At 40.6% G+C, this 72,089-nt stretch overlaps 1 protein-coding gene across 1 annotated transcript; it reads right to left on the bottom strand.

The window, feature by feature from the left end:
- Nucleotides 1-19,203: 19,203 nt before the first annotated feature.
- MTAP (methylthioadenosine phosphorylase) lies at nucleotides 19,204-60,602 on the bottom strand. The gene is made up of 8 exons (XM_069474263.1): nucleotides 60,473-60,602; nucleotides 49,495-49,581; nucleotides 47,739-47,797; nucleotides 46,069-46,236; nucleotides 31,080-31,182; nucleotides 27,270-27,509; nucleotides 22,872-22,994; nucleotides 19,204-20,099 (listed from the first exon to the last, which is right to left on the bottom strand). Exons 1-8 carry the CDS (start codon nucleotides 60,503-60,505, stop codon nucleotides 20,061-20,063), a joined length of 852 nt encoding a protein of 283 aa, XP_069330364.1. The 5' UTR covers nucleotides 60,506-60,602; the 3' UTR covers nucleotides 19,204-20,060.
- Nucleotides 60,603-72,089: the final 11,487 nt, after the last annotated feature.

Below are 72,089 nucleotides of genomic sequence, written 5' to 3'. Positions count from 1 at the left end.
CATGGTATACATATACCACAGCTTACTAATCCAATCATGTATTGATGGGCATTTGGGTTGTTTCCACACCCTTGCTATTGTGAATTGTGCTGCTATAAACATTCGGGTACATGTGTCTTTGTTATAGAATGACCTTTTTTCCTTTCGGTATTTGCCCAGTAATGGGATTGCTGGGTCAAATGGCAGGTCTACTTGAATCTGTTTAAGATACCTCCATAATGCTTTCCACAGGGGTTGCACTAGTTTGCAGTCCCACCAGCAGTGTATTAGTGTTCCTGTCTCTCCAACATTGTTAAAATGTCTATACTACCCAAAGTGATCCACAGATTCAATGCAATCCCTATTAAATTACCAACATCATTCTTTACAGACGTAGAGAAAATAATTATACACTTTGTATGGAATCAAAGAAGACCCCGTATAGCAAAATCAATTTTAAGCAACAAAAACAAAATGGGAGGTATTAATTTGCCAGAACCTCAAACTATACTACAAGGCTGTGGTTCTTAAAACAGCCTGGTATTGGCACAAGTTCAGGGACACAGACCAGTGGAACACAACAGAAAATCCAAATATAAAACCATCCTCATATAGTCACCTAATTTTTGACAAAGCAGAAAAGAATATACTCTGGGGACAAGAATCCCTATTCAATAAATGGTGCTGGGAGAATTGGTTAGCCACTTGTAGAAGACTGAAACAGGACCCACAGCTTTCACCTCTCACAAAAATCAAATCACGGTGGATAACAGACTTAAACCTTAGGCGTGATACAATCAGAATTCTAGAAGAAAATGTAGGAAAGACTCTTACAGACATTGGCCTAGGCAAAGAATTTATGAAGAAGACCCCCAAGGCAATCACAGCAGCAACAAAAATAAATGAATGGGACATGATTAAATTAAAAAGCTTCTGCACAGCCAAAGAAACAGTCACAAGAATAAACAGACCACCTACAGAATGGGAAAAAATTTTTGCATACTACACATCAGATAAAGGACTGATAACAAGAATCTATTTAGAACTCAGGAAAATCAGCAAGAAAAAATCAAGCAACCCTATCAAAAAGTGGACAGCTTTTTCTTATACGTTTTCCTTAGGGATTTAATGTGGACTTAACATATCGGTTCATTTTTAGTAATGAGCTCTATAACATTTGTCATATTTTCCTTTTTATTGTTTCTAGCATCTAGAACGCTCAGAAATCAAATTTGGAACTTGATCATAACATAGAGAATAAGCTTACCTTTGTTTTCCCCCCACTATTTTTTATTTATTTTATTGGCATTGTGATGTCATTGGTTGCAAACAGCCTATAGGAAAACTCCACAGGTCTTTTTAGGCCCATATGGGTTCCCTGTAAACTCATTCCTTCCTTGTGGCAAGCTCCTGGGACTAGGTCTTTTCCCTTTGCCTTTGTAGCTGCTATTCCCCCTTTTTTCCCCTCCACATGCCTGGCAAAGGAGGGTGATATAGCCTCCCTAGCCCTTCTTTCCCTTTCTTTAACTCCTAATAAAAGCTCATTTAAGGGTTTTGTAGTTAATAACCATAGGCAAAATTGTAGCAAAATACAAGCAACCAAGATTCTAAAATGTGGCAATTTTGTGTGTCTTATTCTTTATGAGATAGTCAAAGTGCTATTGGGATTCTGTGTTTTTAAATTTTCAAGCTTCACTTAAAAACTCCCTCCTATTCTATTAAACTTAAAATTGTTTTTGTTATGAAATAGTACAAAAGTTTTTTAAAAGCTAAACTCTTCCAATTTTTTTATTGGAATTGCTTTTTTTTGGGGGGGGGGAAGACAGATCTTGCTCTGTCTACCCAGCTAGAGTGCAGTGGCATCATCCCAGGTCACTGCAACCTCAAACTCCTGGGCTCAAGTGATCCTCCTGCATCAGTTTCCTAAGTAGCTGGGACTACAGGCACGCGCCACCACACTCAGATAGTTTTTCTATTACTTGTAGGGATGGTGTCTTGCTCTTGCTCAGGCTGGTCTTGAACTCCTAAGCTCAAGCAATCCTCCCTCCTCAGCCTCCCAGAGTGCTATGATTACAGGTGTGAGCCACTGTGCCCGGCCCAGAAGTCCCTTGTTTACTGTGAATTTTTCTGTCCATGAAGACCTCTCTGTTAGATAGGTTTTCTTTCGTGTCTTTCAATTAACTTTTATATTTTCCCCATAAGTATATTACACATTTTTTTCTTATATTTTTTCTTAGGGCCCTTATTTTTGTTGCTATTAGAAACATGATTTTTAAAGTATATTTCTAAATGTCTTTTGATTGCGTATAGGGATACAATGTATTTTTTAAAATACTAATCTTGTACTCCAGTAAACTTGCTAAACTCATAATAGTTCTAATAATTAGTCTTTAGATCTTCTTGGATTTTCTATTTATACAGTCATTTCATCTGTCAGTAGTTTTGATTCTTCTTTTCAATCCTTATACCATTGATTGATTGATTGCACTTGCTAAGCTCTTTAGACCAATGCTGCATAAAAGTTCTGCTAGCAACCATCACTGTTTCATTTTCTACTTTAAAGTATCTTCTAGTATTTGTTATAATGTTTGCTATTAATGCAAAATAACTTTTATCAAAATAAGGAATTTTGCTTCTGTCACTCTTACCAATAGTTTTTGTTAAATTTTATCAAATATTTTCCCACATCTATTTAGATGATTATATGACATTTCCTTTGAATCGCTTAAAGTAATTAATAGACTTTCCAGTGTTTAACTATTCTTGCCTTCCTGAAGTATAGCCTACTTGTATAATTCCCCTTTTCATAATATTCATGATTAATTTTTCTATCAAGGTTATATTAGACCAGTGGTTCTTAAGAGTATGGTCCTTAGACCAGCAGCATCAGGGTCACTTGCTAACTTGTTAGAAATGCATATTATTGGACCCCACCTCAGACCTACTGAATCAGAAACTTGAGGGGTGGTGCTTAGCACCTCCAGGTGATGCTGATGCCTGCTCAACCTTTGGAACCACCATATGGAGCCTAAATGATTCAGAGAAGAGCTTTCTCTTCTGTCGCCTTTGGAACAATTTGCATAAAATTGGGATTATCTCATCCATGAATATATGATATAATTTGCCTATAAAATTTCTGGGTGGTCATGGTTGGATTTTTTTTTAAATATATATAGACAGAGAAGCACATAAAATTTATGTAAAAAATCATAAATATTTATAAAGCAAATACCAGTTTAACCATCACCAGATTACAAGAGAGAATAGTTCTGGCACCCTGAAAGCCCCTCATGTGTTCTTTCTCTATCGTAACCCCTTCCCTCCCTTCTCTTTTTTCTTTTCTTTTTCTTTTTTTTTCTTTTTCTCCCTCCCTTCTAAAGTTAATTATAATCCTCAATTTTATGATAGTTGTTCCCTTCTCTACAATTATGTATGCATCCTTGAATAATATAGTTTAGTTTTGCCTGTTTGGGGACATAATGTAAAGGGAATCATGCAATGTTATGAACTGGATGTTTATGTCCCCCAAAATTCATGAGTTGAAACCCTAAACCCTAATAAGATGGTATTCGAGGTGGGAACTTCGGGAGGTAATTAGGTTTAGATTGGGCTATGAAGGTGGAGCCCCCATGATGGGATTAGTGTCCTTATAAGAAGAGAAAGAAATTAGAGCTCACTCTCTTGGCTATGTGCAGATAAAGTAAGAAGTCTACAAGCCAAGAAGCAGGACTTCACCCAACACTGTATCTGCTGGTGCTTCATCTTGGACTTCATGTTTCCTTTATAAATATTTATTTATGATTCTTACTTCACACATAAATTTTCTGTACTTTTCTTTTTTTTTTTTTTTTTTTTTTTTTTTTGAGACAGAGTCTCACTCTGTTGCCCGGGCTAGAGTGAGTGCCGTGGCATCAGCCTAGCTCACAGCAACCTCAAACTCCTGGGCTTAAGCGATCCTACTGCCTCAGCCTCCCGAGTAGCTGGGACTACAGGCATGAGCCACCATGCCCGGCTAATTTTTTTTTTGTATATATATATTTTAGTTGTCCATATAATTTCTTTCTATTTTTTAGTAGAGACGGGGTCTCACTCTTGCTCAGGCTGGTCTCGAACTCCTGACCTCGAGCGATCCACCCGCCTCGGCCTCCCAGAGTGCTAGGATTACAGGCGTGAGCCACCGTGCCCGGCCTTTTCTGTACTTTTCTTCCAGAATTGTGAGAGAGATGTTTGTTTAAGCCATTCAGTGGTTTTTATTATAGCGACCTGAACTAAAATATCCACTATGTATTATATTGTGCCTTGCTTTTTTTTTTTTACTTTATGTTGTAAGGTTTAGCCATATTATTGTATATAGCTTTAGTTTGTTAATTTTAATTGCTATTATTACATCATGTAAGTATACCACAATTATTTAACCATTCTGAACATTGTTTTGCACCCATTTGGAGGCAATTATGAACAAGGCTTCTATGAACATTATACATGTATTCTGGCATACCTAACACAAATGCATGCATTTCAAATTGCAGTCATAGGGTAATTCTGTCAATTACCAATTGATTGCCTCTCAGCTCTGAATATGCCTATCAATATAAGGTCTACAATTAACAAAGGAATTTCTTCAAGTGCTATTTATTGATTGATTGATTGACAGTCTTGCTCTGTTACCCAGGCTAGAGTGTCGTGGCATCAACCTAGCTCACAGAAACCTCAAACTCCTGGGCTCAGGTGATCCTCCTGAGTAGCTAGGACTACAGGCATGCACCAGGACACCCAGCTAATTTTTCTATGTTTAGTAGAGACAGGGTCTCACTCTTAGGCTGGTTTCGAACTCCTGAGCTCAAGTGATCCTCTCGCCTTGGCCTCCCAGAGTGCTAGGATTATAGGCGTGAGCCACCTCGTCCACCCAGCTAAGTGCTTCTCTTTTAAAGTGAGCACTATGTTAACTTTTTTCAGTAGAGGGTGTTAAAGAGACATTGCAGGATGAAGAAGCTTCCTGCAATTTCTTCAGAAGTATGGGTGTAAGAACATTTACTAGGAGCCACTAGAGAGCCTGCCCCCAGCTGAGATCACTCTGCAATACTGCAGCCTCGGCTTGGTGATAACCTTTCCACAGCCCTCTGGATGTAAAAACAAAGCTCTCATATGACCTACATACACACAGTCACCTGTGGCATGGAGGCTCAAACACCGAGCTGCCACTTCCTCTGCAAGCCCCTGTGTGTGGTTACGTTCTGGTCTTCTGCCCTTGCCCCTAGACTTCTCCTGCATGGCCACACCACTTGTTGCGGATTGCCTCTTTCCATTGCCTATTGGTTGCCCAGCAACTCCAGACCAGCTCTGGTTTGGCTAAGTTAGCAGATTTTTCTGCTATCTAGTGGCCAAAACACACCTTCTTCAATGTCTGAAACCCTTTCAAGTTTGTCTTTCCTTGGGTACTCTTTCCTTATGTCTTATAGTTACTGTTTTATCCTAGGTACTAAATCTTATATTAAATTTCCCTGTTTAACCTACTCCGGGGTTTCTACCTCCTGATTGGATCCAGACTGCTACAGTAAGCTTATTTTCAGCTTTGCTGGATAATCCCACAATATTTTCCCAAAGTGATTGTATCAATTTATGCTCTTACTAGCATTAAATAAGAACTTTACATCTTTACCAAAACTGGAGTTGTCAGACTTTTAATTTTTTGCTCATCTGATGGGATATAGAGGTATCTCATTGTGGTTTTGTAAATTTTCATTTCTTTGATCACTAATAAGATTGGGCATTTATTCGTATGTTAATTGGCCATTCAGAATTCCTCTTTGTTGAAGTAACTATTAATATTTTAAGTCTTTTGCTCCCTTTTCTATTTGGTTGTCTGCCTTTTTATCATTGATTTGTAAGTGTTTTTTTGCATATTCTGGATACTAGTCTTTTCTTAATTATGTGTGTTGCACATACCTTCTGCTCTGTAGCTTATTTTTTAACTCATCCTCCTTGTTTTCTACTTCATTAATTTAATTAAATTTTGTTTTGCTTTTTTAATTCCTTCTTGAGTTGGGGGCCCAGTTTCTTAATTTTTTGTCATCTTTTCAAACATAAGCATTCAAGACTATCGATGTCCTTCTAAACATATTTGGCTGCATCACACAATTTGATAAGTAATCACATTTTCCAATTACACCTTATTTTTTCACATATGGATTATTTAGAAGTGTATTTTAAAACTTCCAGATAAGATTTACTTATGGTTTTTTTACTATTAAAATCTACTTTATATAGTGGTTAGAGAATAAAGCTTCTGATACAGTTACTTTAAAATGTGTTGAGACATGAGATGTGTCCTAAAACATCATCAGTTCTTGCAAATGTACCATGTGTTTTTAAAAGAATGTATCCAATTTTCTGCTTGTTGTATATAGGATGTGTTTATTTAATCAAGTTTGATAATTAATGTTCAAATCTTTTATGTCTAAACTTAAGCTGTTTGACACATCACTTACTAAAAGAGAAAAATAAAAATCTCACTCCAATTGTGGTTCTGTAAATTTCTCCATGTAATTCTGTGTTGAATCTGTACATCAATTAGGGGAATATTGTCATCTTAACAATATTAAGTCTTCTGATCCATAAACGTGGGATGTTTTTCCATTTATTTAGATCTTTAATTTCTTACAACAATGTTTTGTAGTTTTGAGAGTATAAGTTTTTTTAATTGCAGCAAAAACCACATAATGGAAAATTTGTCATCTTAACCATTTTTAAGTATACAGTCTTTCACTATTAAGTATGATGTTAACTATAGATTTTCAAGAATTATTCTCTATCAGATTGAGAAAGTTCCCTTCTATTTCTAGGTTGTTGAATGCTTTCATCAGGAAAGGGTGTTAAGATTTTGTCAAATGCTTTTTCTGTACCTGTTGACATGATCACATAGCTTGGGGTTTGTTTTCTTATTTTTTATTCTATTGATATTATTTATTACATTAATTCATTTATGGATCTTAAACCACTTTGCATTCCTGGAATAAACCTATTTGGTCATATGTATAATTTTTTATATGCTACTGGGTTCAGTTTGCTAGTATTTTGTTTAGGGATTTTTGTATCCATATTTATAAAAGATTTTAGTCTGTCATTTTTTTTCCCTTGTAATATCCTTGTTTGATTCTGTTATCAGGCAAATATTGGCATCATGGCATGAGGTGGGAAGTGTTCCCTCCCCTTCTGTTCTTTGGAAGAATTTGATTAACAAAAGTGTTAATTCTTTTCTATATGCTCTATATTTTTGGTACAACTCAGTGGTAAAGTCATCCAAACTTGAGCTTTTTTTGTGGGTAGTGTTTTGATTACTAATTTAATTGCTTCACTTGTTGTAGATCTGAGGTTGTCTTTCTTCTTGAGTCAGTTCTGTAGTTTTTGTGTTTTTGCAAATCTATCCATTTCATCTAGGCTATCTAATTTGTTGGCATACAATGGTTTGTAGTATTCTTTTACAATATTTTTTATTTCTGTAATATCAGTAGCAGTGTCCCCTTTCATTTCTAATTTTAATATTTTGAGTCTTTTTTTGCTAATCTAGCTAAAGTTTTGTCAATTTTGTTGATCTTTAAAAAAAAACAGCTTTTGGTTTCATTGATTTTTCTCTTTTGTTTTTATATTCTCTATTTCATTAATTTCTGAACTAATCTACTACTTACTTCTTTCTGCTTGCTTTGGGTTTATTTTGCTCTTTTTTTCCCCAGTACATTAAAGTGAAAGTTTAGGTTATTGGCTTGAGCTCTTTCTTCTTTCTTAACAGCTATAAATTTGCAGATGTATATATTTGCACATATAAATTTCTCTGTGAACACTGCTTTTGCTGCATCCTGTAAGTTTTGGTATGTGTCTTTATTTTTGTACATCACAGGTATTTTCTAATTTCCCTTTCAATTTTTTCCGTGACCTATCAGTTATTTAAGAATGTGTTGCTTAATTTATACATATTTGTGAATTTTCTAATTTTCCCTGTTATTGATTTCTAGATTTTTCCCTGTAATTGCAAAACATGTTTTATTTCTATCCTTGTAATCTTTTATTTCTATCCTTCATACTTTAAATTTATTGAAGTTTGTTTTATGGTCTCTGGTCTATCCTAGAAAATGTTCCATGTATACTTGAGAGGAATTTATATTCTGTTTTTATTCCATGAAATGTTCTATAAATGTCTGTTAGGTCTAGTTGGTCTATGGTGTTGTTCATGTCTTCTGTTTCCTTTTGGGTATTTTGGCTAGTTGTTCTATCCATTATTGAAAGTGGGTTATTAAAATCCCTATTATTGTTGACTTATGTATTTTTCCCTTCATTTTTCTCAGTTTTGCTTCATGTATTTTCATGGTTTCTTATTAGGTGCATATATGTTTATAATTGTTATATCTTCTTCATGGACTGATTTTTTTATTATTGTAATGCGTCCCTCTCTGTATATAGTAACATTTTGTAAATTTTTCCCCCCCAGTGTTAGTATAGCCACTCTAACTTTCTTGTGGTTGCTGTTTGCGTAATATATTTTTTATATCCCTTTACTTTGAATTTGTATTTTGAATCTAAAGTATGTCTCCTGTAGACAGCATATAGTTGCATCTTGTAGTTTTCTTTTTCTTTTTTTAATCCGGTCTGACTAGTCTATGCCTTTTGATTGAATTGTTTAATCTGGTCACATTTAATGTTACTACTGATGTAGTTGGATTTATGTCTGTCATTTTACTTTATGTTTTCTATGTGTCTCATGCCTTTTTGATTCCTTTATTCCTCCTTTATTCCTTGTTTTGCAGTATATAAGTATTTAAGTAGCATTTTGAGTTCTTTAATAATTTTTCACTATATGTATTTTTAGTAACTTCCTTAGTGGTTGCTTTATTACTATATACATCATAACTTATCAGAATCAGCTTCAGGTTCATATTATTTAATAACTTAATTCTTGTGAGATTTAGAAACATTATTCTTATATAGCTCTATTTTCTTTCTCTTGTTTTGTGGCATTATACACAGTAATGTAAAAATGTTACAAACCCAAAAATACATTGTTATAATTATTGCTTTATATAATTTTATATATTTTAAACTAGCTGAGAGAACAAGTATATATTTATAGCTTTTGTTATATTAACCTTCTTGTTTTTCATTTCTATTTCTCTTTATTCTTGTGGATACCAGTTACAGTCTGAAATAGTTTTCTTAGCTCAATACTTTATTCCCACCCACCTCCTTTGTGCTGTTATCAGCAAATAGATCACATTTCTATATGTTATAGAACCAAAAATACATCATATACATCTTGTTTTATATAGTTGCTTCTTAAATTGGTTAAAAGATGGAGAAAAAAATGCATTTACACTGTCTTTTATAATTACATAATGACCATTATCAGTGTTCTTTGGTTTTTTTTAATTGAATTATCATCTAGGTCACTTGCTTTCAACCTGAAGAACTTTTAGAATTTCTTGTAAGGAGGGTCTGTTAGTAACAAATTCTCTGTTTATCTGGGAATATCTTTAATTTTCTTTCATTTTTGAAAGACATATATGCTGAATACAGGATTCTTGGTTAGCAGTTTCTTCCTTTGAGCACTTGGAACAAATTATCCCACTGCTTTCTGGCCTCCCTTGTTTCTGCTGGGAAGTCAGCTTTTAACAGTGGTTTTGGCAGAGCTCTCTTTGGCTATTTTTTCCCCTGGCCATACCCAGCTGTTAAGCTCCTCTAATTTCTAGATGGCTGTTTTATCACTTTCAACAATAAAACTACTGTCTTTGGGAGTACTTTTAGGCTTGAACATCTCCACACTGTGTTGTAAATAAAGTCAGTTCCATTGGGAAAAGATTAAGAGCTCTCTGGTTTATGGCCTTCATCTCCTTCCAGGCAAAATCTCTGAGCTATGGGTATGGAGCTGGGAGTGGGGACAATAGCATGCTTCACTCTGAGTGACATTCCCAGTTTAGGAGCTGAGTGCTCAGTGGGGAGAAGGGAGAGAGGAAAGGGAACAGTATGTTTAGTTCCTCTTGGCTTGCCTATTGCGGCATGGAATCACTGCCTTACAAGCCTGGACAAAGGCAACTGGGGCTCTAGTATTCTCAGTGGCACTACACCCAAAGTAGAGCCTCCTTCCCACAAAAGTGGGAGCTGGGCAGAAGAAAAGAGCCCCTTGGTCTCACTTGAACTTGCCTGTAACTTCGCTTCAGCGATACATAGTTGGAGGCAGGATGAGAAATACTGACATCCTGTCCCTCCTGGGAGGATAATCCTCCAACTGGGAGCTGGGGGAGATAGAGCCTGTGTTCTTGGCTGCACTAGTCTGGTCTAAAGCTTCCATCTTGCTGAGCTGGGGGGAGGAAGAAGGAAACAGATTTCAGTTCAAATACCACAGATTCTCACTGTTGTTAAAGAATTTTAGTAAATGGTTTTGAATGTTTCTTAACTTGCTGTATGTCATTGAGCTATTTCCAGAGATTTTAAATGGTTGCTTTTAAATAATTTTCACTAGTTTTGCCGGGAAGCAAATCCACAGAGTTCCTCTCACTGTCATGCTGGACGTCAGAGTCACATCCATTTTCTTTTTTCCCTTCTTTTTGGGACATGTATTCCCTTTAATAAAATTTAAGTTGGAACTTCTGCTATATTTTGAGTTCCTTATCATATTTTCTATCTTTTTATTTCTCTGTTCATCCCAGGTTATTTCTTTAGTCCATTTTTCAGCTCACCAATTTTCTCTTCAACTCTAATGTTCAGATTAGCTGTCTTTTGAGTTTCTCATTTTGATTGTATTTTAAACTTCCTTCAGTACTATTTAGTTCTTTTTAAAAATCTGTCTAGTATTTAGGATAGAGTCTTGCTATGTTTTCTCTTCCTATGGCTTTGTTCTTAATCATTTATCACATATGTATTTTACAGTGTGTGTGTGTGATATGTATGTGATATATTCTTAAATTCTAAGGAATTTTGGTCCCTCATTTACTAAGCTTGTTTGCCATGGATGTCTGTTAAATTTTATAAAACACTCTTTCTGAGTATATTTAGATGTTTTAAATCTTAATTAAAATATGGAGACTTTCACTTTATTTTTCATGTGTTTAAATGGAGGTAACTTTGAATTAGAATATCAGTTATTTTGGTAGCTCATATTAAAAATGGATAGAGGCATTGAAAGTTAATGCTGTTAACATCAAAGAAAGGAGACATTATGTGCTTCCTTATGGAGGAACATGTCACCTCTGAAGTAGCCTTGAAAAAATAATAATTTGTCTAGATTCAATTTATAAACTTAGAGGAAATACAGAAGAAAATTTTAAGCCACACTTTGAGATGCGGTTAGAAAAACCTAGACTGTTTGAAACTCTCCAGGACAAACAACTGTGTTTCTTCAAAAAATGAATTTTGAATTTTGAAAAGAGAGAGTCAAAGACAAGATTGCAATCCTCTAGAATGAAACACAAAATACATATTAAGCAATTGCAATGTGTGGACTTTAATTGGATCCTGATTCCAAAACAACATGTAAAAATGACATTTATTAGGCATTTGAACTTTTGAATATTCACTAAATATTTGCTGACATTAAGGAATTTCTCTTCTTCTTAAACATGTGCTAATGGTACTGTGGCTATTTTAAAAATATTAATCCTTTAGAAGTAGCATTGAAATAGTCATTGATGAAATTATATATGACAAATGCTTCAAACTAATGTGGGAGGAAGATAATAGGTGGGATTATAGACAAAACAGGTTACCTATGAGATAATTCTTGAAGCTGGGTGGTAGATATAGGGGTTTGTTATACTGTTCTTTGTATTTTTGTATATATTTGAAGTTGACTTTCCTATTGCTTTGGCCTTGTAATCTTGATTCTTACAGGGAAGGAATTTGTAAACTAAAGTGAGGTCAAAAAGAGAGCAGCTAATGAACACATCATCACATTCCAATGTGAAGACTTTTTAAGATTGAATCATGTATAAAACTGAGGACATAGTTTGAAAACACTGGCCATTTCCTGTTAATCTTCCCTAAATGAAATCATCAAATGTTTTTATTCTGAAAAAAAAAAAAAAGTGCTCTGCAACAAAATAATTATGAAACAAGGCACATGTCCCTTCTTCAGTTACATGCTGAATTCTGAAACACTTATGTATTTTGATGTTTGTACTTTTTCAAAACTTATTTTCTTAGGATCCTGTATGATTGGTGTTCAATTTCCAGGGTTGTTCATTTTAAATTACTGATTGAGGTAAAATAACTTTTTATTGGTAGCTATCTTAGTCCATTTGGGCGGCTGTAACAAAATATCTTAGACTGGGTAACTCATAAACAACAGTCTGGAGCTGGGAAGTCCAAGAGATCAAGGCACTGACAGATTCAGTGTCTGGTGAGGGTGCACTCTCTGCTTCATAGAGGGTACTGCCCTTCTAGCTGTGTCCTCACATGGCAGAGAGGGCAAAACAGCTTCCTCGTGCCTCATTTATCAAGGACGTGAATCTCATTCATGAAGGAGGCACTCTCATGACCTAATCATCTTCCAAAGTCTTCACCTCTTGATACTGTTGCATTGAAGGTTAGGTTTCAATATATGAAATTTAGGAGGATACATTCAGACCACAGCAGCTGCTTATTAAATGTAAGGCATGTGCCAGGCCCTTGGGAGTGGCATCTAAATCAGTCCACAATTTATAGATGCCTACAGTCTCAAGAAAACAAATTACATGACAAGATGAAAAACTGAAAGATACAATCAACTGCCAAAACAGAAAAATACATATATACACATACACATATATATATTTTCCAATTCAAAATACTCAGAATTCCTGATTTTCTCCATCCTAGGTACTTTTTCAATCCTATTACATCCTGATTAATCCCCACCTCTGCTGAAGTAACAAGGAGGCATGAATTGAGAAAATAGGAAAAAATGGAAAGAGGGCTCTGGTAACATTAAGGCATCAACGTAGTATTTGTAAACATATTCTTTCCCTCCTTGGAAGATGTGGGCTTTTGGTGTCTGCCATGCCAGGACATCAAATTCCTTGTCATGAATTGAATTGTTAGAGCCAGACACTGGGCTCACACCCACCCATGAGGCAGGTCCCACATTGTCTCTGGGGTTATCATTAGGATGATGGCCTGTCTACAGTAATTGTTCCCACTCATCTCTCTTATATCCTTCAAGCTAGTAAAAGAGAAAGGTTACTAATACTTCCTCTACATTACACAGGTTTTGGTAGCAGTTTCATAATTCAATGTTTCTTTTTTAGTCAAGAAGTAGTTTTCCTTTTTAAAAAAAATATTGGCTTTAAAATCCAATCAAAAGATTGAGAACATACGGTTTTTAACATCATAGTTAAAGCAGGAAAAAGTGTTTCACTGGATTATTTGGGGAAAAGCCATCACCAGACACAACTCAAATCAGGCAATACATTAAATAGTTCATTTGACTTTTACTGAACACCCAATATGTAAGTCATTTTCTTTTCCAGAATCCCTGCTCTTCCAGTTTTCGTTAGTTATCTACTTTAGGAGGTAGAATTTGTGCATAGTAAAATCATGTATAACAAATGGCTTGTGAGTAATGTGGACTCCAGGTGGATTGAGAGTAGAAAGAAGGGAATATTTACTGTGAGCTGGTCTGACAAGGTTCCTAGGTAGAAGTGATTGAGCTGGAAATGGGAGGATGGCTAAAATTTCAATAGGCAAGAAATTTCATAGATTTACACATTTATTTAACAAATACGTACACAGTACTTATGTGAGAGTTACTATGCTGAGCCTGGGAACACAAAAGTGAAAAAAACAAATATAATCCCTGCACCAACAATGAATCAGACAATTATAATACCGTGTTATAAGTAACATAAATAGAACAGGGTGTTTGGGGAGTTCAGAGAAAGGGCTAACTCAGACAGTGAGTCAGACAAAGGGGGGTAGGGTGAAGCAGGACAATCTTCCAGGTGGAGGGACAAAAGCTACAAAAGGCCAGGGGCACGAGGGAGTATGCTTGGGGCTGAAGTCTAAGAGTCATGCTGTCCAGTAATTAGCCACATGTGGCTGTTGAACACTTAAAACGTAGCTGTAGGTGTTCAATGTAGCAACTGAGAGAATGAATTTATAATCTTAGTTTTAATTAACTTATATTTAAAAATAGATATCCACTTCAGTATACCTGGAACTTCATTATGCAAATCTACTTTTTTTTTTTTTTTTGAGACAGAGTCTCACTCTGTTGCCCGGGCTACACTGCCATGGTGTCAGCCTAGCTCACAGCAACCTCAAACTCCTGAGCTCAAGCAATCCTCCTGCCTCAGCCTCCCGAGTAGCTGGGACTACAGGCATGCGCCACCATGCCCAGCTAATATATATATATATATATATATATATACATATATATATATATATATACACATATATATATCTTTTTTTTTTTTTTCAGCTGTCCATATAATTTCTTTCTATTTTTAGTAGAGATGGGGTCTCGCTCCTGCTCAGGCTGGTCTCGAACTCCTGAACTCAAACAATCCACCCGCCTCGGCCTCCCAGAGTGCTAGGATTACAGGCGTGAGCCACTGCGCCCAGCCAGCAAATCTACTCTTTCAAAGTAAGTTTTACAACATTTTGATACAAATATTTCTCATTAACATTTAGCATCTGAATTGAGATGTACAGTTGGTGTAAAATACATACCTGATTCCCAATACTTAGTATTTGAAAAGGAAAGTAAAATTCATAATTTTTTATATTGATTACATGTTTCCATATTTTGAAAACATTAGGTTAAGTATATTATTACAATTTTACTTGTTTCATTTTACTTTGTAAATGTGGCTCCTAGAAAATTAAAATTACATGTTGGCTCACACTGTATTTCTATTGGACAGCACCAGTCTAGAGTGCCATGAGGTGTGGGAGGTGAGAAAGAGGTGGAAGTCAGAACATGCCAGAACATGCAGAGTTGGGAAGCTGTACATTCTAAATAGTATTGGCTGGAAACCTACTAGGTGGCAGGCACTATTCTGGTCATTTGAGATATCAGTGAATGACAAGATTCCTGTCCTCACAGTTTACATTTTAGTGGGAGTGCGTGTGTATGTGTGTGGGGTCAACATACAATAAGCAAATACATACAAGTACTGAAGTATGTTGGGTAGAATTTAAGAGCTGTGGGAAAAATAGTTGACTCTTAAGTCCTCAGGAGCACTGGAGGCGTGAAGTGAGGAGCATCACCATCTGTTCAAATGTGATGGTTGGGGTGGACCCACTAAGGCGATTTTTGAGCAAAGATTTGAAAGAGGTGCTGTAGTGAGCCACATGGTTGTCTGGGGTAAGAGTTTTCAAGGTAGAAAGAACACAAACCAAATGTGCCAATGTTAAGGGCAGGAGAGGCCCCTGCAAGTTCCAGGAAAAGCAATGTCTGTGAGGCTGCAGCAGGGCGAGTGAGGTCAGAGAGAGAGGGCAAGTGCAGATCACATGGGGATTCACAGGCTATCGTGAGGATCTGGACTTTTAACATGAGTGGAATAGCATTTTGAGAAGCAGAATGGCATATTTTAAAAAGGTCATTCTGGCTCCTCAATTGCTTGCTGGAGGAGCAAAAGTCTGGAAGCAGGAAGACCTGTTAGGAGGTTACTACAGTATCCAGGTGCGATGAGCGTGGCTCAGAGCAGGGTGGAAGCAGCAGCAGTGAGGAATAGTCAGTTCTCAATATATTTGGATGGTAGAGGGAACAAAAATTTTCTGGGTTGAATTTTTTAAGAGATGGGGTCTCACTATGTTGCTCAGGCTGGTCTCAAACTCCTGGGCTCAAACTAATGCTCCTTCCTCTACGTTCTGAATAATTTCTCTGAATATGGGTTTTGAAGAGAAGAGTCAAGGATGACTCCAAGTGTTTGTTTGGTCCTAGGAACTGGAAGGATGGAACTGCCAACAACCAAGATGGGAGAGCAGGTCTAGTGGGAAGCTGAGGCGTGATAACCAAGGAGGGAGTGAAGATGGAGAAGTCCAAGGACTGAGTCCTGGGGTAGGCAAGATCAGGGAGAAGACCAGGAACCAGCAAAGGAGAATGAGAAGCAGCAAACATTGAGAAAAAAGGAAAATCAAGGGTGCAGGCTCCTTGGAAGCCAAGTAAAGAAAGCTCCTCAAGGAGGGAGGGAAGAATCAAGTGTATGAAATGCTCCAGCCTGAGCAAGAGTGAGACCCTGTCTCCACTAAAAAAAAAAAAAATAGAAAAAATACTAGTACTAGCTCGGTGTGGTGGCATGCGCCTGTAGTCCCAGCTACTCCAGAGGCTGAGGCAGGATTGCTTGAGCCCAGGAGTTTGAGGTTGCAGCGAGCTACGCTGACGCCATGGCACTCTTGCCCAGGGGACAGTGAGACTCTGTCCCAGAAAAAAAAAAGTATATCAAATGCAACTGATACAAAAAGGGTGAAGTCTGAAAATTGATTTAGTAAGGAGGTAACTTTGAGAATAATTTTGGTGGTGTGGGAGATGGTTGTTGGCAAAATCTGAATCAGAGTGGGCTAAGGAAAGACTGGAGAAGAGGAACTGGAGGCAGTGAGAATAACTCTTCAAGGGCTTTTATTCCAGCGAAAGGCAAAGAAATGAGACAGCACAAAGAATTTGGGGCAAGAATTGTAATGGGAGAAATAGAGCATGTTTGTGTGCTGAGAGAAATGATACAGTAACAAGGGGAAAAATTGATTATGAAAGGGGCAATTGCTAGAGTGATGTCTCTTATTAGGTGAGAGGTATGGGACCTGGTGCATAAGAGAATGATCGGGGAGAAACATCTATGCTAGCATTTCCCGACGTGTGGCTCCTGAACCAGCAGCATCACCTGGAACTTGTTGGAAATGCAAATTATCAGGCCCTTCTCCAGACTTTGTGAGTCAGAAACTCAGGTGAGGCCCTGTAATCTGTTTTAACAAGCCCTCCAGGCTTAAACTTGATAAGCACCGTCACAGATGGTAACAGGAGGGAAAACAGTCTGGTGGGGTGGTGGGGGGAGAGAGCTTGAGTGTGTGTGTTGTGGGGAGGGGGGTCCTTGCAAATTCTCTGCTGATGCTTGTTTTGTCAGTGAAGAAAGAACTAAGTTTACCTGCTGAAAGTAAAGATGGGAGAGGTGTTTGGGAGAGCTGATAAAGGGTTTTAAGTAGGAAAGAGATATGATCAGGTTTTCATTTACACAATTATTTGTTGAATTTGTGCTAAGTACAAGGAACAGAGGATCCTACACTGATAAGTTTAAAAAGTTCCTGTTTTATGGAGGCTTACCTAGTAGTGAGGGAGATGTATAACTGAATGACAGACTTTTATCTGAAGTTCTCATTCAAAATTTTTCTTTTAAATGGTTAAATATACTCAATTCCTTTAACTATTACTTATGTGGCATGGTTTTCCCAGACCCCTCATCCTTCTATTGGTGTTTTTAAATGGTCAGTATTCCCCTGAAAACATTGTGCCCAGACCTGGATAGTGTTCCAAACATAACCTATCAGAATTTAATGTAATTCACCACTCAGATATTTAACCTCATGTTACATGAACTGCTGTGAAGCCAGGTCTCCTCTAGTCTCCACTCCTTAAATTGTACAAATTAAAGGACTAGATGCCTAACGAAAAAGCTTGGCAAGTACAGAAAGGTATACAGTAAGTCCCTGATTCACACATTAGAAGTTATCACTAAGTTTCTTTCCAGAAACTTTCCATGAACACAAAACACAAATATGCCATACAGACACAAACTGCACATTTATTTTACTTTACATATTTTTCTCATGTCCACTTTTACCACGAACATTGTTCCATACTGGTGCATAAAGATATATCTTTTTAACAATTGCACATTATTTATTTGAACTGATGCACCTTGGTTTATTTAGATAACCCCATGCCTCTGAGAATTTTAGCCATTACCAAGCTTTTGCTTATTACACACAATTCCAGGATGTACTTTAGGTTAATCTGCAAAATATATTTAGTTATCACATGTATCCCTGCTGTTCCAGCCTTTTTCAATTTTTGTGGTTAACACTCTGCACAGAAAAGATTCAGGCTGTCATTCTCAGACCCATGGAAATCGATGTCAAACACAACAGCAGATAATAATGCCAACAAAGACTCCTCTCTAAGTAGATGCAATTCGTTAATTAATAAGGGGCTAAGTCACTAAACTAGAGCTTTCCCATTATGCCCACCATCCATTGAAATTTAAAAATGCTCAAAACTGACCATGATGTTCACTTAATTTAGTAGCTTTAAAAAAAAAAAAGTGTATTATCATAGAAATGAGAACCATTCCAGGAAGTGATCAACATCTTCAAGCATAAAGTATAAGGAAAATTATATTGGCTTGATATAAGGAGTGAATGACTAATAACAAAGAAAACAGGAGTATATTCCATGCATTTAAGAAGTCTGAAAATGAGGTTGCTAGAAAAGGCTCTGGGTCAAGAAAAGTCCTTCTGCAAGTAGAGAGAATTGTACTTTCTGAAGACAGCAAGAAAAATACCCACATTTTTGTTTTTATATTCTCAGACACCTACTAAGAATGAGAGAAAGTGAGGTACTGTCTATATCATACTATAGTGAAAACACAGCTTACAGAGCGAGAGAACCCTCGGTTCAAGTTTACTAGATTCTCCATGGACCTCTAACAGATAACCAGCGTTGAAATCAGAGAATGCAGCAGGGACTCCAAGAGTCATATCGCAGGTGACCCAAATGGCTCAAGATCAACACTGGAAGGTAACAGTTTATTTTATTGTTTACAATTAGCAGCTTAATATCGTGAAGTCAGTCTCATAGACACAAACATATTGACTTTACAAATTCTTTAAGCAAAAGCTCTTATACATTGATCTTAAAGTATCTTGTAACAGACTACAGTGAGAAGAAAATAATTCTGAGGGGAAAAAAGATCTCCCTGTGATAGAAAACTTAAGAAAACAAAAAGCATTCCTATAAAGTTAACAATAAAAACCAGAGTGTAAAAAAGCACTCTTCCATTATTAAGAAAAATCACCAACTCATGTAAAATAATTCATCAACTTAACTAATAAAAAGCATAAATGAAATCAAATATTAATTTTTAAAATATCTTACAGCATAATGTCTTTTAAAGAGTTTAACTTTTAGACTACTTCAGTATTAAACACCTAACTTTTCTCAGAAAGCTGTTGCAAAACCCAAGTATTGTTTTGACTGTACAGAAATCAATATTTTAACAGAATAAAGATGTAACACCCTTAAACAACACTCACCACCTTAATATTACCACCTTAAATTTCACTTCAATACCAGAAAGTTTTCAATAGTAAGATTATATATATTTCTTTCTAGTCTTTTGTACATTTTCACAGCATTTTAAAACAAAACCATTGCTGTAAAATGCTTACATATCCCTTTTCATTTCATATTATATAGAGCAACCATTTCTCTAGGACACTGAAATATTATGTGAAAAGAATTTTCAGTTGGCTGATTCACAATCTAATTATAACCCATATCACCTCCCATTGTTGAGTATCCAGATTATTTTAAATATTTGCTATCATAATACCATTATCCATTCCTTTGTATACAAAATCCTTTGTATCTGATAATTTTTTAAAGAGAAATTCCTGGGCATACCCAGCACAAAGTACCGAAGTATTTTTAAGCTATTTGATGCATTTCACCACACTGCCTTCCAGAAATATTGTACCAATTTACAGTCATATTGATAAATAACCAAAGTCCGATTTCTTCCTCATATTCCTTGGCAACACAGGAAACTGGATATTACCTATAACCCTTTATTGTTGCAAATTTAATAAAGGGAGAAAAATGGTATCTTCTTGGTTTTTTTCCTAAATTTTAAATTTTCTCCCCACATTTGCTAGTCATTTGCTTTTCTTCTGTGTTCTGAAGCAGTTCAAGTCTTTTAGAAGTGTTTCGTACATACAATGTCTTGTCTTACCACCTGTTCTTCCACAGGCAAGGGCGTAACAGCTCCATGTTTTTTTCAAGTTAAGCAAGAATTCTCAAAGCAACTGGAATTAGTAAGTCGTCTTTTCTTCTGCGCAGCCATGCTGTTTTAATGTCTTGGTAACAAAACAGAAAACTGGGCCATATTCTGAAAGGAAGAAAGCAGGCACAGATGACAAAGGACTGTAGGCAATGATGCTCACGTGTGGGCGAGTATACTCGTTACTAGAGTATCTGTTAAAAACCAAATTTTGATTGTATAAAGTGAGAACTTTCACTTTAAACTAACACTTTAAATAAACTCTCCAGATAATATTCACGTTCATTAACCAAATGTGGGACTTTACGTACAATTCTAAAGTCTTGGTTCCTCATTTGGCTTTCCTGTAAAGTGAGGTTAAAGATGCTGATCTCGGGTTTGTTCTGATAATCACAGATTTACATCTACTTTTGTATCCACTAGGACACAATTTATATACCAATACCCACCCAGGATTATTGTTTATGCAACCTCCATCCCTTATCCTTATCTTACTGTAAAAAAAAAAAAAAATCATGTCTCTTATCTCCAAACAGAATAGGATCATCATCTTCAAGTCTCTTAAGTGTCTTTGTAAACCAGACATTAACATATAATGCACGCTAAGTGTTTCTGAAATGAATTAGTGAGTGAATAAATGATATACATTTCAATGCTTAGAGGACTGAAAATACTACCCTAGAATAAGGGATTATTGGTATGGTGTTCCTTAATGGTACAGAATGGAGGCCACGATTCTTAATTTTGTCTAGAGCAGCACATTTTCATTTTTTTCTCTTTGGGTCATATATCTCCCTTTGAAAATCAGATGAGAGGTACACATCCCTAAGCCCCTATAGAAGCTTCAGGAAAGGAAAGGAGGACGCTGATTGCTACCATCCAAGCACTTTTACTAAAAATGAAGCTAAAACAATACATTATTGCTTGAGAAATTATCTTGGTTGGAAGACCTAAAAATAAACCTCCTAAAGTCCTTTAAAAAATAATAAACCTTTATGACAGGAGTTCCCAACCTATGGTGAGTTGTATAATTATTTCATCATATATTACAATGTAAGAATAATAGAAATAAAATACACAATAAATGTAATGTGCTTGGCCGGGCGAGGTGGCTCACGCCTGTAATCCTAGCACTCTAGGAGGCCGAGGTGGGTGGATCACTCGACGTCAGGAGTTCGAGACCAGCCTGAGCAAGAGCAAGACCCCCAACTCTACTAAAAATAGAAAGAAATGATCTGGACAACTAAAAATATATACAGAAAAAAATTAGCCAGGCATGGTGGCTGACACCACAGCACTCTAGCCCGGGCAACAGAGTGAGACTCCGTCTCAAAAAAGTAATAAATAAATAAATAAATAAATAAATGTAATGCGTTTGAATCATGCTGAAACCATCTGCCCCCTCCTCGTCCGTGCAAAAAAGTGTCTTCCTTGAGAACAGTCCCTGGTGCCAACAAGGTTGGGGACCACAGCTTTAGGACATCTTGCATGTTAACATCGGCTCAGCAAGAGCACAAGTGTGAGTCATATTTCCAGCAAACCCATGTGTCTGTTACACAAGCTATAGCTGTGCTGCCCCCCTGTAGTATATCCATTTTATGCAGCTGAATGTAACTGCTTTTACGATAAAACCCAAAAGGCCACCTGTTTCTAGTTTAAACTGACATTCCCCAATTCTCAGAAGTTTTTGTTTCCCTTTTCTGCATAATTGCAAGGGCTTCCTGTACTTTAATTATGATAAAATACTTCATGGGGGAAATGGGCTGTCACTTATCTCCCAAGTATACAGTTTTGGAACAAACAGGTATGTTTCCTAGTAGGGAAGATGGACTATAAATTCCAACCTTCCTGACTTTGCCAGTCCTAAAGGCTGAGAGACAATTTAGTGACAGTGGTGTGCTGTAGCCTGCTTGTGTGTGTTTATCACTTCCCATCTTATCAGTGCTTCATGTTGTTGGTAGCTTGAAATTGGCCATGCTGGAGCATTTATACCACATAAATCAGCAAGCATTGCAAATCATGGCTCCACCAAGGCCCGCAGTAATTCTCATCACATTAAAATTGTGGTTGTCTCATTCCATGTCTCCTTGGTGGTAATTCAGGTAGAAAGGGACAAATTCTATCAACCTTTCAAATCCTCTCTCAACTACTGCCCTAAGAGCCAAGAGTATAGGTGTGTTCTAGGAGACCTCAAGATATGCTTCTCTTTGGATCCTAGGAGAATGCAATATCTGATCAATCTGAGGCAACTCCTCATCCATGTGGTTAAGTAAAAGAGTCACAAAATGTCTAAATAAAAATCATGCACCTCTGAGCTCAGCAGTTAGTTTAAATTATATCCTGGGAATTAATACTAGAGTTGGAAAACTAATCTGCAATCCATCTGATCCCATATTTACTATTAATTACTGTCTTAGTTTGATGCAACATTAACCTTAAGTAGATAATCCCTGGCACCATTTTGGTATTGCTATGCCAGAGTTTTGGCTTTAAAGGCCTGTTACCACTTTGCATGGATCTGCCAAAGAAAAAAATAGCTTTGTCAACAATAAGCCATACACATAGAAAGCATTATCAATCTTCTGATGTAAGACTTAGGGATACACTACAGAGCAGGACAATGGGAAGAACCTGGTACACCAGATAATACAACTCTCTCTACCTCTGCTTCCAATGCTCTTGCATCACCAGCCAGAAAATATGACTAGTCAATTTCACAAGTGGTTGGGTACGGTAGTAGACGGCATGAAAACGTGCTGAAAACCTACAAGCTACCATAAAATACAAGAGGACATACACCAAGGGGAAAATGCAAATAAGAGAAGGTGGCAGCTGAAGATCTATGAAAGTATCTTCTTGTAGATGGCTGAGCACACTTACCTTCATGTTATGGAGGGTTTCTGACCATTCCATGGACCCTATCTGAGGTATGGTAGTCAGAAGTAAACTTTTGGCTTTATTGGCATTTTCTTTCAGGGTCTTTAAGACCCGGTCCACTGAAACCTAGAGAAACAACAGCACAGGATGTTACTAGAATTTAAAATTCCACTGTTCTTCGCAAAACATTTCCTGAATTCCAACCTCACCATGGTCTAAATGTTTGTGTCTTCTTCGAATTCATCTGCTGAAACCTGCTCCCCAATGTAGGGTATTTGGGAGGTGATTAGGTCATAAAGGCAGAACCCTCATGAATGGCATTATCGCCCTTATAAAGGAAGCCCCAGAGAGATTCCTCACTCCTTCCACTGTATCTGCCAGTGTCTTGATCTTGGACTTCCAGAACAGTGAGAAATAAACTTGTTTAGAAGCTACCCAGTCTATGGTATTTTGTTATAGCAGCCCAAACAGACTCAGGAACCTGCCCTGTGAAGTCTGTTTACTCCATTTAATCCCCTGACCTCAAGCTCTGCACTTATCAAGATGGTCTTGGAGAAACCCAATGACATCTCTGAAAAGCACTGTCAGATTTCAATATGCTATCTGAGAAAATATTTCAGATGCATGATGGGTTAAGCATGGTCTAGAAAGATGTGGCTATTCTTCCCACATCCATAGTAGAATGGATTCCAGTCTTAAAACTCTTGCCACATTGGATAACCAAACAGAAGATAAGTACATTTCTTTTTAGAAAAGTATTCCAGCTTTTAAATAAAGAAAAAAAAATTACAGAATCAAAGTGTCACCATTTTTATGGCTTCCAATGAATTAAGGGGTTGGCTGCTAACATCACAAACCAAACTTAAAAACCCCAAACCAATAAACCACTCATTTGTGCTGCTGCTGCTTTTTTTTTTTTTTTTTGAGACAGTCTTGTTCTGTCACCCAGGCTACAATGCAGTGGCTGTCATCATAGCTCACTGCAACCTCAAACTCCTCGGCTCAAGTGATCCTCCTGCCTCAGCCTCTACAGTAGCTGGGACTACAGGCACGTGCCACCACACCTGGCTGATTTTTCTATTTTTTTTTTTTTGGTAGAGATGGCATATCACCCTTGCTCAAGCTGGTCTTGAATTCCTGGCCTCAAGCAATCCTCCTGCTTCGGCCTCTAAGGGTGTTAGGATTACAGGCGTGAGCCACTGTGCCCCAGCCTATATGTGCTTTTTGATAGAAAAACAAAACAGACAAAATAGACACCTGAATCGGATCAAATCTCTAAATCGAGCTACCAATTTACAGAAAATACAGAGGATAGAGAAACCTGTTAAACTACACTAAGAAGATGATTTCTGCAATTCAGACTGTGGGAAATTTAACAGGACAAATGACCTGGTTCCTTTAAAGAAAACTTGCAAGAAACAAAATCATTTATGACATTTAATTAGATATTTGAACTTTGGCTAGGTATATTAAAGAATTATTGTTGGAATATGATCATGATAATGTGGTTATGTTAGATACCTCCTGAAATGTCTATGGATAAAATTACAGATGGGAGTACAGATGAACTGTGATTGGCCATAGTTGATATGATAATGGTTGAAGCTGGATATTGGATTAATGGAAAATCATACTGTTGTCTACTTTTGTGTATGACTGAAATTCTTTCACCAGAAAAAGTTGAAAAAAATACATGAACACAAACTGACCAGAGAAATAGTACTTGTCCTCTACTATGCTCAGAAGAAATCCAACATTCAGGGACACAAAGATTACACTTTTCTATTTCCTTCCAGATCCCTTCCACAAACACCAAGATGTATTTAGAAAAAAGTTATGAGCACTGTAGCAGAGGGGAGTTTCCATGACTATGGGGACACACAGCAGTGCCCAGTTGGGTATCTGCCAGCTACATGCAAAAGACAGGTTTTAAGCTGAGTCTCTGAATACAAAGACATGAAGCATCCAAGAGATTTACCTTACATTTACTCATTTCCTTCACTTATGCTATGACTGATACATCTATATAGACTCTGATCTCCCTCTTCTTTGTTTTGTTGGGCTCCACCCCTCCTACTGACCTTCTCATAATGAACCCTCTGTTCAAGGTCCAGCTCAAATCTCAAGTTACCATCTTCGATGCCTTTCCTTGCTACTGCCTACCCCTCAAACCCGCATCACAGCTATCATCTCATGGCCTCCCTCCTATGAGTCAGCACTATACTAGTTGTTCTATTATACATATGCCATTTGGTTTAATTCTCCCAGTAATACTACAAGGTCAGAATAACTACACAACCTCCAACCCCTGGCTTCAATCTATAGAAGAGTACAAAGGTTCAAGAACTTGCCTAGTGCCACGAGTAAATGGAGCAACTAGAATCTGAAGGTGGCTTTAGGCAATTCCAAACCCTTCTTGCCATGCCAGGCTGCACATCGGGTTTAAAGTACAGTGACGCACATGGTTGGTTGGGACGATGCTATCTTTATCTGTGCCTGCCTTGTGGCGTTAACATTATCGTGTCTTTAAGCTGTACTGCTTATACAGAGCTTAATTTCTCTGTTTTTAAATAAAATAGGTCTGACTGCTTTCTGAACCTCATTTGGCTTACTAAAGGAAATCACCGCTGGTTCTGGAAAGGACCATGTATGTTACTGGACTGAGCAGAAAGCCACAAGCAGGAAGAAACAATCTGCTTTCAGGGAGTGGCAGGGGCTGGAGTTTCCAATTAATTAGAAGCAGCTTCTTGAAATCATGCGGTTGAGCTGTCCCTTAGGTTGCCAAAGCTGCCAAACCAGATATTAGGTTGTGATTTAAAGTCAGAATTTACAAAATCTCTCGCATAAAACACACCCTGTTTCTTAAGTTTATTGCGCTGAGGAGTCAGAAAAAGGTATTCATGAAAAACAAAGAACCTGTGTTCATCTATGGCCAAGTACCATATACATGGATGGACAACAGGGGCAAGAATATCTAACCCTGTCTTATGTGAAATTGGACGGTGAAACAAGCAACTCTCTGAGATGGCATAAGGACCTCTCTGGAGATGTGCTCAGGACAGTCACCCCTATATATTTCCTCCTTCAAAATTCTTTGACTATAGTTTTGTCCTTTTCTCTATGTTAAAATGAGAATGAATGACAGAACAAATGATCTAGTTTCTTCAAGTAAAACACAAGGAAAGGGGGGCGGGGAGGAAATATTAGATTAAAAGAGACTGAAGAGGCTTAGATTAAAATACAATGTGTGAATTGCCAGGGATCCTGACTTGACCAAACCTAAAAATTATGGGATCAGAGGGAAAATGTAAACAGTCTGGATATTTGATTATATTAAGAAATTAATATCAGCATTTTTTTGTACAATAATGATGTTGTGTTTTTTTTTTTTTTTTAAGAGGCTTTTTAGAAACATATTAACTTCAAAATGAGGGCAAGGGAGAGAGAGGAGGGTAGAGGCACATACATGATGCAAGACTGTCTATGGTTGATGAAGCTGGGAGATGGGTGCCTGGGATTCATTATACTACACTCTCTACTTCTGCAGATGTTTAGTTTTCCACAAAGAAAATATTTGTTTTGGAAGGGTGACCTCATTGTTCCAGTGCCCTCAAATTCCAGCTGGACCTTGCTGTCTGCCCAGCCTGAAAGCCCTCCCTGACCTCCCGTCTGAAACCCTATCATGGGGTCTATGCGGCCCTGCCACACTGCATCTCTCCCCCCACCATCCACCACCTCCTCTCCACTCTATCCAATCACACTTAAACCAGGAAGTCTTCTCAGACTTTAAATATTTGGCTCAGTCAACTGGATAGATACTCCTGTACCTCACCACACTATTTCTTTATAACCGTTAGCTTTCTTACATTGGTTTGCTTAACCTCTTTATCTTCTCAAACAGAATATTGGCTCTTTAAGGCCTTGTCTGTTTGCTGTCACTTTTCTATGCCAGAGCACAGAATCCAGCCATGGCAGGTTAAACAGATGGATATAAACATAGAGTCCTCTTCCCGGGAAAGTTTAACAGTTCCCCCCACCCCTTGAAAACAGTAGCATAGCAGAAGGAATTACAACCAAAATACAGCTTTATCCTTAGAACAAGACCCACGTCTCCATAGGATTCCCAACACATCTCTATGCCTACGATATACTGTTCACTGTTAATCTGGGATAAAAGGGTCTCTTTCTTTCCCTGTGAGGAAGATCTTTGTTCTTACATTCCAATGGCAATTATAGAACATATCTGTTCTAGAACATATCTAGAACATATCTGGTAATGCCTAACTTCAAAACCTTATTGAAAAGTACTTTCTAAAACTAGTGTAATAGAAACAGTTCTCATATTAGCTTACGGCGCCCAGAAACCCATGCCATACATGCTCAGAAGAGAATTCCACCTACTGCTTCCTCGTGCTCCTTCCAGCAATCATAATCTGTTGCCAGGGCGATACTTGCATAGCAGATTCCTGCCTCCTTGGCAAGAACCACCTCTGGAACTGTGGTCATGTTGATGACATCTGCCCCCCAGGCGCGGAACATGAAGCTTTCTGCCCGGGAGCTAAAACGAGGTCCTTCGATTGTGACCATTATCCCTTTTGAGTGGCACCGGAGTCCCAGCTTCTTAGCAGTCTCTATGAGAACCTAGAAAAGAAAGAACCAGAAACTCAAAACATTCAAGCATATATACAACTCAAAATTTTATTGTTCACAGATGTTTAACAAGTTAATTACTCAATTAGAGAAGATTTTTCACTATAAATGCCAAGTACCCACCAGGCCCTCAGAACCCAGAAGACCACACATGGGTGTTTCTTAGACCCTAAACTCATTTACATAATCCTGTTCCCCAGCCCTTTGCACAAAGAAGCTCATAGCTATAAGAGCAAACCCGGAGCTTTTCTATGCACCAGGCATTTGTTTAGATGCTTTCATTTCACTTACTTCTGAACAATCTAAGAGACTAACTGGTTTGTGAATAGACCTGAGCCTTAGCTCTTAACCTCTCACCACCCAGATCTCCTCAGACAGACGTGCTGAGTTCTATTTCCAAACTGCTGAGAAGTTAATTTTCATTCCTTTTATATAGAATCTGAAGACTTTTGTAAAGCTTTTTTTGGTCACAAAGTGATTTCTCTTGCCTGTTGTCTCTCCAAGCACCATAGGTGAAAACAGAATGGGGTTGTGATTTTTTTTTTCTGTTCAATGATAAATTTATTCTGTCATTCCTTTAGAGCCAAGCACAGATTTTTAGATATACCATTAAAACGTTTGATCACTTTTTCCAGTGTTTTAATTAATAATACACATCTAATCTTCAGGTCATTAATTTCATTTTTTTCTTAGCTTATGCTTCAATATTCCCTTTTAATTAATAGTCTTTTCAACCAACTTAATTATTAACCTGTGGAAGCACTGTTAAAAAGTCACTCAACCTCTGTGTGCCTGTTTTCTCAATTGTAAATTAGGAATAATAATATTGCGTAACTCAAGATACAGGGAGGATTAAATGAACTAAGGTTTGTGTATACAAGCACAGAATCATCCCAGGCACACTGTAAACACCACATATATAAATGTGAAGCTGGTCTTCTAATGATTATTAATACTGGCAGCTTCTACACGTTTGGTAAAAGTTCCTGGGAATATAGCAGAGTCACTCAAAGCCAATAGAAGGCTCCAATCTAAGTCAAAGTCTTATCTGCACATGTCTTAATCACATAAGCAAATTAACTTATTTCCTTAAAAAGTGACTTATACTATGCCACGGCAATGGGAAAAGAATTTTTACAAGAGCCTCACCAATTCCAAATTCAGAACCATGACAAGCTATGGACAATGAACAGCTGATGCTACATAATGTTTATCTTATAAATACTGAAAATAAGACTATGCTTCATCAACACTTTTCCCTAAAAAGTACAGGTTTTAAATGCAAGGTCCTAAATCTCTACCTCCCCTCCCCTGTCTTTTCTCCCCAAAGTTAAGACATAACCAGTCCAATCCTGCTGGTTCATTAAATATCTTTAAAGATCCTGAATAACTGAACTGTATGTGTTGGCTAAACTTCAGAGTGCTTCTAGAGATGAATAAAGGAAGGTCACAAGTACTGTGCACTGTGGCCTGTGACATTAAGTCATCACCACCACCCTGGGAGATAGGTACCATGATTGTGAGGAGGAGACGGAGGCTATGCATATGGGTCGGCCACCAGAACCAGCACTTTGCACTCTCACAAGAACAGATTACACCATCATAAGGTAGCAAAATACAAACCACAAGCCAACTCTGGGTCTGAGGCTGAGATGATTTCATTTTCTTGTATGGAGTAATCACAATGGAACTACTGAAACCACTACAATCTACACAAAAAAAAACCCCTAGCAATGTTAGATCACCAGACTAAATATAGTTAATGTGTCAGAACTTTCAGGAGTTTCAGATGAAATAGAAGTGAAAAATTGAATAGGAGTGGCACCATTTTTGGAAGAGGTAATACTTGTACATGGTATAAAACTTCAATAGTGCAAAAGGAAATTATTCTGGAAAAGCATTTCCCCCACCCTGTGTCCTAGGGACCCACTTCACCTCCCCAAGGGAAACCACTGGGGTTACCAGGGTTTTTTTTTGTTGGCATTAACTTTCCAAAAATACTCTACTTGCAAAGAAATATTCTGAAGGCTTATTGCTGTCATTTTCTTAAACCGCCTTCCCCCACATTCTCAGTCTTTATGTGAGGTCCTATAGCTAGATTAATGTGGTTTCACAGGGGGTTAAATTGTATTATTGGAAACCAGCACCCCAGTGCCACGTTTACGTGTGCTCTGTATAGCTCATTCATGGTTCCCCCGCCCACCTCTACTCCTGGCTCCCCCAGTCTCTGTACTCTGCACTGCACCAGGGCTCAGATTCATGCTAATGTGGATTCTCTTCTTAGCCTACTTTTTCCCCAGGCTGCCCCCATTTTGAAATAGACAAGAACCTTATCGACACTTTATTTCCCCTGATAGCAATAGCAGCTTTATGATGTGGGCAGATCTGTGTTTCAGAGGTTAAGACTAGTACCCTTCTGATACATTCTGTCGAGAACTATCCAGAAACATGTACTATATAGACACATACAAACTTCACCTGCCATTTTTTTTTTAAACAACAAACATACTTTCATGGAAGTCAGAGAGAATCAATGTGCAGTGGTACATCTTTTTTGTTTGAGGCCAGAGTGAGGTTACAGTGCCCTTGGCTCTTAACTACAAGGAAACGGGTTTTCCAGGATTATGTACTGCTGAATGTAAATGCTAAATCATCTATTCTCTACATGCAGGTGTTAAAATTATCTGAATGACTAACATATTTAGGTATTTATAGTCTCTAAGCTAATTCACAAGGTAGACTTTATGAGGCAGTTCACCTCTGACAATACTTCTGATCTTTCAAACCTGGGATTGTAAAAGTAGCGCATCTAGACCAAATGATGGACTTTTGAGTTGTGGTCACCATTTCTGTTCCTGGGGAGCTATGGCTGTGTCTCCTCACCTTATGCCACCATTCGCCCTTCAGGGGCTGCCCCACGTTCTGACATTTTGCTGTAACGTTGAAGGAGGTCAGGCAGTAATGGCCAAGCTCAGCTCGAAGGCAAAAGATACTAATCTGACCATTTCCAGATACTCAATGATAGTAATCTAATTCATAAAGGCAGTTACCAGTCATTGGATGTTCCATAACTGACAGGCATGGTTCAAAGCACTTCATAAATATTAATTCTTTCATCCCTTGCACAGTCCTATGAGGTACAAGCTATCATTATTTTCATTTTACAAATGAGATAATTAAAGCCCAGAAACATTAAATAATTTGTCCAGTAACCCACAGCTATTAAGCTGAAGAGCAGAGATTTGATCCTAAGTAATCTGGCTCCTGACTGTATACTTTTGAGTAACACGCTATCCGATAGTAAATTATTTAAAAGATATCCTGACAGCAAAATCAAAACTTATTAAAAGGTAGGTTGCAACTTTGGTTCAACTTACAAATGACTGAGAGTAGTGAAGGCATTATTAATTAGCACAGGGAAACAATTCTTCATAAAACCTTGCATAAAAAGCAAACTTAAGGGGGCTAGAGGGACCACCTGCTCAGCCGATTAACCTAACACTGATGCTGCCCCAAGTCCTTATGACTTATTCTGGAACACCTTCCAGAAAGATTACGTACCTCTCTCGTTTTGGGGCAAAACGGCTCAGCCATGGGAATATGGCACACTCCTCTGGCACAGGAATGACTTCCATCATAGAAGGTCTGAGGCCTCATGGTGGTCCTACAAAATAAAGTGGGGGGAAAAAAAATCTTTTTTTTTTTTTGAAAGCCATCTCTCCATGCTCTGAGGACTGGCAAATCAAATATATCCAGACCAATATCTTGGTCTTCACTCTAGAATCAATAGCTCTGGATAAGCGATTGTTAAAAAAGCAGCTTCAGGCTGGTATTCGATTTTTCTGGTGCTAGGCTGGTGGCAACATGCTACTCAATGGGAGTTAAAGTGTCCGTGGCCTGGCAGCTGTGACAAGGTAACCACTTGGATTATAGGTGCAACTCAACTGTGGGCTCAGGAAGGCTGGGTAAAAGACTTAAGAAACGGATGTGAAAATGTTTCATCATCAATGATGTAGAAAATTATATAGTGAACCCCACGTACCCATCGCCCAGATTCAACATTTCTAAAACTATGTCAAACCTGCTTCATCTGTTAGCTCTTTTATGGTTGCAAATTCCAGGCTTTGACTCAGAGCATATGCAAATTTCCCTGATGTCTTCCAAGAAAATTATTTTAAACAGTTGTTTTGTTTAAAAGCAACTTGTTTCAAGGTACAAACAAGGTACTTACCTTGCATTTAATTGTCATGTCTTTAAGTTAAGAGTAGTTCCTGCCCTTAGCCCCAACTGTATTTTTTCATGCCACTGACCCATTGAAGAAGGCAGCCGTCATCCTGCCCTGCGTTCTGGAATCTGTATTGTTTACTGCCTCATAATTGAGCTTATTTCTTTCCCGGCCATAATTAGTTCTAAAGTCTCTTAGTTCAAGTTATTGGTAAAACAGTTTTGAATCCACAAAAGAGAGGCTAAAATTAACCCAGTGACAAGTCGCCCAGAAATTTCTCGCCAGAATTTTTCCAAACAAGCTACTTTCTCTGTCTATTAAATTGTTCTAAATTTAAACTCACGAGTAACACAGGAAAGAGGGTCCTCAATCTTTCCTACAGAGGGACAACAGGGGAGGCATGGGCAAAGGAAGCCAACAGGGGAAGGAAGATGATGTGATGTCCTCTTCCAGGGGTGGAAGAGTGAGGGCCAGCTCAGACAACCAGTCTCACTGGTCCCATTTACACAGCTCCATGTCCACTGACCAAAATTCACCTGTTACTCTCAGGATATCACATGCTAAACAGTGACACTAGTTGGCATGGAAGCCACTCCCTTGGAGAAGAGGCCTCAGGGCTCCGAAGGAATGAAAACCCCGTGTATCTCCCAAACCTTAGCCACATGTGCTGCCTTAGGGGAAATGCTAAGTTAACCCCCACGCACTTCCAGATGGGGTTGAAGAAGAGGCCAAATGACAGTTCCAGCCTGTATAAATAGAGGCTTTTCTCTTTTTCAAAGACTGACCAATAAAATGATGCCACGCACTTAATTCCAGCTCTGGCTTGGTTTCAGCCTTTGATGAGTCAAGCATTAGCAATATTCCCGCTCACAACTGTGGTTATGAAAACAGGACCACAAAACCCTCCAGTGGCTAGACCCCAACAGATGTCCACACGAAACATCCCCTTACCTATCTCTGCCCTCTCTCCTGTCTGTGCCCACCCTTTGCCTCGTCACTCCTCCCTTTGCTTTGAACTTTTTTACCTTAAGACGTATCATGTGTTTAGAACAACCTTCATGCTACGTCACATACATGTGATACTTATTGACTTCAGTCTTTTTTTTTGAGACAGAGTGTCGCTTTGTTGCCCAGGCTAGAGTGAGTGCCGTGGCGTCAGCCTAGCTCACAGCAACCTCAGACTCCTGGGCTTAAGCGATCCTCCTGCCTCAGCCTCCCGAGTAGCTGGGACTACAGGCATGCGCCACCATGCCCGGCTAATTTTTTCTATATATATTTTAGTTTGCCAGATAATTTCTTTCTATTTTTAGTAGAGATGGGGTCTCGCTCTTGCTCAGGCTGGTCTCGAACTCCTGACCTTGAGCGATCCACCCGCCTCGGCCTCCCAGAGTGCTAGGATTACAGGCGTGAGCCACCGCGCCCGGCCCTGACTTCAGTCTTAATTCCCTCTCTCAGGTGGAATATTTTGCATTTTTCTTTCAACACAACTCCCTAGCTACTAACTATGTGGCTTATAGCAAATTACCGTATCTTTTTGATTCCCCATATCTGAATCATAAAACACAGCATTCATCTACCTTCTCGGAAGGGCGTTAGGGTTAAGTCAACCAAGATGTTCAGATAACCTACAGCAGCTCAGAAGCGTGGGCTGGGCCAGAGACAGAATTGGGAGTGAGCACCACATGGGGCCTCAGAGCACATGACCTTGAAAGGGGCAAGTGGCCCCGGAGAAGAAACAGGGCTTAGAAACCAGTTTCTAATAGTTCTGGGGCTACACTACCAGGATACTAGAAGGGAAGGTACAAAGGAGAAACGCCTCTTTACAGTCTGCCCACCTATTTGAGTTGTTCCGAATCACTAACTTGAGTATCAACACATTCAGTGAACCGTTTAGTGATCTAAACTCTAATCTCTATAAACAGCAACATACGAGTACAGCATAAAATGAAGAGGCATTGTTAATGCTGACCAAGAGCAATGAGGTTTTACAACCACAGTGGAGCAGAGTGGATGACACCACCCAAAAGAAATTCTAGAATGAAATATGTGTAATTTTAATAGCACCTGTCCTCCTTCTGAGGGTCTTCTGAGAAATCTGAGATTTTACAATTCAGCAAGAAGCCTGGAATAAACTTGCCAGTCATGTACCGCAAAGTCGGGACTGTTACCCAGTTAAGACCGTCAGCTCACTGCCCATTTCCAGCCAAAACAGCTCTTCTATATTCAGAATCATAGTTTATCCTCATTGCAAGGTTTTCTGAGTGACACGGAGAAAGCACAGGAAATGTAGTTTTGTCCCTAGATTTGAATCTTATCACTGAATGTTTGTGCGGTCTTCGGCAAATTACTTCACAAATTCTTTCTTCACAAGGTATTAGCAACATCCCCACTGCTATGGTCTGAAGGTCTGTCCCTCCAAAACTCCTGTTGAAATCCTAATCCCTAATTCTACCTATTTTGAAGGTAGAACTTCTTGAAGGTGACTAGGCAAAGCCCTCATGAGTGGGATTAATGCCCTTATAAAAGAGGCCTCAGACAGCTAGTTCGTCCGTGCTACCACGTGGGCACACAGTGGGAGGGTGCCAGCTATGAGAAAGCCAGCCCTCACCAAACACCGGAATCTGCTGGCAACTTTTCTTGGACTTCCCAGCCTCCAGTACCGTGAGAAATAAACTTCTGTTGTTCAGAAGCTACCTGGTCTATGGTACTCTGTTCAATCAGCCTGACGCCCACTTACACCCTTGTTTAAATATAAAAACAAGGCAGCAAAAACCTCCGGTGGCCATATCCCAACAGACTGTAATGTAATAACATCTCCATTTTATATATCAAATAATGACCGCCCCACCCTGGAAAGATGTACACATGCTACTCCTAGAACCTGTGAATATGTCACCACACACGGCAAAGGGGAATTAAGGATGCTAACAAGCTGACCTTAAAATAGAAAGGTAAAAAAAAAAAAAAAAGTTGATTCTGGATTAACTAGGTGGGTGTAATGTCATCAGAAGGGTTCACACATGTGGACGGAGGCAGGAAAGGAGTCAACACCACAGTGATGAGAGGTGAGAAGGACCCAATCCGCCAATGCCAGCTTTGAAGAAGGATGTAGCCTCTGTGCCAAGGAATGCAAGTGACAAAGGGCAAGGAGAAATGGATTCAGGAAAGGATATGGCCCTGCCTATACCCAAAAAAAAAACAACCCCATGTCAGACTCCTAACCTGTACAACTAAAAGATAATACATTTGTCTTGTTTAAGCCACTAAGTTTGTGATAACTTCTTACAGCAGCAATAGGAAGCTAATACACACTCTAATACGGTTTGAGATATGGTTTCTACAGTAATAAAGTACCGATGCTGAAGGTCTGCCCCCTACTCTTGCTTCAACCAGCAAACCCCTCTACCTATGCAAGGAGACTGTTCCGCGTGGGATCCCACTGGAAAACACAGACGGCAGGGACTGACCCATCTGGGGCTCCACCACTCACTAGCTGTGTGCCCCTGGCAGAGTCACTTCTGCACCTCAGTGATATCGGTGTTCTCGTATTTAAAGTGAGAGTAACATCATTTACCTTACATGGTCCATGTGAGGACTGAACAAGGCAAGCTGAAGCAAGTGGTTGGCACTAGTAACTACTGTTTATGGAAAATCTGCTGCTTCTCCTGCCCGCCTCAAAGTATGACATTTTAATGTCATAGTACCCAACAAATTTATTGCTCACAATTGTCAAGCAGGGATATGTGCTAAGAAAAGTTAGTGCGCAAAGAAATAAATAAAAACTGCCTATGGAAGAGTGAGGGAGACAAAATGAGAGAAATGAGTTCAAGATAGCCAAGGAGGAAACACGGGGCACTTTCAGACAGACACAGAGGGGGAGAAAAGCCCAGAGAAATATCGGCCGATAGGTTGTTTCTTGAATCAAGATGTTAAATCAGCTTGAAAATAGCCATTTGTTAATGTTTCCTTTGAGGAAATGCAGAGTTATAAACAAGTTGTGAGCAAACACCTGTCTGTGCCCACAGCAAGCCCTAACATGCAGGAACGTGAGTCAATTAATCTACTGGCAGACCAGAACGGCTTCTCGTAAGAAAGGTGGTTTCAGGGAAGTGATTCTACTCTCATTTAAAAGGTTATTCAAACAGTCCAGCACTAACGTGCAGGGATAGTGACGAGACAGAGGCAATCTGGACATAAACGGCAAGCAACAGGTTAAGAAGTGGAGTGAGTCTGTCCTATTAAACAGAAGGAACCACAAAGTTATGAATTTGAACCAACATCATTAAGCTCTTCCCACTCCTGTCTCATGAGTGCCCCTCACTGCTGATGGTGCCATGGGAAGGAGAAACACCAATGGCTGTTTATAGCCAGGTGAGGAAAGACAGCTCCATAAACAGGTTACACATTTTCCCTTATGTTCTAGTATTTTTCATGGTCTTGCTAAACAGCATGCTGAAGAGGAGCACGAGGATAGAAGTCCTAGCTCTGACACAGGTGGTGACGATCATCTCTTTGGGCCTCAGTTTCCTCACCTGTAAACGGGAATAAGGTACATGGCAGATGTTTCCCAGAGCTGTGATAATTAGCAGTGTCTGAAACATAGGAAGGACCTGTTTGCTCAACTCTAAACTGGGGAAATGATCGGTGTACGCGATAAATGGGATTAACTGACTGCGGCACCTAGTAGGAACTAAGAAACTGGTAGCTTGGCATTTTTAATTATAGGATATATGGCGAGGAGGTAAGAACAGAACTAGGTTATGGAACAGAACATAAGAACGAACATCTCATACAGGGGAGTAGCTGACCCCCATTCAAGGCAGGAAGATAACAAAAGGGGGATGCAACTAACTGGTGAAAGGGAAGGCAAAGGGAGAAGGCGAGTTATGCCTAACAGCTTCTGTTTTCTCTACAAACGTGGGGGAGACATTCTAGGCCGAGAGAGAGGGAGATTGGCAGGCAGCTGTGGTAACAGAAAGTTAAAAATAGCTGCTGACAGGGATGGGAGAAAGGGCCATGCAAAGGCTTGCTGGGCAATTCTTTACCATAGAACACTATTTTTAGTCCACATGGGGTGCAAAGATACTGACAATATACTTGACTTCAGAGCACGGCCCTGGCCCAAGGGCCCAGTGCTGTGCCCTGTGACATCATGGGGGAAGCCCCAGGCAGGGCCTCTCTATGGGAGAAGGAAACAAACTGACACAACTGATCAGCACAGTGTGTTTACAGCGGGACTTTCCTGATGAGTAAGAACGCAGCACAAAAGTTCGCTCGAGCCTCTCCCAGTTCTTCTAGCAAGAAAATAGGCTGATGAAGAAATAATCTGAAGGAGGAGGACACCTTCTTAGGAATCAATCCAACACCCTAATTTAGCAGATGAGGACACTAAGTGACAAAGGAATTTGAGGGCAGAGCCAGGAAACGTTTTAGATGGCCTCACTTCCAAGGCTTGTTTCACTGCTTTCTTGAAGCAGAGCCATTAACCATGGGCCTCAGGCAGAACAGTTTCACCTTGAGATATTTCTGAGAGTGATCGATGCAGTTTAGTAGGTCCTACTGCTCTGATCCTTTAAAAAAAAAAAAAATCCAAACCTAATATAACATGAGCACCCTTCCAGTTTACAGATCTATTAAGAGTTGTTCCTTTTTATACTTGCATAATAAATACGGTGAATTGAATTCCTATAATAACCTGAAGAAATACAGAGGAAGAAGGTCAAGTGTAGAAATTGCTGGAATCCTCTGCCCATGGCATAGATATTTAGCAGTTTGGGGTGAAAGAAAGGCCCTATCCTCAGTTCCCCCATACAGACATGAATCTACAGACATATCTAACAATGACTGGCTTAGAAAACAGAGGGACCATGTACCACAAGGAAAAGAGGAAGAGACAACAGAGTGCCTTTTTGAAAAAAGCAGCTACAGGGAAACAGTCTTGCTTTGCTCCAATGGCAAAAATCTCTTTAGAAACCATTCTTGTGTACCACTTTATAATGTATCGTTCAAGTCAAGCTTTACAAGTGGGGTGGGTGTCGGAGGCGGGAGAATCATGCCTTTCTTTAGTTACAAGGCTGATAAGTGAAAACAAAAGAAAGGCCAAGCAATGAATAATCATGCTCCTAAATTGCCCTAAGTCTCATCTCAGAATTTGGTTGACACAGGGCCCTTGCCAACCCGCAGGCAGGGATGAGGTATGAGTACCACGCTTCATGTAACAGCATACCCATCACTGACCCTGCTGGGCTCAAAAGAGGAAGCTGTATCTTTAAAGCCCTTTGCATTAGGTTGGTGCAAAGGAAATTGGGATTTTGGACTGTGAATTTTAAATCATTACAACTGGATCAAACACATCTTTATTCATCAAAACAGGAACCATTACAATCAACACATTTTTGCCAATGAGAAATAAGTTTGTTTATTCCTGTAGTCCCATGCTTTGGGATTCCATGAACTCTTGGAAAGCATTTTCTGTATCCTGCAGGTTGTGGAAGCGTTTTCCCTGCAAAAAGTTGTAGAGAGGTCAGGTGAATATGGCGGATGAGGTAAAACTTCATGGCCCAATTCGTTCAACTTTTGAAGTGTTGGTTGTGCAACATGTGGTTGGGTGTTGTCATGGAGAAGAACTAGGCCCTTTCTGTTGACCAACGCCAGCTGCAGGTGTTGGCGAATCTCAAATCGATGAGATTTGGTACATCTCATCGATTTGCTGAGCAGACTTCTCAGATGGAATGGTTTTGCCAGGATTCAGAAAGCCGTAGTGGATCACACTGGTAGCAGACCATCAAACAGTGACCATGACCTTTTTTTGGTACAAGTTTGGCTTTGGTAAGTCTTTGAAGCTTCTCAGTCCAATCACTGGGCTGGTCGTCGCTGGTTGTCTGTTGTCGTAAAGAATCCACTTTTCTTCTTCGCACGTCACAATCCAATCAAGAAATGGTTTATTGTTGTGTACAATAAGAGAAGAAGACACTTCAAAATGATGATTTTTTTGATTTACGTTCAGCTCATGAGGCATCCACTTATTGAGCTTTTCACCCTTCCAATTTGCTTCAAATGCGGAACAACCATAGAATGGTCAACGTTGAGTTCTTCAGCAACTTCTCTTGTAGTTCTGAGAGGATCAGCTTCAGTGATTGCTCTCAACTTCCAATGGCCGGCCACTGTGCTCCTCATCCTCAAGGCTCTCATCTCCTCTGCAAAACTTCTTGAACCACCACTGCTCTGTACATTCGTTAGCAGTTCCTGGGCCAAATGCGTTGTTGATGTTGTGAGTTGTCTCCGCTGCTTTATGACCCATTTTGAATTCGAATAAGAATTATCATTAGAATTTGCTTTTTGTCTAGTATTTCCATACTCTAAAATAAATATCAAATAAATAGCAAGTAATAAGTCATTAGGAAAAAAAAGGGGAGAAATGTGCATTAAAGTGATGTATAACATAACCACATTTATTTAAGAGTATATTCCAATATCAAAGAGCAAATTTCAACAATGCTAAAACTGCAATTACTTTTACACCAACCTAACAGAATAGTTTCCGCTAGGGAAGGCGGTAACCATAGAACCAGTCAGTAAGCAAGGGGACAGACGTCTCTCCCAACTGCTCCCTGGACAGTAGCGAATAGACATGGAAGACAAGAAGATGCCAGGATAAAAACATGCAAAGACCAATGGAGAAACAATCTAAAAAGCCTAACTGGAACCGTCAGAGTAGCTGAGGTTCAGAATGCTGACCCTATCTCACACAGCAAAGCCAGATTCTGAGGACAGAAGATTACTTTGACTCCCTTATGAAGTCTTTTTTTTTTTTTCTCCCCCACTTACAGAACATCTGGCTTCAGTTCCTCGTAGGTGACATAGCGAGAGCCAGGTGTCCCCAGCACATACAAAGGAGAGAAACCCGAAAATTATGAATCTTGGAATATATATCTTACAAGATTCTTTTAAAGTATAAATAGCCTGACCACTTTCTTTAAGGACAAAATGTCAATTCTTTCCCCAGTTCAAATTAACTGTTCAATGACCGTGAAGAAGTGGAACAAATCCCAGTCTTAACCATGTTTTATTCTCAATGCCAAATGACCTGTGGCTGTGAAAATGGGGACCTTCTACAAGGTAAAAGAAATGGATTAATCAGACCCAATACAGCAGGAGACATAAGGCACTGAAGAAACCTGCTGTGGACAAGCTTCCTACATGTCCTTGGTATGAATTCCTATTTTCTGATTTTTAACGTTTGGTTTGTGAAGAAGAATGGTGCCAGAGTCTGGGGCCTCGGGCAAGGCAAGAATCAGGAAACCTGTCACTGTGCAACAAAAACGGGAAAATGAAAAAGACAACAGATTCTTGTTCCTAGACCAACATATACTTTGCTTTCTATAGATGCCCTAGTCACAAATGAAAAATGATGATTTTAACTTCAAATGCTTCGGCATTTCCTTGCATGTTTGAGAAGCAGACGCAAGGGCTGACTGCACCCACACAAACACACCTGGACCCTCTGCCCTCTCCACCTGCTTTCTCTAGGACAGTCGCACCCAGGACCCCTCTTTTCTCAAGCCTAGGTTTCTTAACTTCACTGGCTGGAAGGTGGCATGAGGGGAAAAACGTAATTTTCAGAAACGAATAACCCTATTTCCTTAAAAGAGCTTCCAGCCACGTCAGATTCCTTCAAGGGTGTATTTCATTATTAGAGCAGAAACCCAATGTTTCTAAAAACAGCCCTAAAAATCAGAGCCACCTGTCACTCTTAAATCTGAACACGCTCCAAGGTGCGTGTCACACGGCACACATAGGGTTGGTTCCCCCCCACCCCCTTATGCTGAGCACTGGGAAGAGAAAACAACATGCTTTAAGTCCTGCTACCTATAAAATAAAAAGAGCCAAACTGTTAAACAATCTCTCTAGCCTCTGAAGACCACTTTAGGACGAGGATGTTTTTTCTGAGACAATGTGCTGGCAAAGTTATGGCAATAGGTCAAGTGTATGTTTCTAGATCAGCCCCTGAAGAGGACATGCAGGCAGTGCCGGGGGAAGTTCAATCCTCCATTTTGAAGACGGAACCAACATGCAGGTGGGTGAAGTGATCTGCCCAAGGCCAAACAGAGCCAAGACGAAACCTCCCGAGCAAGTGCTCCTGCCCCCTGCCCTGGAGTTCTATTTACCGGCCCACTTTACAGAATGTTACAAGCTGAGGCAGTGGGCATGGGTCTGGGAACCTCAGACTAAAAACAGCACAGCCCTTAGCTGACCATTGTGCCTGGGGACAGCACCAAGTGGAGGGAGGAATCAGGGCCTGCCTCAACATACCAAGATTCACTTTATGAAGAAATGTGCTATCAGGACAACATGTACAAGGTAGTAACCACAAAGTAAAAAGTTCCGATTTTCTTCCCCTGTGAGACATTCAAATACATGGTGAATCATTTACGTGATACCCAAGCCTGGTTAATGGGAGCCACTCAGCTCAACCAGGGGCAGTATCATTTAGAAGATGCATCTGACAACAACACGATATGAGCCTCATCTGTAATTTTAAAATTTCTAGTGGCCACATTAACAGAGTAAGAGAAACCGGTAAAATTAGCTTTGAAATCTTATCTAATCTAATATATCCAAAAATCACTGTAATATGTAATCCATATAAAAATTGATATTTTATGCTAAATGATATTCCCTTGGGGATCCTTTTAACAGTTACTTCCCCCTGTTGTTAACTACTAGACCCTCCAGCCCACACTCTCAATAATGGCACCTAGTTATTGAGCAGGTTAACACATCCTAAATCCCATAAAAAGTAGTTGTTAGAGACTTTTTAACTTTTCCAAGGAAACATCATGAAGGCAGGTTAGCTGGGCATAGTGGCTCACACCTATAATCCTAGCACTTTGGGAGGCCAAGGTGGGAGGATCGCTTGAGGCCAGGAGTTTGAGGATTCAGTGAGCTATGATCAGGCCACTGCACTCTAGCCTGGGCAACAGAGTGTGAACCTTTCTCAAAAATTAAAAAAAAAAAAAGGAAGGCAGGTTTATCCACTTGGCTCAAAAAAACAAAACAAATACCGGAAGATTTTACGGTCGCATGGCTAAGAGCCAATACAGAATGAAACCTGATCTAATGGCAATACCTATTCTCTTACTAGTTATCATCTTTCTGGCCAAACTGCTTTCTTGTGATAGCCAGTATGTGAAACATCTACATTTACAACATGTTGAGTAAAAGATCTGGGAAAAGTTAACAGTGTACTGTTATACCACGTAAGTGACAAATTAATCCTAGATTGACTGCCCAATTCAGACTTTTCTTTCCAGTATCATCTATTACTACTTTATAAATGTGGATCATTCTAAATATGGAGTTTTATATTCTGCTTTATTAAATATTATAATCACTTCCATAAGTCATGATCTCTCAACACACCACATGGATTCTGACAGCCCTTAGAGATTTTTTTTTTTTTGGGGGGGAGACAAAGTCTCACTCTGTTGCCCCAGATAGAGTGCAGTGGCATCAGTCAGCCTAGCACACAGCAACCTCAAACTCCTGGCCTCAAGTGATCCTTCTGCCTCAGCCTCCCCAGTAGCTCGGACTACAGGCATGCACCACCATGCCCTGCTAATTTTTCTTTCTTTCTTTTTTTTTTTTTTTTGAGACAAAGTCTTGCTCTGTTGCCCAGGCTAGAGTGCCGTGGTGTCAGCCTAGCTCACAGCAACCTCAAACTCCTGGGCTCAAGCGATCCTCCTGCCTTAGCCTCCTGAGTTGCTGGGACTATAGGCATGCACCACCATGCTTGGCTAATTTCTTCTATATATTTTTAGTTGTCCACTAATTTCTTTCTATTTTTTAGTAGAGACGGGGTCTCGCTCTTGCTCAGGCTGGTCTCAAACTCCTTATCTTCCTGCCTCGGCCTCCCAGAGTGTTAAGATTACAGGTGTGAGCCACCACGCCCAACCGTAGCCCTAGAGATTTTGATCAAGATGTTTCCTAAACACAAACCAACAGCCCATCCTTTGCTTTGAATGCCTAGTTATATCATTCAAAAAAATACTGACTAAGCAAATATGGGCCAGGCACTGTTGTGATAAGGTGCAAATAGGACAGAGAGAGTCTTTGCCTTCGCATGGCTTATACTCTAAAGCTGTGGTCCCCAAACCCCAGGCTGAGGACCAGGACCAGTCCGTGGTCTGTTAGGAACTGGGCTGCACAGGAGGTGAGCGGTGGGTGACTGAGCAAAGCTTCATCTGTATTTACAGCCGCTCCCCATCACTCACGTCACTGCCCGGGCTCTGCCTCCTGTGAGATCAGCGGCAGCATTAGATTCTCACAGGAGCAGGAACCCCACTGTGAACTGCGCATGTGAGGAATCTAGGCTGTGTGCTCCTTATGAGAATCTAACGCCTGATGGTCTGAGGTGGAGCTGAGGCAGTGATACTAGCGCTGGGGAGCAGCTGCAAATACAGACTGTCATCAGCAGAGAGGTTGCATTACGGTGAGTTGCATAATTATTTCATTATACATTACAATGTACTAACAGAAATAAAGTGCACAATAAATGTAATGCACTTTAATCATCCCAAAACCATTCCCTCCCCTTCACTATCGGTCTGTGGAAAAATTGTCTTCCACGAAACTGGTCCCTGGTGCCACAAAGGTTGGGGACCGTTGCTCTAGAAGAAAAGAAAGATATCAATAATAAATATATAGTGTCAGATGTAAATAAATTATAGGGGAAAAAGGCAGGCTGAGGAGCACGTAACGATTTTAGTTTAATCCCCATTATTTATTACGTTGAACCACATGCAATTGCCAATATTCAACCATTTCTGACCTACAGAATGAGCAATTTCTCTCTCTTTTTTTTTATTTCAGCTTATTATTGGGGTACAAAAGTTCAGGTTATGTGTATTGCCCATGTGCCCCCCCTTCCCCCGAGTCAGAGCTTCAAGCGTGACCATTCCCCAGACAGTGCGCATCACACTCATCATGTAGGTATACACCCATCCCCTTCCCCCACCCCCCACCTCAGTCCGACACCCAATTGGTGTTATTCCCAAATGTGCACTTAGGTGATGATCAGGGAAACCAATGTGCTGGTGAGTACATGTGGTGCTTATTTTTCCAGAATGAGCAATTTCATAATAGTTTCATTCCATCAAGAAACAGTCAAAAATGCTTGTAATGGACCAGAAATGACATGAATCCTTGAAAGGTGGAAGACACACAAAACTGGCCCGGATAACCCTCTCTCCCATAGCAGAGGCAGAAGCAGCCTTTGGATGTAATAAGATCAGAGGGAGGAGCAGGATGGACTGAGGTGCTAGTTAGGGTGACTGGATGGGGGACCAAGAGAGGAGCCACCAAAGGGTTCAACTGCGGTACCTACTCCTCCCGCCCTCTCACCCCGTGGGCTCTTGTCTCCATCCAAAGCAACTGAGAGGCAGTTACTTCCACCAAGAATGGGGCAAGGGGTAGTTCTAGAGACCATCACTTTCCCCTGTGAGTTCTTCAACTACTTCTAAACACAGAAGAGGCCCAAGAAATTGGTAGTCTGTTATTATTTGATTTTTTTGGTAAACGAACATTATTTGTGCCATTAAATGACAAAACCCCCAGCACCTGAGCTACCTAATCAATCACACCGTGAAGAGAAAACCAGACATTACATGACCCTGATATGATGCAGCAGGAAGGATTTCTGCCAGGAATTCAAACTTGGTTCTGTGCAGGTCTCCGGGGCTGGGGGGATGGGGAAGACACTAAATGACACCTAAGGATGCGATCAGTAAAACTCAGGATGTGGGGAGGTGCCATCAGCCAAAACAAAAAAGGTAAAAAGAAGGTAGAAACCTCCAGACTAGAAGGCTTATTAAAGTGCACGTGTGTAACAAGAGATCTTCTCTTGACCCTTATTTGAATAAATCAATTGTAAAAAAAAAGTTCATGAAACAATACAGAAAATTATATATGTGCCTACATATATAATATTAAGAAAATATTAACTTATCCTTTTTTTAAAATAAAAATGCCCTTATCTTCTAAGTTACACATTGCAGTGAACTGATAAATGTTAAAGTTGGGAATTAGGAACTTGAGAGTTCATGACTATTCTACCGTGCATATGTTTAAAAACTCCCACAATATAGAGACAACCTGTAGATTGGGAAAAAATATCTGCAAACTATGCATCTGATAAGGGGTTAATATTCAAAATATATAAGGAACATAACTAAATAGCAAGAAAACAAATAACCTGATTAAAAAAACGGGCAAAGGATTTGAATAGACATTTCTCAAAAGACACACAAATGGCCAACAGCTATACGAAGAATGCTCGGCACCATCAATCACCAGGGAAATGCAAATTAAAGCCACAGTGAGCTATCAGCTCATGCCTGTCAGAATGGCTATGATCAAAAAGATGAAGAGAACAAATGTCGGTGAAGCTGTGGACAAAAGGGAACGCTTGTACACTGTTGGAGGGAATATAAGTTAGTACGGCCGTTTTGGAAAACAGTATGGAGCTTCCTCAAAAATAAATAAATGAATAAATAAATAGAAAACCTGTATGACTCACAGCAATCCCACTTCCACATACACATCCAAAGGAGGTGAAATCAGTACGTCAAAGAGATACCTGCATCCCATGGTCACTGAGGCATCACTCATCACAGCCGATACGTGGAAGCAACCTAAGTGTTCATCAACAGGTGAGTGGATAAAGAAAATGTGGTATATTTACACAATGGAAGGCTACTTAGCCTTAAAAAGGGAAATTCTGCCAATCTCGACAACACCGACGAGCCTGGAGGATATGTGAAGAGAAATAAGCCAGTCACAGAAAGACAAATACTGCACGAGCTCCCCCATATGTGGAATTAAGTTAAACACAGAAGTAGAGAGTAGAATGGTGGTTATCAGGGTAAGGTGAGGAGATACTGATCAAAGGACACAAAATTTCAGTTCGGACCAATAAGTTTTTGAGATCTATTGTGTACAGCATGGTGATTACAGTTAATAACAATGTACTATATATTTCAAAGTTGCTAGGAAAGTAAAAATCAAATGTTCTTACTATCAAAGATGCTAAGTATCTGGGAGAATATGTTAATTAGATTGACAAATCAAACAATGCATACACACATAAAATATACAGTTATCTGTCAATTAAAAAACAAAAACAAAAAAAACCTTTCATAATGAAAAGCTTAAAGGAAGTCGGTGGTGTGGCCCTGCCCTCCCTTCTTCCCCTGGTTCCCATATATCATCTATTTGAGCTGGGCATGACCAGCTCCAAGGGCCTAAAGCATGTCAGATCCTGCTCACCTGTCGATGAACTGATCGATGATAACTATATCACCGGGCTGAATCTCCTCCTTCAGGGAGCCGCATGCTGTGGTCACTATGACGTGTGTACAACCCTCTTCCTTCAAAGCCCAGATGTTCGCCTGGTAGTTGATTTTTGAAGGCACAATGGTGTGCTGCCTCCCGTGCCTAATAGGAGAGGAGAAATGGCAGACAGGTGACTACCACCCCGCTTCCTCCTAGAGCCTAAAAAAAAATCAAGTACTCTGTAGCAATGATCACAGACCAACAAAGGAGGTCTCCTGAAACCCACCCCAGTGACCATCTAAAACAAAAATTTAGATTTACTGGATTCTAAGAAGCCACTTCCATTTTAAAAATGTAGAGTGACAGACAGATCCTAGCATGGTCCCTGTTTTTATGCCCTGTGTAAAGTGTGGGTGAACCCAAGACTTGCTTCTAACCGTCAGGATATGGCAAAGGCACTGGAAATCACTCCCTCGAGAGTCTCCTACCAGCCTTGCAGAAGCAAGTTGCTATTGCGTGAACTGCCTGTGAAGAGGCCCACGTGGCAGGGAATGGGGACCATTCTAAGAGCTGAAGGCCCCAGTCCTGCAATGTGAGGGTCCTGCAACCACGAGGACCGGAATTCTGCCACACAAGCTTGAACAAGGTTGAGAACACAGCTCTTGAGTATACACTGTGTGACCCCAAGGAGAGGATCCAACTAAGCTGCGCCAGACTCTTGGCCCACAGAAACTGTGACATAATGTGTGCTATTTTAAGCTGCTAAATTTGCAGTAATTTGTTACTCAGCAATAGAAAACTAATACATATAGTTTGACTGATTTCTAACCATGTGATAAAAAATGCTATTGCCTCCTATATTATAATGGAGCAGCACTAGCCTTGTCAAGAAAACAATGGTGGGCCGGGCACGGTGGCTCACGCCTGTAATCCTAGCACTCTGGGAGGCCGAGGTGGGCGGATCGTTTGAGCTTAGGAGTTCGAGACCAGCCTGAGCAAGAGCGAGACCCCACCTCTACTAAAAATAGAAAGAAATTATATGGACAGCTAAAAATATATATAGAAAAAATTAGCCGGGCATGGTGGTGCGTGCCTGTAGTCCCAGCTACTCGGGAGGCTGAGACAGGAGGATCCCTTGAGCTCAGGAGTTTGAGGTTGCTGTGAGCTAGGCTGACGCCACAGCACTCACTCTAGCCTGGGCAACAGAGTGAGACTCTGTCTCAAAAAAAAAAAAAAAGAAAGAAAGAAAACAATGGTGTAGACAGTACAAGTAACTCACTTTGGAGACCCCAAACCCACTTCCCACAAACATACTACTACTACTAACAAGGGGTCATGAATGAAGCATTGTTTTTCTTTATCTTGATAATTAGAAGGGAAAAAAAGGAAACATTTCTTCTTGCAGCTGGAACCAAAACCAGAGCTTCAACTTCAGATACCTGATCTACTTTTCCAATCCAAGGTGGAGGGCACAAGATCTTTGATCTCCTAAGTCAGTATCACTTACCCAAAACCACACATGGTAAATAAAGGTGACTTAAGATGTTCTAACTACACCAACACACAACAATGCATACCTGTATCATTACTCTTTCCAAAATTTAAGTTCTCCTGTAGTAGTAACAATCAGAAAGCTTATAAAAAAAAAAATAAATAAACTATACCTTGCAAGGAGGACGCAATCAATGTTTTTTATCTTCCCCAAAATTAAGGCATCAGATGGCTGCATACAACGAAAAAGGATATTTTAACTCAGTGATTTTAAAACATGCATATAAACAATTAAAACTGTTCAGTTACAGTTGGATTCATGGAAACTTGGAGTTCACGGATACAGCTTACAGAAGAGGCTATATTTGATATCAATATGATCATTTGATCAATATTGATCAATATTTACTGAGCTCTCTATAGGCACAGAGATTCACAGGACTCTGAAGCTTTCCTTGGGTGCCCATGTAGGTTCCATACAGTAAGATTTGTTCGTAGCAAGTACTCCAGGGGACTCTTGACGGTAGACTGGTCAAATTTGGGTCTATCAAGGGTATTTGGTAGGTTCAAGAACAGGTGTGAGGCCGGGCGCGGTGGCTCACGCCTGTAATCCTAGCACTCTGGGAGGCCGAGGCGGGTGGATCGTCTGAGCTCAGGAGTTCGAGACCAGCCTGAGCAAGAGCGAGATCCCATCTCTACTAAAAATCGAGAGAAATTATATGGACAACTAAAATATATATATGGAAAAAATTAGCCAGGCATGGTGGCACATGCCTGTAGTCCCAGCTACTTGGGAGTCTGAGGCAGGAGAACCGCTTGAGCCCAGGAGTTTGAGGTTGCTGTGAGCTAGGCTGACGCCACAGCACTCTAGCCTGGGCAACAGAGCGAGACTCTGTCTCAAAAAGAAAAAAAAAAAAAGAACAGGTGCGAGAGTGAAAGGCAGAAAGGATAAGAGGCCACTGTTGTGCAGTACTGGACCTGTCTGCTTGTGTTAACCAGGTCTAATATGGCCACGGAATGACTTGAGGTAATGGAGGATTAAAAGGCCCTTAGAATCAAGGGGGTCAAGAAAGTGGGCCGACGAGATGATAGCAGGACTTAGAGGACACGAGGTCACCCTGAGAACTAGGCGGAAAAGGAGGGTTTGGTTGGAAAGGCCAGATGCAGAGATCTCACAGGAAGATCAGAAGAGCTACAGTAGGAAGTAGCAATATGGAATTAGGAAAAGGTAGATACCCTCACCCTGCCCTAGGCTGGGTGGCACAGGGGCTTGGAGAACCAGCAGCCTCTCCTAGAATTCCAGTTCAACTACACATTCAACTGTCAGCCGTGTTCTGGATTCCCCAGACAATCCTCCTTTGAGCCAGGGCTCACTCAGAAGATGCAACTTTGTAATGATACTTCATCTTATTAATCATCAAACTGTCCTCTAAATCTGCGGTCCCCAACCCCGGAGCAGCTGCCGGGTACCAGTCTGTGGCCCGTTAGGAAACCGGCCACGCATCACCACCTGAGCTGTGCACCCTCCCCACACCCCCGGGGCCGTGGAAAAATTGTCTTCCAGGAACCAGTCCCTGATGCCAAAAAGGTTGGGGACCACTGCAATTATGTGGTGTGACCTACTGGCCCCAGATTAGAAGCTGATTTGAATACGAAAGTTGCTATGTCTGAAATGAGTATCTGGCTTCTAGCAACAGAATTTGAGAATGATTTTTCAAGCCATGTTCTCAGAACGGCGAAGTCTGAGGCATCCTATGGACACCTTCCCAGCTGAGGGAGCCCAACGGTGGGACTCCTGGCTCTCTATGTCTGCAACAGATAGGCCCGGACCAAAAGAAATCAACAAACAAGCAATTTGTTTTTTGACTTAAAAATCAAGCAAGCAAGGAGAAACAGCAAAGCACACGTCTCCACTAATTAGATATTAACCTTGCCAAATGGAGTATCCACATATTTTTCAGTTCTTCCTTCTAAAATTTCTGGATCATCCAGGCCTGTTCCACCTATTATTCCAATCTATAGGAGAAAAAGATGGAGAAAAAAAGATTTATCATTTTTGATTAGAAACAAAATTATTTTAAGCAAACTCATTTACTCATACTTATATGCTCTTCTGTATTCCTGCTAAGCCCTAGTTATTTTTTTAAAAATCTGAAAATTACTAAACAACAATCAGGAAACACTTGAAGCCTGCCTGTACTCCAGAAATAACCAAAATGTAGGCCACCTTTTGGGACTATATCACATTTATTTCTGACTGTTTGAATTACAAATAAGCACAGAAGAGTACTTTAACTTGCATAAGTTAGAAAATCAAACCTAAAAGTAGGCAAATATGGTTATGGAAAGTACTTCCTAACCAATTTCATTTTCTCCACCAAATGGGGACTGTGAAATAAAGAATGTTCAAAAGCTACTGGGATATAAAATATTAGGTATATCCATTTGGTAATGACTTCTCCTCACTACCCCTTTTGATAAAGGAATGAGAGATCCTCTTTCCTATGCCACTAGAATCACACACCTGGAAGGGAATGCAGACAGAGAACACTGGAATAGCATGAGACTTACTCTCACATATGTTTATGAAATCAAACCATGATTCAGGTACGTAAGTAAATTCATGTTTACATACAGTAAATATATACAGTATATTCACATAAACTGCATATACTGTAAATTCATAGATGTACATGAGTATAAATAATTCAAAAGTGTCATAATTTTGTAAGTTCAAATATTGTATTGCATTTTTCATAGATTATCTTGAAAGTCTCTGTCCTCAGGGACTAATCTGCTTTAAAGAAACCCAGCACTACCCTCTAAGAGTTAACCTAAACTAATAACCAAGAAACACAAACAAGAACAATAACAAAGATACATAAATATTAACTAAACTGTTAACACTAAAAATTGAATCACTGAAATCATTGAGAAACTTTCTCTGGCCTGATTAACTTCCTAAAGGAGAAAGTATTTCATCAGCCACAGGCTAACCACACGACACTTAACTGGAAACTTAATGGACAGTGACATGTTTTTTTTTTTTCCTTAAACTCTCAGTGAAGGCCAGGCAGTGGCTCACACCTATAATCTTAGCACTCTGGGAGGCTGAGGTGGGGAGATGGCTTGAGCTCAGGAGTTGGAGACCAGCCTGAATAAGAGCGAGATCTCGTCTCTACTAAAAAAAAAAAATAGAAAGAATTTAGCTGGACAACTTAAAATATATAGAAAAAATGGCATGGTGGCGCATGCCTGTAGTCCCAGCTACTTGAGAGGCTGAGGCAGGAGGATCGCTTGAGCCCAGGAGTTTGAGGTTGCTGTGAGCTAGACTGACGCCACGGCACTCTAGCCCAGGCAATAGAGCGAGACTCTGTCTCAAAAAGAAAAAAAAAAGAAAAATTAGCTGGGCATCGTGGCGCATGCCTGTAGTCCGAGCTACTGGGGAGGCTGAGGCAGAAGGATTGCTTGAGCCCAGGGGTTTGAGGTTGCTGTGAGCTAGGCTGACTGATGCCACTGCACTCTATCTGGGGCAACAGAGTGAGACTGTCTCCAAAAACAAAAACAAAAACAAAAACCTCTCAATGAAAAACTTTAAATCTCCTGTCACTTGGGTAAAATTTCTACTAAATAAAAGAAAGTAGCTTCTTGAGAAAAAAATTCCAGAGTTAAGAACTAATTGAACATATAAATTAAATAATTTCCAGGTCAGGTTACACAGTTGAGTTCTATCAACGTGTGGAAAAATGGTCAACTTTCTGGCCCTCAGTTTCCTGAAAAATCAGCAAAACAAGAAAATAAAGGCAATTTAGTGAGATTTTACGGACGAACTCTCCCAGTTTCCCATGACATGGTTATATAATTTGGGACTTTAAAAGTGTCCCCACAATTTGCTTAAGAGGATAAGCCAGTTTTTCTACACTGGCGCCACCTTGTGGTACTTTATTGGAACCACAGCAGGTTACGTATTTCATGTCAAGTAACAGCATTATATACAGGCAAAAGACTAACCCGCGTTTTTCAAATCAACATACGTATTCACTTAAGTCAATACATTTAAATCATGCCAGTTCAATAGAATTTTTTAAAACTCACACTTTTATGCAATCCTAACCCTTCCTCTAGCCTGGCTTCTCCATTTTATCCTTCATTTCATGTACCTCTGAAGCACTGCAGGTCCGGGGAGGCTAATAAATGGCCCAGCCCCTGTCCTCACCCTGGGCCACAGATGTGAATTGCTGATTCTGAAATTACTCACAGCCCACTCTTCAGGGATTCAGCTACTCATCAACACTTTCACTATTATGCTATTATCACTGTGACTTGGCTGTTTCTAGATGTTCACTGGGCCACAGCATCTCGGATTCTGGGTTCAACACTGGATCTGTAGGTTCTTATACAAAAACCAAACATGACTTTGTTTGGAGCCACCCTCTCAGTTTAGGTGAGCTAGCCCAGCAACGCAGGAGTAGTTAAGAAATGCTAACCAGAGTCCTTGCGCTCATCCCCAGCAGCCCCAAGCTTCAGTCCACACCACCCTGGCTGCATGGCGGCCCTACATCAGGCAGGTGGCAGCTATGCCCTCAGCAAGGAATGTGCAGCACTGGACACGAAAGCAAGAGTGGCTACTGCTCTCCAGAAAGACCAGGAGGGGAACTCTGGCACTGGAAAAATCTGCAGGCAAGCCCATCCAGTCACTCAACTGGCTCTGGTTGTTTATGGAAACCCATCTCTTGCAAGGGACAACACAAGTGTAGCAACTCAGCACTGCCCCCCGCCCCGCAGGGAGCTGGCCCGCTAAGATGGAGGCCAGCAGTTCCAAGATGTGGCCAATGTCGCCACCTGCTGGCTAAACAGCAAAGTACAACTGGGATGAAGTACCCAAGCTCTGAGGGCCCAACTCTGTTCACACCCCCTTGAGCCTTTAAGTTCAATAGTCAACTCAGTACCTGCCTTGGTAATGAAACAACTAACCGAGTATTTATATGTCATAGGCACTGTGCTGAGTGCTTCGGTGGCCTTATCTCCTTTGATCACAACCACCCTGTAAGTAGGCCCTATAGAACTGTATCCATTTTACAAATGAGCACAAAAATTAAAACAACAACAAAAAACTTATCTAATGCTACCCTATTAGGAAAGTTTTATTGTCTCCATGTTTCGTGGTAACATGCCCACAGAGGTCAAGTTCTTGACCAAGGTCACAGAGCAAGCACAGAAACTGGGTATCTGAGTGCATCAGCTCAGAGGGGTGAAGGACTCTTCCCCGATGACCTCATCCATACTCAAGAAACAACGACAAGGCCTTGTGCCAGGCCTCCTGGCCCAGAAACATCTGCCCTCAGTACAGGCAATTCTAGACTGCCTCGGAAATGTGTTCAAGACCTGAAATGGAATTTTACCTAGCCAGGACTTCTTTAATACACAAGTTCTAAAATAGGCCCCCATCCTGGTCAATCAAGGTGACTGCCAGATTTTATAGCTAGGGGTTCCACCCACACTTTCCCACAGATGGACAACCAAACAAATCTTCTCAAAAAGCCTATGAAAGCATTTTACCCAAATGCTAGCTCACCTGCCAGAATGGTTGTTTCCCGCAAGGCGGACAGGGTGCATACTAACCCTTACCCTGTGTCTATTTCCCCTGGTACCTCGCTGCAAGTGACTTCACCAACCCTGCTTAGACTCAGAAGCCTCTCACCATCATGTCGAGACCTGGACACACTGCCTCAAGGAACCTCAAGGCACTTTGATGGCATTCTCAAAACACCATAACCCCAAACAGCTGAAACTAGCTCATTGGGCTGGCCTGGCTTTGAGGTTTGTGGGGTGGGGTGGGCTGCTTGCAAAATCCCAGAAGCCCAGTTATATGGGGAGGGAGCAGCCAAATGTCTCAGCCTGGGAGGACTGTTAAGAACCTGCAATATGGTCCACAGGAACAGCTGGGGCTCCCTCTCTCACAAGACACCCCCCTCGGTAAGCCACCCCTGTAGGTCACGGTTATGGGATCAATTGTGTTCCCCTCTAAATTCATATGCTGAAGTTCTAACTCCCAGTACCGCAGAATGAGGGTGTTTGCAGATGGGGGTTTTTAAAGACGTAATTAGGGTTGAATGAAGTCATTGGGATGGGCCCTACTGCCATATAGCTGGTTCTGTGGTTTGTCCCCACCAAAACTCATGTTGAGGCTTGGTCCCCAAACGTGGCCGCACTGGGAGATGGCACTTTCAGCAGGCATCTGGGTCAGAGGGATCCACCGGCATGAAGGGACTAATGCAGCCTTACGAGAGTGGGTTCTTGTTCTCCTTGGCTGGATTAGTGCCCGCAAGAGCGACTGTTGTAAAGCGAGGTCGCCTCTCTATTGTTTGCCCCTTTCCACAGGCTCCTGGCCCCCATTCTGTTTCTCCACCATGTTCTGACACAGCATGAGACCCTCACCAGAAGCCGCAATCCTGAATTTCCCGGCCTGCAGAACCATGAGCTAAATAAACCTCTTTTCCTCATAAATTACCCAGTCTCAGGTATTCTGTTATAGCACTAGAAAACTAAAAAACTGGTGTCCTTATAAGAGATTGGGACACACACAAATACACAGGGAAGACCATGTGAAGACCCGTGGAGAACACGGCATCTTCAAGCCAGGGAGAGAGATCTCAGAAGAAACCAACCCTGATGACACCTTGATCTTGCACTTCTAGCCTGCAGAACTATGAGGAAATGTTTCTGTTGCTTAAGCCACCCAGTCCGCAGTGCTTTGTGACGGCAGCCCTAGCAAACTAATGCAGCGACTCTATATTTTAGTCAGAGTAGCCTGGATGACCTAAGGGCTCAGAACATCCATGGTTTTTATTTCACCAACCCCCTCTTGCAAAGTCAAGGTATTAGTCTCATGGGTAGACGCCCTCTTGAAGATACACTTCACCCCCTGAAACGGCCAATTATTTTTTGAGGAGAATGTCCCTCAGAGCTTACTGTATTTGTTAGAGCTCTCCTACGCTCATGGAGCAATGGCAGGATGCATCCAAGTTCCCTCCAGTCCACTGCTGGAAACTAGAACTCCCCAGGGGACATTCAATACCAAAGCCCAGGCCCCAGACTCCAGAAAATCTGACTAACTGGACAAGGCATAGTTTGTTTTTAAAGCCCTTTAGATGGTTCTAAAGTGCACCCAGAATTGAGCACCCCATGCTAGAGCCTAAACCATAAATCTCTGAAGTGAGGACTAGCTGAGTGTGGTAAGCTGAATGAATAATGGCCCCCCAAAGAGATTCTATCTATACCCTAATCCCCAGCATCTGGGAATGGCACCTCTATGTGATTAAACCAAGGATCTTGGGATGGGGCTGTTATGCTGGATTATCGGGGTGGGCCCTCAATGTAATCACTAGTGTCCTTGTAAAGGGGAGGCAAGGAGGTCAAATGAGGAAGGTGAAGTGATGACGGAAGCAGAGGAGAGGAAAGGGGATGTGACGTGGGGACGTGAGCCAAGAAAGGCTGGTGCCTCCAGAAGACGGAAAGAGGCAAGGAAATGGATTCTCCCATAGATGCTCCAAGAGGAACTGTCCCTAGAGACACCTTCATGTTAGCCCTGTACGATTCATTTTGGACTTCTGGTCTCCAAACTGTAAGAAAGTACATTTGTGTTGTTTTAAGCCACTCAGTTTGTGGTAATTGTTACAGTAGCAATAGGAAACTAATATACAAAGTAGGAATCCCTGAAGAGCTTGTTAAAAATGCAGATGCCCGTCCTTTTCAAAGCCCCCTAGGTTAGTGGCTGTCATATTTAGTGGGCATCTGAATATCCTGAGGCTAAAACGCCGATCACTGTGCCCCAGCCCAGAGTTTCTGATTCAGTAGGACTGGGGTGAGAACTTGCATTTCTAACAAATTACTGGGTGACACAAGTCCATCTCACACTTTGAGAACCACTGTGTGGGACACTTCTGAGGCACAGACTAGAATACCATGAGTGCAATCACAGTTGAGGATCCAGGGTCCACTGCATATAAAGATTCACATTATCTGTTTCCTCACCTGCACTGATAAAAGTAAGATTTATCATTTAATCCACAGAATGGGGAGAATCAAGTGAAATAACACATTAGTATCAGTTACTGTTTCTGTATATTTTACCACTCCCACAAAAAGCAAACAAAATCAAAATAAACGTTTTCAAAGCAACAAAAAAAGCCCTTATTCCTGGTGGGCACACAAGCCCGGCTGCCCCTCTGCCGCTGCCCAGCAGGCGTCTCTCAGGGACGTAGCCCAGGGGTCCTCAACCAAGTGTCAAAAGTCTCTCCTCGGGATACCTGGAAACATGGGGTCACAATGATTGGGGGGACTGCCACAGGCATTCATGAGAAGGGGCTAAGGATGTACTCTATGTCCTGCAATGCTCAAGACAGTCCCACAAAAGGAAGAAATGTCCTGCCTAAAAAGCCATTGTATCCCTAGGCAAAAACAAACAAACAAACAAAAAGACAGCTGGTAGGTCATTTGATTTTCAGTTGGGGCCTGTGGGTTGTCCCCAGTTCCAGCTGGCCACGCAAGGATTTTCAGTCTGAAGGCCTTTGCTGTCCACACTCAAGACAGCCAAAAGGAGAGCTTTAGTGGCCCATCCTCCACAGTCTAGACACATGACTCACCCACACCCCTTAATACCACTGTGTTTCTAGCCCCCTACCCACCCACTAAGGGACCATATCCCCTTCTTATCATAGCAACCATGATTAACAAGTTAGTATTTTTAGTCTCCTGCAGTGATGGCTGGGAAGCTGCCTGGGGGAGCCAGAGTACACTGCAGGAACCCTCCAGAACGCCCTCTGTCTGAGTGCAAAGAGCTGTTGGCCTCCTTGTGGTCAAGCATACCACCTGCCCATGGCCGATGCTGGAGGACAATGTCTCCTTGAGGTCCTCCCAGACAATGGCAGGTGTTACTCCTACGGCCTCTGGCTCCCACTGCCTCTCTCCGTAGCTGCCCACTTCCCGTGTGGCATCCTCACCCCCTACCTGGACCACCTCTCACTGCAGGGAACCACAAAAAAAACTTCTCAATTACTCTTACTCAAGGTGGCTTCCCCCTCCCCCAATTCGCTATCCACTCTGCACCTGGAGCAGAGGAACCCTCAGCATCGCCCACCCTTGGCCCCTAACTGGCAGGATCTCAGAGGAAGGAATCCAGCACCTGCCCTCCTTGGCTCCAAAGAATCACCCGTGGTCCCCCTTCTCCCAGTGTGAAATGACTCACCAGTACTACCATCTTCTGGGTTGTTCAGGTTAAAAATAGGAATCACCCTGTTTTTCTGGCGCCCCCACATCTCACCTCTCTCTCTGCCCTGCCTACAAATTCTATCCCTAGTCCGGCATTTCTCGCTACTTCCATGGCTCCCAATCTACACTTCAGCAAGAGCGCTGTGACTTCTGGCCTGATCTAGCTCTTCCCCCACACAGGTTATTCTATATACAGCAGCCAAAGAAACCATTCTAAAATGTAAACCAGATGATACCTCTCTACTCATAACCCTTTAACGGCTTCTAACACATTTAAAATAAAATTCAAATTCTTTACGATGGTCTACAAGGAAGGCCCTACGAGCTGCACTCACTCCATTTTCACTGTGATTTCTATTCCTACACCAATGAGCTTGCTGAGCTTGCTGCTTCTGCGGGAACCTGGGTTCTAGCTGCCCAATTCTTCCCTCAGGTCTTCACCTGGCTCTGTATCCTCATTTCAGCTGTAACTTATTTCAGTCCATGTGGGCTGCATTAACCAAATACCGTAGACTAGATGGCTTACCAACACCAGAAATTTATTTCTCACAGTTGGAAAGCCAGCAAATCCCAGATCACGGCTGGGTCAGTGTCTGCTGGGGACCCACTTTTTGGTTCCTAGGTGCTAACTTCTCACTTGGTAGAAGTGGAAAGGCAGCTCTCTGGGGCCTCATTTACAAGGGCACTAATTCCATCTAGGAGGTCTCCACTCTCATGACCTAATCACCCTCAAAAGCACCATCTAAAACCATCACGTTGGTAATTAGCTTCCAACATACGATTTTTTGGGGGAGATCATTGCACAGCTTAAAATCCATCTAGCTAGAGGCCTTTTCTGATTCGCCTTCCCCGAGTGTTGTTTCACTCTCATGTCAATTGGTTTTCTGTCCCTACTAGTATATAAAGTTAAATAGAGGCCTTGCCATCCTCAAGAGATGCATCCCAGTGTCTGGCAGGTATTCAATTAATAGCTGGATAGGATTCTGCCCGTAAACAGCTAGTTTTGAACAACATACCAAATATTATACTGCCAATCCAAAACCCAATGGGATTTTTCACCTGAATGAGCTAACTGCACCTCTTAAATTGGAATGAATTTAAAGTGCAATCCCTGGTAATATCTGCATTTGAAAAAGGGAGGTAGTGGTGCTGACATTAACGGAGGGCCTAGAACCAGGCTGGGTGTGTTACATGTTACGGTATTTAAATCCAATGACCTCCCGAAGCAGGTGTTACTAGTGTTCCCCTTACAGCTGAGGACCCTAAGGCCAAGGGGGTTAATTTTCTAGTGAAAAATGGTGGTGCTGGGATATGAGGCTGGGTCTCCTGGCTCCACAGCTCTTCTCCCCACCCCCATGAAGTGGTGTGAGTCAGACCACACACACCCCCTGACAGTGACCTAAATGGGGCTCAGACACACAGATGTGCCTCCTACCTCCATACCTGGGGAGCGCACAGTGGATGTGGGGACGTGGTCTCCTTTATACATGCACTCCCTCAAGGATCAATGACCCATAAAGTGGTCCTTTTATTGTGAGTAAAGTCATACAATAAAACAGGGCATAGAGACCATATTTCCGATTTCAGAAATGCCTCACATCTAGTTGGTGGAAGGCCAGGCTCTAGGCCCAATTCTGTCATTACCTAGGTCCAGTTGTGTAATTCTGGACGTATGAGCTGAACCTTTTGGGTCTCAGTTTTATGTGTAGGGGTTTGTGTAGCTATATGGTCTTGAAGGAACATTTCGGTTCCACCATTTTATAATTTGGGAAGAGGACATGGTTATTCTTAACCCATTTTGCTCTGGACACCAGGAAGTCACGTTTTCTACACAGAATGTTGCCTTAAAATCTGGGGGACACGGTGCTGGCATCATGGATTCTTAACAGCAAAGCTGTCATCTGTTCTAAACTAAAAGAGAAATCAGCAGGCAGCCCCAGCACCACATGTGCCTCTTACTTTCACATCCAGCAGCGTGCCAAGACCAAAAATACACATTACTCAATATTTACGTCAGGCCTCTGGGAATCACATTGCCCATGCTGCACTTAAATGCACTGCATTAATTTTACAGGGAAACCGTGGCAGGGATAATGCTAACCACATTAAAGTGTGACTGTTGTAAATACCATACCTCTCTATTTTTAATGGCACTTTAAGTACATTCCTATAAGGGACAGGTGAAAAGCTGTGGCCTAATGATACCTAACAATAATTTAAATTGTTGGAAAAAAGAATTCAAAATTAATCTCAGTTACCCCACTTACAAGTATTATCATTTAATATGCTTCAACCATGTGCAACATAAGACAGTATAATTCTAGTCCTCCTAGCAAACTTTGCAGTAAAAATCCCCACTTTATGGACAAGCACCTCAAGGAAGTCACATACTTTGCACACGAGTTTCATGAAAACCCTCTCTGCCTTGTCCCCACGGACTGGAGCGCGTGAAGCGCTCTACAAATATTTGCTAAATGCAAGATTCTTTTCAAAATGGCAAAAGAAGTTTCATGTCTAAGTCCGACTGCAACATCCCCACCCCCATCATAAGTGGCTCATTAAAATCTGCAAGGGCCTAATATACTAACCTGGCTGATTAGACACTGACTGTAGAGATTTGCTTTCTCCCGGGCGAACTGCAGACGAACTGCAGACGAACGTATGCAATCAAGAGATATGCTTGAAGAAGATCACAGACCTTCCTATCCCATTGGCCAAAAATTTCTAAAACTCAAACAAGTTAACTGCGTTCTGAGCCCATAATAAACAGCCTAGAAAAGGTCTTAAGTTCTAGCACCAATTTTTCTCTATGTACTGTAATTCTGCAGTCTCTCAAGACACTAGGAAAGAGGTGTTTAAAAGCCCCAGGGCAGCTAGCTGCAACTCTCAGAACTCGTGCTCTCTGGACAAAGCTTCCCGCCGCACAAAGATCCCTTGTACTCGGGCCTCTGAGGACCTAGGGCACAAGGACACTGAGGTCTAACTTTCAAGGTTACCGATAAAGCAGAGTTCTAAGCCAGAGGCCTCCGAACAGGGAGCGACCCTAAGGAAGGGAAGCCTGTGCACCTTTTCCGTGTTTAAAAAATAGTCTTAGAATCCCCACAGCGTTGCGCTGGAGGGGAAAACTTCAGCACAGAGGCCTAAGTTTGGAGGAAGCCGGAAGCACAGAAAGAGCCAGTACGCAGCTGTCCCACGTGGGCCGCGGGCAGTGACCGGAGTCAGAGAGCGGAAGCTGGAGTCCCGCAAGGCACGAGGAGAAAGGTCTCAGCAGCAGCAAGCGCCCAGCCACGTGGGACAGCTGCTGGCTCCTACCAGGCGCAGTCCCCGGGAGAACAGTGGTGCTCCGGCGTGGTGGCGGCATGGGTGAAGCCCCAGCCCACCCACTGCCCCTCTCTGCAAAGGGCTTGCCTGCGCCCCCCGGAGTGCGAACGCAGCTGAGCCCAAAGGTGGAGGGGTTAGCCTGTGAGCGTATCCTCTCCCCACGGGGCAAGTGCGCCCCGAGTGCCGCGCCCCAATCCCTCCCCGCCTCGGCGGGGGCGCAGCGGCAGGGCACGCGGCTCGGAGGCGCGCTCCCCTGGGGCGAGGGCGAGAGGGCACCAGGCAGGGCGGACCGCCGAATCGGGACGGCGCATCTCACCTTCACGGCGGCGGGGGCGGCGCTCGAGGCCATGTCTGCGCGGGGGAGACTGCAGTGGGCGAGCGCGCGGGGCCACGGGGACCGCGTTGACCACAGAGCTGCAGCAGGGACAGCTACACGGCGTGGGAGTGAGCCGTGCCGAGTCCCGGGGGGGGCCCTGACTCCTCCTCTTCCTCCCCGGGACAGCTGGATTGGCTGCTTTCGTGGGATCGCCCCCGCCTCCCCCCTCCTCAAATCCAGGTTCCCGCGTTCCGCCCCTTTTGGAGACCTTTCCGGTTCTCTGGGGTTTTTTTTTTTTTTTTTCATCCCCAGTTATAACTAACGGGTTCATGATGATAATAATAATAATAATAATAGAGACCACGTATTCAGCGCTGTATCCTTCCAGACTCTGTGCTTCGCAGTTTAATTAGCTCACTTAACTTTCACAAAAGCCCTGTAAGGGAGAGCAGCATTCCCTGCTCGGCCCAGTGCTAACCGTGCTCAGCTGCAAAATCAGGCGCGGCTCCAGAAGTCATCGCGGAAGGGAGAAGCCCACAAAGAGGAAACGCTCCTTTGCCGAGAGTGCTTTAGGCCGATAGCACAGGCCGGGTCCGGGCGGGGGCGTGGCTGGCTTTTCCTACCGCGGCTAACCACCCAGGGGATTGCGCCTTTTCCTTGATTCGTAAGACACAGAGCTGGCCTGGCTTGGGGGACCCAAACCTCAGGAATGACAAAAGGGAAATCAACAGAGTAACGTGCTATTGGGTAATCTTTCAGATTTACAAACTGCGGTTTACTCATCTTCAATTTGAGGGGAGGTTTTTAAGGGGTGGAGATCCTGCCTGACTCCCAGCCTGGCTCGACCAGGCAAAGGCCATCTTTACCTCTTCCTACCTGGAGCAGTATCCAATACCCCTAGATTCAGAATCCAGACTTAGGACTCCATCACTCGTCACTGGTAGGAGACACAAACACTCCCCCCCCCCCCGCCCCCAATCACTTTACGGGGGTAATCGCTCATTCTCAAAGCTGTCATCCTTTCCCTTCCGGGATAATGCAGTTTAACCTTCCCTGATGGATTAAGCTCTCTGAAACAAAGCGGTGGGCGGCAATGGGTGTTCTGTAGAAATGCTGCCATTTAGTCTGGGGATGGGAAAGAAGGCTGAGGAAGGAGATATTTCCTCTTTCCCTACAGCAGCAAAACTCAGAAATAAAATGCAAGTACAATTTCATTACAAATATAACTCTTATGTTAGCCTGGACGTAATCTGTTTACTGAAACAGTATAGACTTTTGCTCTCTCATTATTTTTTGCTTTAGGTCCAAATGTTCTCACAATGTAATCTTTTCTTTCTTCTGTCACTAGCATCTAAGTTATAAAATGAAATGGCAAAACAGGAATAAAAGCAGATCAAGGTGCTGGGAGTCCTTCATGGGTGAAGAGAATTTAGTTTTCTAGGGGACTCTCTCCTGATTGCTCTACTGGGGAGCAGGAAGCCCACCAGAAGTGGACCCTTGAATGGCGCACGGATGCCCTGGGTTTTATGGTTGCTACGTAAGTAAGGGATCTTAGCCAACATACGCGCATTGAAGTTATCAGCAAGTCCAGTTTCTACTCAGCATTACCTCTCTGCCAAAAATTAGAAACTGTAAGCAAATTAGATCCTGTGAGCATAAAAGACCTCTACACAGAGGAGTTAGAAACTTGGAGGGGACTAGGCTAGACTTCTGGACTTTTCTACTATAACCTGCAGGTCAGAGCTGAAGCATTTGTTCTTAAACACGTGATGTCTGTGAGGAGAAAATTGTCTCAAATTTGGTCTGGTTTTCTGAGTGATGTAATTCTCAAGCCATTTCTGGGAAGAAATTAGCATTTCTAGACAAAATGTAAGCAATTTTCTGGCCTCTTCTAAGAAACCAGGCACCCATCCTGCCAGCTGATTGTCAGGCGATATTTTGTTCTTTCTGTATAGGGACATATAATTCAGGAAAATGTGGTCCACCTCCCAAGAGGACCCCAGCAGTTTTCATCATTATGTGTTATGACAAAAGATCGTGTAAACACTTAGAAGCATGGGACTGGTCAACTATAGGTGATTTGAAATCACAATGGCCACCACAGAATTCTTTTAATAAAATAATCCATTTTAGAAGAATATGTGAAAATAAATTTTCAGAAAGTTAAAAAAACTTAATATTCAAATAAATAGGTAGTCAGCCTGTCAGATTTATTTAAGTCATTAATAAAGGGATCAGCAGGATGACAAAGCTGATTCAAAGGAAGACGTAATGAGCTGGAACAGTAAACAGAAAAGAGAATGCTAGAATGAGATTGAAAAATTGGATACAAAACTGGTTTACGTTTTACGAAGAACTTTAGGATTCTTTTCTATGAACAGATACCATTTGCATCTCTGAGGGAAAAAAAAAACCATTTGTAACTTGTCAACCTTCTATGAGACAACATCTAATGCACCAGAGTCTGAACCCTTAATAAGAAACAATAAAACAAAGTTACTTCCCTTAGGAAAGGGCTTGGCAAACCTTGCTTATCAAGAGGCAAAAATTGAGGAGCACGTGAAGCTTACAAGCATAGACAATACCTCATGGAATGAACATGGCTGTATTCCAATACAACTTTATTTATGGACCCTAAAATTTGAATTTCACGTAAATTTCACATGTGACAAAATCTTTTTCTACTACTATTTTTCCAACCACATAAGATATTTAATAGTAAAAAACCACTAGCTTTCAGTTATACAAAAACAGATGGAGAGCTGGGTTTGGCTGCAGTTTTGGGCCATTGTTTGCCACTCAGGGGTGTGCCTGAATCTAATGACCCTTGGGCAAGCTTGTTGGATAGTGCTTTACTGTGGCATCTTTGAAAAAGGTGCGATGTATTAGTTTTGCCTTATTTCCAAGTTTTGGATTTTTTTTTCTTAAGCCCTAAAATAAAAAGAGGACAAAATTCCAAATAGGCAGTGGTGTCCCTTTTTGATTAGTATGTCAAGGAGACAAGGGGAGTCGCAGCGGTGTATCCGTGAGAGTAGTATCTTGCCCTACCCTTCTGTTCTTGTCCTATAAATTCCCCTCTGTTAACCTGTACACTTATTTTTCTGAAGATAATTCTAAAGAACTACCCAGGCCACCTTACAACAATTCTGATTATAAAACCATACAAACATTTCAATAGTTTCCCGTTTTTTGGATACTCCCTCATAGATGCCCTCTCAACTTCCAGCTCCTAACCGAGAAAGTACTGAGATGGTGTTACCAGTAGCTGTCTGTATCAGGTCTTGAGCAATGGTCCTTCAGTGTCCCACAATCCCCTTGTAAAGGGAGAACCTACAGTAACTTCTTTAGCCATGGCTAAATTACATGCTATTTTTGAAGACTTCTCCAAACCATTCTGTGATCTTCAAGTTTTCAAGAGGCAGTATTCACACAAATACATGAAATGTATCACCTCAGCCAGCCGTATCAGCCTTCTCATTGAATTGTTGCAACTCTGCCACCAGCAGTGTGTCTGTCAGTGCTAGATGGGTATTGCAAAATGGGCCCAACCTGCCTGGTAGGTATTAAAGCTGGCAAGCGGTCATAGCTTTGGCAACTGACATAACTCCCCACCACCTTGCAGATATTTGGGCCAAAATAAAAATTATAAGCAAGCTGGGAGTGTCCTTGCAGATCCCTAATTCTATGCAACTTGATCTTTTTGCCATACTCTTATATCACAGCTACAACGGGTAAGGATGTTTTTCATCACTACTTTTGTCAGTGGATTAGTGTCTGTCATTGGAAGCTTAGTGAAAAAGCTAATGGTCTGTTAGCAAGCAGTCAATTTGCATATACCAGAACATTGTCAACAACATGCCTTAAGAAGACAATATGAAAACTAAGGGTAATAATGACAATATTAAATTTTAAAAATTATATTGCATCTTTAAATTTCCAGCCAGGCCAGGACCTCAAAGATGTCTGAATTGGTGTAAATTCAGATTAAAAAACCCCAATGCCATCAATGCACTGAGTGTGGCCATTAGGAAAAAAATCCCCAAGAGACACGATGTCTGTAATAAAATTGTGTTCAGAGAAATTTTTTCACAGGCAATTCCCCCAAATAATTAACTTCTCTTTACCCTACCCAGGAAGGGCAAAAAATATACTAAAAAGAAAATGGTGGCTGGTATTTATTAAGATAAGATGGAAAAGATATACAAATATGGACCAAGCCAGCCCTAAGGTAACATTCTGAAAAAAAAAAATTAATATTATTGGGTAAATGTATAAGAGATTTTTCTGCAATCCAAGTTTTTAAAAATATTCTTGATTGTGGTAAATAACTGAACAAATTAAATTATTTTATTAATTAAAAATGCACAGCAATGTGTCTTTACTCTGGTGCCATACAGTATAGATCATAATACCATTTAAACATTAACATTTTAGTAACTTGAGACTTGGATTTTTTTTTTATAAAATGCCTAATTAATTGGAACTTTCTAAATTTCTTATACTTGTCTTTATAGGTCACTGAGGGACTATTACTTACATTAAAATTTTTAGAAAACAGGAAAAAAAAAACAAAGAAAAATGCTCCATTCTCCTATTATCAGAGTGATGAAACACAGTAGAATGTCACAGGTGAAGAAAATATTACTTAAATCCAATTCTTAAAATACATTTATTGCATGGTAATCTATAGAGGGAATTATAAGTGATATAATAATTTCTTCAAAAAATATTGACAGCACATTTTAGGTGGCAATTCCTTATAATGACATTTAATGAAAGTGGAGAGTCCAACAGTAAAGCATAACTTGGCATCTGTATTTCTGATTGAGGGAAGAGCTATATGTTTTGAAATGAGATAAGCAGGTCAATTTTGACAGTCTGTTTTAAAGTTAGTGTGCTCCAGATAGTTGGAGTTTCCCCTATTTGTCTTGTTACAATCCATTCCTGTTCCACTGCTATAGTTTCCTTCATTCCTTCCTTCTATTCTAAGTCCATGTGACTGTGGAAATAGCTAGAAATAGCTTCCATTGCAAGTCACCTTTTCTTGTCTTCAATTTGAATCTATCCCCTCTTTTCTGGAGCCCTACTGAAAATGACTTACATTGCATATAATTTGGATTTATCAAAGTAAAATCTTGCCACTTTTCTACTTTCCCTAGAATATTGTTGCACATTAAGAACACATTCTGGTTGACAGAATGACCGTCTATCCTGGAATCTGGAATCCTCACCTCCTATGAGCTAGGTATTACTATTCTTATTACAGGATAAGCAAAGTGCAAGATGAAGTCCTAAATCCTATGCCTTCTTTGGTGAAGGAGAGAATATGTTCAATCTTGCTCTAAAGAGACATGATTTTCACTTTCTGTACTTTGTATTGAAAAGGACCAAGAAGTTACAGGTACTCAGATATATTTTAATATTGCACATGCAACATAATCTGCTCTCCTTAGCATGTCAGGATTTGGGCTATGATGAGAGACCCATATCAGGATCCCTTGTGTGGTTCTTGCTCTTCATTCCACTTTTAGAACCTAAGGCACACCTGTGTGCAGTGAAGAAAAATTAAAATATAGAAAATTAAGAGTGTTGCTTTCCTTATCTGCCAAATACATGTGCTGTATGGAAATAAAATCCTAAAAATAAACTGGGAAAGGGGTTGTGTTTATCTTCTGAGCATCTTCAAGAGCAACAATTATATAGCTAATATTTATTCAGAGCCAAATATTCTTCATTTACTCCTCACAGCTATTGATGTGAATGCTATTATAATCCCCATTTTACAGATGAGAAGACTGGAAGACACTGAATCACCCTCACCCCCCTCTTTTCTGCTATTTTTCTCTTCCAAAAGCTTCCTTGTCTCTTTGGGACCTCTGCCCCTTCCTGCTCTCTCTCCTATCACAATGTCAATCAAACTGTCCATCCTGTTAAGTTGTAAATGTTTAAAAGCAGCTTAAAATGTGTTACCTCACCGAGGAGACCCATGAATTCTACAAGGATTAAAGCTTTAACTAAGGTAACCAAACTCTAGGTAGAATGTGATGTGTGAGAAAGCACAAGGGTGGGTGTTGTCATCACTCTCATCCCATGAGGAACATGGGGCTCAACACATTTAAGACGTCCCCTTAAATTCCTGTACCTAACGTAATTGGGATTCAGTCCTAAATCTGTCTTAAGTGCAAAGTTTGAACTCTAAATTACTATATGATTCTTCCTACCATGTGCTGGGCCTTAAGCTAAGTGCTGAAGAGAGAAAGTTGTTGGACCTATACTCTTTCTAGCCCTTAAAAACTCCCAATCTAGTGAGAGGACTCAAAAAGAGAAGTCAAATATTATAAAACGACGTGGTAAGGGTGAGGCTAGATACTGTGAAAGCACGGAGCAGGGCACCTTTTGAGGTCTTCCTGGAGAAAGTGATACCTAAGCTGAGTCTTCAGAGATGAGCCAAGAAATTAGCAGTTGCGGGGGGGTGGGGGTGAGTGCAGGAAGAACGAGTATGAAGAGAATTGAAGTGCTAGAGAGTATACCTTGATGCTCTTACCTAATTCTTTCTTACTCTCTTTTATTGCCTGATTTGGGTAGATAGAATTCATTACCACCATCATCGTGCATTCCTTTTAATGTTTCCAATTGGCCACAACTCTAAAGTCATTTTAATGTCATCTCATTGGCTTTGGGATTTCCTTCATACTTTTTTTTCTGGCTCTGAAACAACAAACTTTTGTTTATGCTAAAGATATACGTCACCGACAGCTTCCTAATAATCAAATCTAATCAATTGTTTTCTTTCCTAATCTTAATGAACCATGTGGTTAATTATTTAAAAAGACTGTCTCTGGCACTTCAATTCTCTTCATACCTGCTCTCCCCCCAACAGACCCCCACCTCAGTTCCCTAATGCTGGTGAGGATGCAGAGAAAAGAGAACTCTTATACGCTGTTGGTGGGAATGCGAACTGGTACAGCCACTATGGAAAACAGTATGGAGGTCTCTCAAAAATTACAAATAGAACTACCCTATGATCCATCAGTCACACTACTGGGAATTTATCCAAAGGAAAGGAAATCATTATATCAGAGAGACATCTGTAACCCCATGTTTATTGCAACATATTCACAATAGCCAAGATATGGAATCAACATAGGTGTCTAACAACAGAGGAATGGATTAAAAAAATGTGGCATATATACACCATAGAATACTACTCAGGCATAAAAAAGAATGAAGTCCTGTCATTTGTGGCAACATGGATGGAACTGGAGGACATTATGTTAAGTGAAATAAGCCAGGAACAGAAAGTTAAACACCACATGTTCTCGCTTGTATGTGGAAGCTAAAAAAAAATTGATCTTGTAGAACAGAGGATACTAGAAGCTGGGAAGGGGGAAACAGGGAGAGATTTGTCACAAGATACAAAATTACAGCTAGATGGGAGAAATAAGTTCTAGTGTTGTATAGCACTTGTAGGATAACTATAGTTACAAATAATGCATTATAGTTTCAAATAGCTAGAAGGAGCATATTGAATGTTCCCAACGCAAAGAAATATGACTATTTGAGAAGATACATAGACTAATAACCCAGAGGTGATCACCATACATTATATGTATCAAAATGTCACTATGTACCCTATGAATATGTACAATTATTAGTTGTCAATTTGAAAAAATAAAATAAAATTTTAAATAAAGCTAAAAAAAGAGTATACCTTGAAGTTGGGGATTATAAATCACAAAATCACTGTGAAGGATATAAACTTCAAGTCAACAGTTGATGGAGCAGTTATAAAAAGACCTCAGAGGTCCACCTGTGACACAGATAAATCACTTAGGCAACAGATGGCTCTCATGTCCTACGTCCTGGTCTCAAATCTCTGACCTATATATAACCATATTGTGATCATGAACACTTGACCCGGGAAATGTTCTGGGTCATCCTAATTGTAGACAAATCCCTATCCTTGGATGAGTATGGAGTGATCATCAGCCTGGTTTGACTGGGACAGTCCTGGTTTATCCCTGATATATGACAATTAATACATTTCAATTATTTTTAGTGTTCTCCCCTTATCCCTCAGATGTGTCCCAGTTTAGAAAATAAATTTTATGCTTCCCCTAAATAAGTGCCTTTCTACCATGCGATGGTTTTAAATTAATTATGGAAATTATGAAAACAAATGTCGCAGTAATACCTTTGTGTTAAATTTAGAGAAAAGCTTGGTGTTTCCTGAGAGCTTGTTTGGAGGTTCTAGCAGGGGAGCGCAGCTACTCATATACCCTTGACCGAAGAATGGGCCTCCTCTATCAGGGAAGGTCGTCCTCAGACTGAGCACGCAGCTTCAGGAGGGACGCACATGGAGTGGTGAGGGAGGAAGGGGACACCGGCCTAGTCAGCCAGATCAGTCAAATCAACCCTGGCGATCAATGGGGTGACAGATGTCACAGCTGGATTACCCTCACAACCAGCTTGGCGTCTCTTATTTAAACTTTATAAAATATGTAAAAATACATAGAATTTCACAGATTATCCTTGTGATTCCAATTTAACGTACAATTGATTTTATTTCTGATTTTAAGCTAAAAGGCAAGGATAATTTGACCAAGTTTTTATATAATATCATATTGTATAAGCTATTTTAATTTGTTATATTTTCTGAGTGTAAATGATTCTATCTCAAGAATTATCTAAATTCTTGAAAACATTTTCTTTATAGTTGCTGTAAATTTGTCCTGTCAAAAACTTGAAATGCTTGAAAATTAAATAAGTCAAATTTTTGTAAGATTATTGAAAATATTTAACTGAATATAATTACAAAAGAGTATTGAGGAAAATTATTCTGAGCAACATAGAAATGTTAATCCAAAAGTAGTTAATCCGATAATCAATAAAAAAGTGAAGGTGACATTTCTCATCATATTCAATTTATAAATAGAATAACAAGATTTGTAAGTTGAACATAAATGTTTGTTTTTCTCCATTTGACCCTGGGAAATTAAAAAAAAAATAACACAAAACAGACATTGACTATTTCATCAAGAACAGAAACTCTGGCAAATTCGAGAGTGTGAAGAAGAGCCTGGAGGTGAGGGAAAGAGACAGCAGATACCTTTTTCATAAAGTTTGGATGAAAAGGGAGGAGACAGTGGGAGATGATTAGCAGCAGATAGGAAATCAATGGGGTGCTTGTTTTGTTTTCTTGTAATGATGGGAGAGTTTTGAACATGTTTGTAAGCAGGTGGAAAGAAGTTCATAAAGAGGAAAAAATGCAAGGTCCTAGTAGAGAGTTATGGCTAATGGGGTGAGATCCCAGAGAAGCCCAGAAGAATGGGATCAGGAGCCCTGGTAGAGACCACGGTCCTATATCAGGATGGAGACACGGGACTGGAAGAAAGGAGGTAAGAATGTGGGTGCTGGAAAATTTAAGGGTAGGTGTTGTGGACTTAAAGGAAATTACTCCTGATGGCCCCATTTGCTCAACAAAGTGTAATATTAATACCACCACTAAGGCTGGGAAGAAGAAAAGAATAGGTTGGGATTATTAGAAGTTAGCATCTTGGAGCAACTTCTGAGGAGAAGGTACGGTGTGACTGAGTAGTCAGTTTGTTTTTTATCTCATGACCTCTGAAGCATATAACTGACCACATTTTCTTCACCTCGCTGCTGGCAAGCCAAATTGCCTCCCTAAGTTATCCCCTACCCCAATATACAGGTGGATCACAGTGATATGAACTTTTTGTTCTATTTCTGTCTACTCTTTGTCCCTGATTTTACTTTTTTATTCTATCTCTAACTTATGGTACTTAATCACATTTTATGTGCCCATGGTAAATCTCCAGCTATGCATTAGGGAAAAGGCAGAATATAATTAAATACACATAAAAAACAAAAAAATAGAGTTTACAGGTGTTCTTGTGAAAAGGTGTCATGACAAGATCTAGTGATGCAATTTCAAGTATAGGCTAAGCAAAATAATGAAAAATACATATAAAAGTTTAAAACATTGAGGTGTTTTGAGTCTGGTTAAATTTTTACATCTTTTTTGCTACCACTACAGAAAATGCAATATGAAATAGGAACTAAAAATGAAAAGAAAATTTCATAGTTTAAATATCATTGATTTTACTTTTGTAGTTAGTTTTGTACATCCTTCTGGGTTTTTACATATATATGAAGTGTTGTAGTTTATTTTAAACAAGCAATTATTTTTAAGAAGGGTCTTCAAAAGTATAATATACTCTGAAGTATCATTTGATTACGTCCAGAATCCAAACTTTTTTCTCTTTATCTAAATACATTTCCATTTTTAACATTGACAAGCAACGGGAAAATGCACTTGAAAGCCACCATGCATGGAATATTGGCTCTTAGTTGAGGGTATTCTTAGTTGAAGGACATGATTCACAGATAATATGAACAGTTACAAAGGCAAGATTAACAAAATGTATGAAAAATGTACAGAGATTTTCCTGCCTGGCCAAAGTATCCTACCTGGCCTGTATCTGTCTCCAACTCCAGCTCCAGGATAACTGGATTCCAGAGGACTCCTCTCCAGAGGAAACAGAAAGTCTTTGACGAACCTGTATTCCCAGCTCACATTCCCAGAAATATCACCCTAAGAAACCTAAACACTCCACCAGCATTTAGGATGAATCCCAGCTAGATAAATATCTTAATATCTTACTACCATATTCTTGCTATTAGGTCAATTAATATCTCTGAGCCATAGTCTTCAAGGAAAATAGTACCTGCTATTGCAGATAATCAAGAAAATTAAATTAGCTAATGTCTGTGAAAGAGACTGACTCAGAAATAGGACTCCAAAATTGGTAGTTATCATTATTTTTACTAATTATCTTCTACTTGGGAGGAGACAGACTATAATACATCTTCCTGGGTTCTAATATTCTGCCTAGAATAGGGGAAACAACTTCTTGAAAAGAAAAATCATCTTTCAAGTAACCCATTGTTTTTAACTATTTGAGATCAAAGTCAATGGCCATAGAAGAGACTGGTGGTTACGAGAGGGGTTTTAGCTTTCTGGAGTGTAAGAGACAACATCCCTGTCAATTTTAAGTGGCATTCCTGTAGTACTTGAAGAAATTTAGGCTCTTTGAAAAATAGCACATACGAACTGTTTGTTGTTCTGACTACTGTTTTTGAATCTATGCTCTGCCTTGCTTTGTAACTCATCCGAGAGAGGCCGCTGGATGAAAATAGCATTGAGTCTGCCCTATTCCTGCCTAGTGGGATTGGTGAGGAATTGAGTCCTGTATAAGCGAGGCCATAGTGGCAGTGGTAGGTTTGTCTTGCTATAAAGTTTGCAAAACTTTATAAATATAGTCTTACGTGAATTGCCTGGAGGCAGCTCTAAGCTATTTACTGAGTAGCAACCATCCAAAGGGTTGTCTTATCATCAAAGGAGCCACTTCACACAGATTCATATGAGATCATGAACTGAGAGAGATAGCAAGTTCATTTATTTATGAATTTTATTGTTTGTAGAATGGCCTAAATGCTTAACATTCATTCTTCAAATTTCACTCAGGGAACCACCCAGAATCTTCTCTGATCCTGACCACACACACACCCCCAGTAGCATCTTTTTTTGTGTTCA

The sequence above is a fragment of the Eulemur rufifrons genome, chromosome 7 (assembly GCF_041146395.1).
Source record: "Eulemur rufifrons isolate Redbay chromosome 7, OSU_ERuf_1, whole genome shotgun sequence".
NCBI lineage: Eukaryota > Metazoa > Chordata > Mammalia > Primates > Lemuridae > Eulemur > Eulemur rufifrons.
Note: the sequence above shows the minus strand (reverse complement) of the source record. Positions and strands in the feature narration are given on the sequence as shown.

What these genes read in the sequence shown, in the direction of transcription:
- MTAP (XM_069474263.1), bottom strand. Translation starts at nt 60,505, where the DNA reads ATGGCCTCGAGCGCCGCCCCCGCCGCCGTGAAG. An exon ending in TGGATACTCCATTTGGCAAG is followed by an intron (nt 47,798 to 49,494) that starts GTTAATATCTAA and finishes CGTTGTATGCAG; the next exon opens with CCATCTGATGCCTTAATTTT. An exon ending in GGAAGGAGCACGAGGAAGCA is followed by an intron (nt 22,995 to 27,269) that starts GTAGGTGGAATT and finishes TTGTTTCTCTAG; the next exon opens with GTTTCAGTGGACCGGGTCTT.